Source organism: Nestor notabilis, unplaced genomic scaffold, assembly GCF_000696875.1.
Source record: "Nestor notabilis isolate BGI_N333 unplaced genomic scaffold, ASM69687v1 scaffold1310, whole genome shotgun sequence".
Classification (NCBI taxonomy): Eukaryota; Metazoa; Chordata; class Aves; order Psittaciformes; family Psittacidae; genus Nestor; species Nestor notabilis.
This window is the reverse complement of record NW_009910417.1, coordinates 5109-77197: the sequence shown is the minus strand read 5'-3', so window position 1 is coordinate 77197 and position 72089 is coordinate 5109. Positions and strand designations below refer to the sequence as shown.

Sequence of the window (72089 nt, the reverse complement as noted above, 5' to 3'; positions counted from 1 at the left end):
CCTTAGCAATTTACTAAATCTAGGTACTTCTGAGTAAAAAAGCAAAAGGAGAGCTGAAAGTTATGCGAGTGCCTTTATTTTGCCTGATAATGCCCCTTGGGATGGTCTACCTAGGAGGTTCTTCTTACCTTCCAGTCTCTACTGAGTAGCCACCTCTCCATTTACAGTCCTGAACAGTGAAAAGTCAGATGTGTTGGAACCTCAACCAAGGGAGGATTGCACTTTGCTTTTCTGCAGACACATGCATTAACTTCTAATTAACACTTTTGTTATTCCTTCTTTTTGCCCTTCTGCCACCCCTGTGCACACACAATCTGTCAATTCATTTCACAGAGGGTAGCTAAAGCAGCCAGATTCCTCCTCTAGGACTGGGTACCAGCAGTATCTGAACTCGTTGTAAGCCTGCTGGCTTGCACCAATTCAGTTAAAACAGCACAGAGGTCAGAAGGGGCTGGATAATTTAACCAAGACAGTAGATGAATCAGTTCATAGAGGGGTCTGTGCTCATGTCTGTGGTTACGTATCCACTAGCACCTGAGCTATGTAATGCCCACCTTGCAAAGGCATGCCTACATGATGCTGCAGCTCCCAGCAGTGGTGTTACCAGAATAAAATCTTGGGATCCAGCCACTGTCCAAACCACAAAGCCTCCCTTTGCTTAGTAAACAGCAGCTGCTTCTCTTCCGAGAAGTGACCACATTTCAGCAATGGCTGTCGCAATGTAAATATTTTCTAACCCACCAGAAACATGTAGGCAGACTGTACTTAAGGGTTTGAGTTCTTCAAGTGAGAGGTGCAAGTGTGGAGCTGGATAGTCTTACTGGGTTTATGTGTTCATAGGGAGTGCAAGAGCAAATGATCACATATTTGCTGTTTAAGAGCAGTGCTGTCAGCTGAATCCAACTATAAATGGTTCCGTCAGTTACTTATGAAAGAATAAGAATACTTACGGGAAGAATCGAACCACAGCAGGAAGAGCAGTGATTCTTTCATAAACCTAATTGTACCAGAAGAGTGGTAGCTTCGTGGTGCCATGTATGCATAGCGATGCTGGCACTGGGGAGCCCATGCCATGTGTCTGCACCCCAGCTCCTGTGCTTCATTTGGAAAGCAACAGCAGATGGGATTGCAAATCATTGTCACCGACAGTCTCACAGACCCAGTAATATCCAAAGAGGCAATATTTCACTGTGTAGCTGGAACGAGGCTATGGAAGAGATTGTTAGCATGACCACTACCACCTCTGGGACTGTGGTCATTTTCTTAGGCTATTCTGGGGAAAGCAAACATGACAGAGGAGCAAAAAAATGTTATGGTAGATCAAGCAGGCTTCAGGTAACAGCTTTCAATTGCTGCTTCTCAGCAGGGTACTTCTTGACCCCCTTTTTTAAAATTTGTCTGAAGTTGGACATAATTCAATTGTTAATAGCATATAAAGACTATCTACCAACATTTGAAGAGATATTAGATAACCTTGGTTGTTTACAGCATCAGCTGCCATTGAGGACAAAGGATGTCTTTCTTCATGGCCATGACCAGGCTTGACGTACAGAGTCCAGCAATGCATTTGCAGAGGAGCAGGTTGGATCTGGGCAGAGCTGGGGCAGCTTGCCTGTCTCTGCAATGAAGTCTGCACAGTGCTGTGCTGCAGCGGCTCACAGCTCTCTACTTAATGCTGCATGAACAATGTAGGGATGCTCTCAGGTGCTAAAAATCCTCAAATGGGCAATGGAGACTTTCACCTCCAGGACAGGGTACAGCTTCAGACTGGAGAGCTGCTAGAGAGGAATTACATTTTTGGTCTGACAGTAGTGCCAGCACACTGAAGCCCGGATACCCAAGCTTGACCAAAGCTTGAATCTCTTTTAGCCTAAATCTTAATGAAGCAAAGGACAGATAATAAAACAGTGTATTCAGAGAGAAAACTGTGGAGCCCAAATATTTGAGCATAGTATTTCAATACGATACCTTCAGCCAAAGCTGCCCTTAATAAATATATACATAGTTTTGGTTCAGTCAAAACATTTAATATAAAGTTGACCAAAAGATTTGAATTTGGGACTTGAAAGACAGACATCTGCTGGCTGCACTTCTTCTACTGGCAGTCAGGGAAAGTCCTGGCAGAATATTATTATTAACCAATGGTGAGCTTGAGACCTCCATGCTGAAAGCCTGGGAGAGGGAAAGGGAAGAGGAGCTATGGTGTTTCTAGAGAGCACATCAGCATGGCTGATACCCCTGGGTGGCCACGTGGCCTCCCATGGAGCATCCCATGGCCCACTAAGCCTCAGACACCATGAGCTATCAGTAAGGCAGGACAGACTGCATCTGCCCTGTGACTAGAGGACATTAGTTGTCAGTGCTTTTTGGAAAGCATCTTGCAAGAAAAAGGGAATCCTTAACTTATTTCCCCCTCTCAAAGATCTGGGTCTTGCCGAGCATGCAGTCTTTATAGAGACTCCAAGCATCAGCAAAAAGCTAACTCCCAGAGCTTGCCCACTGTTTCTCACACTGATTTGTGGCAGAAGATTACATTTGCTTTACATAAAAGCCTTTGCTTGTGCACAGCTGAATGATTACCCGTTTTTAATGCGCTATGACAAGGACGACTGGGTCTTGAAACTTTCGGCCCTGCTGCATGATCACTTTTAGCCTGCAGTGCATTCCGGCTGAGTATGGCAGGAGACATACCAAGATTTCTTAGATGCCTCTTTGCTCTGAACAGAGGGACAGCTGCTGTTATGAGAGATGCCCAGAGCACCCTTTACGGATCAGCAATAGTCATGCTGCACGCAGGGAGAGGAGGAAAGCTGTTTTACTGCTGAGTCAGATGCATTTGTCTCACTCTGGCCCCGCATCCTGTGATGATGTTGCTGTCACTAGCGAGATGAACTGCCTCTAGTAGAAGGGGCCTACTGCCTTACTCCACAATCCCCTAGAAATTAAAAAGAAAGAGATTTAGCAAGCAGAAAGCAACAATAACAGCAAACTGAACTTACATCTTGGGTCACCAGCTGCTTGGGGCAGGTTTCTAGCCCAGCAGGTTTCCGCCCCAGGAGTGGTGACAGCAGCAGCCAGATCATGCTTTGCATTCCTTGTAGTCATCTTCTTTCAAGCCAGCAGACATTTGAACTCCACCAATATAAGATTTTGTGGTCACTTTGTAATGCAAGTGTAATCGAGCCCTTTCGTGGTTTTGGCTTCATTACTGTTGCACTCATTTTCAGAGTATAAAGTAGCCTACCTTCTCCATCCTCTGAAAATGAAGAGCATGTTCTGGGGCTCCGACAAATATCCTCAGAAGCCCAGGATGGAGATGGGGAGGAGTCTTCAGATAAATCGCTCTCAGAAATTCCTCCTGCAGCTACGCATTTGTATCCATACATGCACATGCGTGCAAAGCTTTGCTTTTCTGGGTTTCTTTTTTACAATCTGATGAGATTGGTTAGACTTGTGGGGAAAAAGAAAACAAAAATCATCAGACATCCATTCCCCAAAGTCCTGTATCCCTAGGAGCCTACCAAGGAGAACTCTCAAAACAAAATGTACCAAACTTTTTGGTGACTTGACATAGCAGCTGGGTTTTTCATTGGGACTGAACAGATGGAGAAGCAGCTTGTCTGGGTAACTTCCTGGGCTGCTCCCCAGGTGTGTGAGCCCTTTGTCAGAATGATTGTTCCTATATCACTAAATGAGACATGGCCAGGCACAGACCTTGGTGCTGGAATGAAGCGTGTCTCATGCTGGATTTGAGGCATTGCCTTGTGCAGTTGTATAGCAAGTACTGTAAGCCAAAGAACCCGTGGTTCATATTGAAGGGACCACCTTCTCATAGCTTTTGTCAGTGACATGATGTCCTTAAGAAAATCTGTGTCTTGCAAGCACACCCGTCTGACCCCATTAGCTTGGGAGGGAGATGAGTGTTTGGAATGGAAACTCCCATCCTGACTCTTTCATAGACCAATAGGACAGAGCACCAAGGTGCAAACATCAGAGTGACTCATAGCAAGCTAAGCTGAAACAGAGATGATATCGAAGTGTTAATAACAGCATCTTTACATTGTGGCATTTAGAAAACCAGCTTTAGTGGTGTCAAAGCAGAGTAGAAAGAAGACTTAGAGGGTAAAAAGCTGTTTGTGGACCTAACTAGAGAGCATGAAGTCTCTGTCCTTCAATAAGGGGATATATTTGCTGAGTTGGTGATAAAATCACACTGACACCCCTGGAGAGAGAGCATCCCAATTTAGGATAGTGTCACAAGTATGTTTTGCCAGTCACTATGAAGGTATTTACATGCATTTAATCCATGCAGTCAGCTGGTGCGAGAGTCAAAGATCTCAAATTAGAGCTGGGTAAATAACTGAAGCTTCAGGCTTCAAGCATATGGACACAGTTCTGAGACCAGAACCGTGATACTTGCAACCATTAACTACCTACACCAAGAACTGAGAGGATTACAGAAGTTCAGACTGTTAATTGCAAAAATCATCAGATAAAAAGATGATGATGTTTTATCTCACTCTTTACACTCGGAAGTTACCTTTAGCTTTAGAGTTTGCTTCAGGACAGATCACTAAGAAGAGTATCTTCCTGGTTGCCTGCATGGAGGTGATAATATGGTTTTACTGAAAATCCCCCACAGCAGTTCTGAGCACGTGAATTAAATTCCTTTCAGAGGAAACTAAGGAGGATGGCCCACTTCAAGCATGAACAGGTGTACTTTTTCCACCCTTCCCAATACACGTTGTAACACTGAACTGACTTGAGAGATTTAAGCAGGCAAATCACTGCCCACTCCCCAGGTCATGTACAACCATATAAAGCAACAGCCCTACTACCCCTGTTAGGTTTGGACAGAGGCCACATTTACCACCTTCTGGAGCCTGGGTAACTCTTCACCTTCCCCCTGTCAGTGTCCAGGAGTGTTTCTATGCCAAACACTCCAAGAATGTGAAGGCTGACTAATCTTCAGGCTGATCTTCCCACCCTTCCCATGGAGGCTGAGGTGTGAGGAGATTGCAGCTGCCGGGTAGCAGGTTCATGCTCTGGCCCCTGAAGTTGTTAAGTCCTTGGGACCCTACCCAAAAATAAGTTCTGTAGCCTTTGGGAATTATGGTTCCAAGCACATGCATAGCATGTGTGAAATGCAAACCTTCTCATGGTGCAAGAGCATGGGTCAATGTGGGTCAACAGTGGGGCTTTATCCTTGGTGGTCAAACCTGACGTGTGGACGCCTGACCAGCTTCCCTTTACACCATGCACTCCTGTTTTCACCAGGGACAACTTATCTTTGGCTGCATTAAGGCAGCACAATGTGAGGCTCAGAATAGGACCAGAAACCTGACTTTACCCAGCAGATAATTTCTCTTTCTGGTTAATCACTAAAAGCTTGCAGGAAAATGAAGATGACCACCCTGGAACCTAGCATGCCTCCATCTGTGAGAAATCAGGCCTTTTTTCTGCAGTCCTCTGTTGTCCTCTCAGCAGATAAGGTGGGAACACTCATTTAGTCTGGCTCTATTGCTACTGCAAAGAACTGGGGTTTAGGTTTTGGGTTTTTTTTTGCCAGGCATGTACCGCTTGCAAAAGAAATTTCACCATGACTTGAATGGCAAAAAAATTTAGGCCTTAGAATGCATTTTTTTCTTTCTTATTCTATACCAACATCCAGCTGTGCCGTGTGCCCTGTTATATGGAAAGAAAGGAAACAGCTTGGCTTATAACTGCAATAACTGCTATTAACCCCAGTAGCAGCACTGCGGTTGAATGCTACAGTGTTTCAGAGGGGCTTTCCTCTGATGCTGAGAAAGAGGGCTTGAATCCAAGTTCTTCAGCACAGCCTTGAGTTTTAAAAACAAAATAATTAAAAGAGATCTTATTTCCAGTGAACATGTTTTCTAACCTACTGCATCTTTTCTTTCTGATACTTGCTGTAACAGTGCTTTGTGATACACTTTCTGAGAGGTGAATCAACCATTGGAGCCCCATGTACAGCAGTATGTGCAGATTGCCGCCCTCTGTATCTCCCTGCTGCCTGAAGAGGATAGTCAGGGCAGCACTTTGTGCAATGACACCCTAAGGCTGGAAAGCCTCCCCAGCTAAACCCTGCAACTTTTCTATGGAGATAATTGAATACTAGAGCACCAGCCATGCAGATAAGCAGTTATCTGTCCTTCACACACATGCAGGCATCCATCACGACACTGTATGCAACCCTGAACTGCTTACAAGTCTGCATCACTGCTGATGATATCAAGATGAGTGTCACCTATTGCAAGAGATTTATGCCAATGTCATCACTACTGAGCTCACCCCCTCATCTGCCTACCACACTGTTCAATAACTGCTCATACCAAAGCAAATCAAAGTACTTGTATAGTCCTACCCCCCTGCCCCTTGTTTCTCTCTGAGTATTTTCTCAACTCCTTAAACTTTTGATGAGAAGCACTTCACAGAAGTACAGCAAAGGAGAGAGGTACAGGGATCTTACTTCCAAGGTGTATAGCTCTCCTCCCAGCAGAGGCAGATGCACACACACCATGGGAGCGTGTAACTTGTCTCTGTGGAAAGCCAGACAGGTCCTCAGAGGCACCTGCCCTCCTTTGAGGGCTGATTTCTTCCCCTTCTGGTTAAGGGCTTCCTTCTCCCACACACAAGGGAAATAGCTATCTTCGACTTTAGAGAAGATCCTGCACATCTGCAGCACCTTAGCACAACTACAAACCTCCTCTTGCAACATCCAGAGCAACTCACCTTCAAATCACAACCCCTGACATTGTCACAGGCTCAGGAGGACCTTCTTATCTTCTGCTTTCCTCAAAGTCTTTCCAGCAAACCTCACATCAATTCCAGACCCCACAACAAACCCAGCTAAGACCAGAGAATTCCTTCAGTCCCTACTCTCTTAATAAGAGAAAGGAGCTTCTTTAAAGCTGCCAGGTTCCTTCTCTGCCTTGCTTGGCTTTTGGGGTAAGGCAAGCACAGGTGGAAGTGATGTCCACTCTTCCTTAAGGCTTAACATGGTTGTGACTGCAAGATGTGGTCTGCAGTCTTCAACTCAGTTAACAAAGAATGTTAAGTTCCTTCAAGATCAACAAAACACATTTCAGAAACAGTAGCTGTGCTTTTCAAGCATTGCTGTGCTTTCTTTGTGCAGAAGTTAACAGGGGTCACAGAAAAAGCTTTTAACTAGATTTGAAAGAGGAAAGGGGTAAACCCAGCCTCGCTAGAGATAATCTTGGGGGTGGCACATCAGTTTGAGGGACAGTTTGCTAGTGAGGTCCTTCAGCCTGCTCTGTGATATGCTGACTACACTGGAGCACACTGGAAACAAGTTCATAGTGCAGCATGGTGAAACACCAGAACAGGTTGCCCAGAGAAGATGTGGCCTTACATGATGCAGTGAGCTTTTCTCCTCAAGACATCACCAAGACAAACCATACTCCTGGTTTCCTCCTAGCAGGACTTACTGGTCCTCAAAAAAGCCAAAACTTCCTTTGCACTTCAAGATGTCCCAAGACCACCAAGGGCTGAATTGTCCTATGTTGCACTGGGCCCCATGAGTCCAGGTTTGTGTCCTCTGTAAAAATCACATCACTTGCACAGCTTGTCCCTGAAAATGAAAATTATTTTGGTTTAGCTTGGTCTTCAGGTTTGGGAAGATTAAGACTTAAGACAAATGTGAGCAACTGGGATAGACTGTATGAAAACAAGGGCTGGAAAGCTGGGTGCCCTAAAAGCAATTGCTAAATTCCCTTTGGCTTTAGAGTAACTGGGATTTCACAGAAAACACAGATATCTTAACGTACAGGTACATAGTTCAAGTCACCTTTTAGCAAAGAACACCATTTTAACTTTTACAGTATCATTTTGCATTGTTTTATCATAACAGTCTTAGTCTTTGGTCTTTTTCTCTTAAAGCCACAGCTTTTTTCCCTAACATAGCTGTTAGAAAAACAGAAAGCTTGACAATATGATCAGGACATACCCTTTAAGTTTTTGGGAAAAGAAAATAACAACAATCATCATCATCAAAAAACAGTCCTTTTGAATTAAGATTTCACTTTTTTAAGCCACTCTGGTGATATTTGAGTACTGGATTGTGGTTTCTGGGATGGTGCAGTACCCAGTAGAGTTATTTTCTAGTGGAAAATAATCCCCTGATGCTCTGACCTGGCCAGGACTCACTATGCAATGTAAGGCAATGAGACTCCAGGGACAACAACTGCAGCAGCAGACTCAGAAACTTTGCTGTGGCAAAAGCACATGGCCAGGAGCTGCTCAAAGTCCTGTTTGTCAGCTGGCTAAAATAGCTTGGGCAGAGGTGCTGACAAACTCATACCCACACTGCAGCCCAACACCTCCAGCCCTTGTGGGGTTATCGGTGACGTTTGACTCCGAAGCATTTTTTTGCTTGCTGCCAATAGCTATTCCCCTTAGACTATTTGCTTTCACATGCTTTCCCTTTGACACGGCTGCTATTTCTTTGCAATATGTAAACACTCAGAAGGATTTCCATGTTTGTTCTTCACCCAGCGCGGCCAGTCTTTCACAGCTCACTGGGAGAATTGACATGAAGAAGCAGCCGTTTTGCAGGCATTTGGTGGGGTCGTTTTTTTTTTTGGTGCTCTGCTTCTGTCTGTTTCCTCTTGTTTCAAATACAGTTCTGCTCTTGTCTCAGCACTCCGGCACATGGCAGAAAAACGCATTGCTGTTGTCAGAAACACAACACTTACTGTCATCCTACGTGGGTGTCCTTTAATACTAGAGCGCAGTGGAGGCTTTGTGCTGCAAAGCATTTATTTTTCATTTTTCCTCTTCCTAGAGCAACTTTTGATGACTATGAAATTTCTCTTTAAGTCTAAGCTGCTAATGTGTGGCTTTTTCTACACAAACTATGTGAGTTTGCCTACGCTGCTGTAACTGTCTGCCTTAACACAGACTTGCTTCCAAATTGTTCCTGGTGTTTAGTGAGACAATTTGCATCAATAGTAAGAAGAACTGAAAAATCTCAAGATGAATCTGGAAATTATAGGTCCTGACTCCAATCTCATAGATTTCACACAGGCTTGATTTAATAGTTCTGTGCCTTTGTAAAATCAACATGATCTGACTGAGTTTAAGAAATGAAACTATAAAAATTCTCATTTACTGAGGAGCCAATCCTCCAAGTTCCTTGCTAGGACTGGAAAACAAAAAATTCCTTTGGCAAAATTTTTTTAGACTTTCATCCCAAAAAAAATGGAAAATCAGAAAGCTTTCAGAAACTTTCTCCAGGTCTACATGAAAATAAGAAGAGTCCTGTAATCCAAAGCAGGCCCTAGCACAGTGATGGGAACACACGTATTAAGAATAATTCTGGCAAATTAATTCTGGTAAATCAATTATGGTAAAAATCTAGGCATAAAAATTTTCATAGTAGGGATTATGACCCTGAACTTCATTCCTGAGGGAATTTTGACCACAAATTCTGACCAGGAATTTCCTTAACTAACCTGACGTATAAGTATCTATCTTGCTGAAAAATTTTCAGACAGATTTGTTTCATGCGCACGATTACTCAGAAGTCATATTATTATATGACACACTTTAGCAAATGCTTATTTAAAAATAAAGTCTTTTACACAAGTTAGACTGACCCAAGTTAATGTAAAACAGGATTATAAACTGATTTTATTTAACTAATTCCATGGACTGAATGGATGTTTTCACTGCAGTTTAAACCAGTCCAATTTTGTTCTGTTTTAATATGATTAGGAACCTGCCACACTGAAATAGAAATCAGAGCACAGAAACAGGGAAACCAGATTGGTGCTAGCCTAGGTGAAGATAAGGCTTATTCAATGCTGATATTCAATGCTGATATTCAATGCTGATATTCAATGCTGATAACAGCTAAGGGTTGTTTGTGTCCCTTCAGAAGCTCCTTCCAGGATTAAGACATGCATGCACAGGGAAAGGTGTTACTCTCTGCTTAGTATGAATTTTGACATATGACTAGTATAATAGTAACCAAAATGCAAACTGATATTATTAAACTGGGAAGACATCCATATTACCATTAAGAAAATCTCATTTAAATATATATACACACATCTATATGTATGTATGTATACATATACATATATATAAATACATGTTTATATATAAATACATGTATATATGTAAATATGTGTACAGATATTTATATATATATATTTTAATCTCTAGGTGGGATTCCTATATTTCCAGTAAATCCTTTCCTCCTCCAGCTAATTCTGCTGGGCAGGATGGGTTGAAATATCAATGCTGGGCTCATGCTATAAATTACTGTCTTTGAAGAGAAGGTTTTGGGTCTGCTTTAAATCCATCTGAAGAAACTCTCCATTGATTTCAACAACTTTGGGTGGAGATTTTAATGTCTTGTAGTTAGCTTTACAATGCACGATGAACTGGAGGGGTTTTCACTAGTCTTTCACTAGTCTTTGACTAGTCTTTTAACAAAAGTCACCATGCATTTCACAAAAAAAGTGCTGAAAAGGTCAGCGAAATAAGAACTCAAATGTTGATAAAGTAACAAAAATAAAAAAAAGGCACAGAAAATATTTGTTATCCTTATTTATTTAATAAAGAAACATAATAAACTTGAATTTTTCCAGGTACAAACAGCTTAATATGTCCTATGATATTGGCTGATATTTTGCTTGCTCTTTTTGTAGCTTAAAAGTGATTCATGTGGTAGCCTTTATTAATCAACAGAAAAAATGGTAACACTCACCATGCTTATAGACAGTGTGGGCCAACTGTTGAGTTAGTGTTTTTAACGAAATCACTGCACTGGGAGGTTGTATCATTGCTCGATTTGGATCAGCATCTCCATTAATAAAGATCTGCAAGTGAGGCTATTTGAAGTTTTTGAGGGGTGTTCTGCAAACCATATAAAGATACCATTCCCTCTTCGGTTCTAAAGAAATGTAGCACAAAACTATATAAAACCCAATAGAAAACCAACCTTTCAGTTATACATGTTTCGAAAGTAATTTACAATTCGGTTTTAGAAAGTTGCACTGTAAACATCTACAGTTAAGACCCTGTTTCAGATTTTTTTGCGTGATGATTTTGGGTTTTTTACAGGTTTTGGGTAGAAGACAGAACCATTTGTAATAATATCAGGACTATAGGGTCTCATTGCAATGGCAATAAAATGTTCAATGTAAGGGTGAAATGACCAGTGGAAGTGCTCTTCTCTAATATTATCAGTGACCAGCTAATCATTACCTTACATCCTGTTCATTACAGGGCCTGACTATCAATAAGAATATCAGTTGAAAGTTTTCTAACAGAAATTGCAAATAATTAAAATACTTTTAAACTGGCATGACAACTACCACACTGCTGAGTGCAGGCTGGCTATTTCCTTGGGTTTTGAATAGTTTATATTGTGAAAAAAAAATCATATAAGAAATGTTCCTTTTTCTTAGTATTTTTCTTTTTTTTTTTTTTTTTTAAGTCTAAAGATTTGAAAGGAAGATAATTTTACCAGTTGTCAGCCAATAAATGCTTGTTCAGCAAGTAATGAATGCACTATTTTCTTAATTAAGCAGTTTCATTATAGGCAGCAGCTCATTGCTAATGATCAATAAATCCCATTGAGAAGAAAACATTTTAATCAGTAAGTCGTGTCCTCTGTGAGTGTCAGCCACTCTATAAACTCACAAGATACATATATATGTATAGATATATGTATGTGTGTATATATATATGCATATAAATATAAAAATCGCATACTCTTTCTGGGTGATATGTACAGTCAGAATAACATTACAGCATAAATACACAGGAAAGCTGTATAGAGTTTCTCTAATTTGAGAAGCCTTGAGCAATTTTGGTTTGGGGAGGTTAGGGGTAGGAAAGGAGGGAAGAATAAAGAGTGTTTTCATTTTAAGGAACGAAGAGTAGTTCCCTTAAGTTAGAATCTAATTACATACAAGATTTAAAGGCAACAAAATGCCCAGAGGAACAGCCCTATATTATACACCATAGACATGAGGTTAAAAGGGCAAGAGATTACATTTATAATAATACTTATAGAGTACGTTTCATTCCCTTATAGCACTTTGCAACCAAAAGTCTTCCAACACACCTGTGAGGTAGGTAAGTATTATTATCCCCATTTTACAGATGGGTAAACTGAGGCACAGATAGGTTAAATTATTTGCCTAAAAATCATGTACTAAGAATCAGGAATAAACCCCAGGAATCCTGATGGCAAATCCACTGAATTAACTGATAGACCACTCTCAAGTGAATGCCTGAGACACCTCTCAATGAATGGAGAGAATATATTAGTCCATATTTACACAGATATATCATCATCCTTTTGACATGTTATCTTTACATATTCTGGCTTGTTTAGAGGACAGAGAACAATGGCCATAGATAAACTTGACTGTAACATGTTGCTTTAATTCTTGTTGCCAACCCCACGTGGATTTTGGCTCCTTTACAACCTGGGATGTAACTGTCAATGACAATACACCTTAAATACATTCTTGATATCTTTGCTTCTCCAAGGCAAAAAGCATAATTACTCTTCCTTAAAGTGCAATGGCTCATTACAGAAATCTCAAGATTTTCAGTGAAGTCCAACCAAACCCAAGTACAATCAGTCTGAAGGTGAAAAGGAAGAACTTGTCTGTAATGATGGACTTATCTCTATATTCCTCAAACACTTTCTTACATTCTATTGAGGCTGAAAGTTTAATAATAAACAATAGTCTATTTTAGCACGTAAAACCTCTAATACTTATCTACAGCCACATATTCCAACTTTCATCCCACTGTCATTTCTTTGGCCTGGAGCTGATGTACACATCAACTGTAAATACTACTTTGCCTACAGGAATGAGGATATATCTATTTTCTAGTAGATTCTTTTCATTGGTTCCTCTATTTCTTGTCCTTCCCCAGTAATCTAACTGTACCATCTGAGAAAAGGAAAGATGGACACTGAGTAGAAAGGATTCAAAATCTCAAAATTTACGTGCAGATCCAGAGGCAATTCCCCTCCCACCTTCTCGATCACACTGTCTTAGCCGTTCTGCACAGTACAATTGACGTTTTTACTATAAATATTATTAGTAGTAGTATTTTTTGGAGTAATATTGATGCACAGTTTCCAATAAGGCTGCTTAGCTCAGTGTTCCTGGGGAAAAGGTAACCTATCCCACTACCTTAACAGAAACTTTGCCAGCATAGATGGTGCTTTGGAGCACTACACACAAACGTGATGCGCTATTTCTATGGTGAGTTTGATTGGGGTATTCAAAGCAGATTCTTGAAACATACTAAAAAATTAGTGCTTTTATTAACAGTTTTACAAACAGAATGCATTACTGTCTAGTTTCCTGAAGGATAGAACAAGCCATTTCTTTCATTATTTTGACATAAATTCCTTCCCTGTTTTTGTGTTTCTGCTGATGAGCAGTTGCAAGTCCCAAGAGGGAGGGCTTAGTGAAATAAACAGTTAAAATGTTGCTAATTTGGTAGTTTCACTTTGCAACAACTTTCCTCTTCAAGTGATGGGGATCACGCAAGTTCCTATTACCTTGACTCAGAGTTCATCATGAAGAGTGTAAGGATCATTAACCTCCATGGAAAAAGAGACTTTTGTTTTTTAAGTAAAAAAATATCAAATATAATAAATTTATGAAAGACCATTCACAACATATACAGTAAGTGTTACATTTTGCTACAGCAGCTGTGATACTTTTTTTTTTTCTTTTTAGAATGCAAGGTCATACATCGCCATAAGTAAACACACTAATATGAGTAAGACCTTAAATGAATGTATACAGCCAGGCTTTATCTGTGGATATACACTGTGTTTACTGTTTTACAGTCTAGCATATTCTTATTCACACCATTGATATAACAGCTATGACCCTGCAAGGATTCTTCCTGTGTATATATAAATATAAATATTGAGCCAAGTCAAAAAGAGCAGGGTCAAAGGTTATATGACTTACTAGATTCCTGTAGTTAAGGGTAAAAAACTCCATTGTTTCTTTTGCAACTAATTTTTAATAAGAAGGCTGCTTCAATCATTGTGTAGTTACAGCATTACATTCTGTAAACAATATTTTAAAGCATTCTAAACAAACATTTAAACAATTGATTCTTTATCCTTGTCTGGTGAGAGAAGACAATCTATAGCCTCATCGCTTTTGCTGGAGTCTGTCATCTTTAGCTGGAGATTATCACTCGTACCTCTGGTGACACTGTCATAGGATGGAGGGAAAGATGTGGAGGACAGAGTTTCTGATTTGTCTATTGGCCTGCCGTAGTTTTCGTTCATCATATACGCAATAAGACCCTCCTTCTCAGGTGCATCATCCTCGAGGATGCTGCTGTCAAAAGTTCTGTGCCGGTACAAGTAAGATGCCTGCTTCATGGAGCGCCGAAACAAATGTCTCCTGTAGGCCCGCTGGATGACAATGGCAGAGACCTCTTCTTGTTTCCGTCTGAGAGTTGTTGTAATGGGTTCGTAAGAGATCTTAGATGGATTTGCCGCCATGAACTTTTCTTCCATCTGTATTTTAAGGGCATCCATCTCTCCAGATTCTCCTAGCACCCTTTTTGTAAAAGCAAACAAAATATCCAAGCAATGGATCCTATCTCCACTGACCATGGGCAGGTCCATTGCTATGAGTTTGATTTTGTTTGGTTTTGCTATGCGCAAAGGTTCTGACAGCGCATCTGCAAAGTCTGAAAGTGCAGAATACTCAATAAACTGAGTGGCTTCAGGGTCGAACTTCTCCCAGATTTCATAGAACATATCAAAATCATCCTCACTTAGAGGCTCTGTACTTTCCTCAGTGGCTACACTGAAGTTCTCCAAAATAATGGCTATATACATGTTTACAACAATGAGAAATGATATAATGATATAAGTAACAAAGAATAAAATCCCTACAGCAGGGCTTCCACAGTCTCCCTTTGAACCATTTGCATTTGAAAGGTTTGGGTCGCAATGCGGTGGTCCAGTATTTAAAATAGGGTTGAGAAGACCATCCCAGCCAGCTGATGTTGTGATTTGGAAGAGACAGAGCATGCTGTTAGCAAAGGTTTGAAAGTTGAACATGTCATCAATCCCATGTTCCTTCTTAACATAGGCAAAGTTAGCCATGCCAAAAATGGCATAAATGAACATGACCAGAAAAAGCAAGAGGCCAATGTTGAACAGAGCGGGTAGGGACATCATTAAGGCAAACAGAAGAGTTCGAATTCCTTTGGCTCCCCGGATGAGTCTTAGGATCCGGCCAATCCGAGCCAAGCGAATAACTCTGAAGAGTGTGGGAGAGAAGAAATATTTCTGGATGATATCAGAAAGTACGGTGCCTTGAAAAGAAAAGAGACAAATAGCGAGTTAGTACATGGGAAATAATTCCAGGCTTCCCTTTAAAACAATTAGTCAGGATTATGGTTAAAATCAATGAAAAGTTCTCCAGATGGCAAGACCCATGATAAAGGGAATGGCAATGTCATTAGTGTTTTCATGCCCATTTAATCCATGCAAACTTCATTGAGACTATGAGCAAAGGTGTCAGTGACTGCAGCAGTTTTATTGAGGGAAAGCTTGTCTATTGGGAATGAGAAACTAGGAGCAATTCAGACAGAACACAAGTATCTGCAGCTTTTGGCCATAACCCACCTGAGAAATTTATCCTGCAGCTGGTCAGAAATTTTCTGATATGATGTTTTGCTGTAAAATGTTAGCAAGTCAGCTGGTGTGCTGGGCCTGTTTTTCTGAGCTACCATGAGTACAGTGCAGGTTTCTACTGGAAATCTGCTTGGTTGTTGGTTGCTTATTAATTTTTCCAGTTTCCCTGGTGGGCTGCAGAGGAACTAAGAGCTAAGATTGTACTAGCAAGAAATAAGCTTGCATCCTTGTAGCAAAGCTCCTCCTGCAGAAACAGAGCAGCTTGGTCCAGATTGTCTAATGCCAACAGTCCCTGGTTGCACTGAGCCCTGCTGAGCTCATGTCTCCAAGCCCAGCCTGGGAGAGGGCTCACTAGCACGGCCCAAGAACCCTGATGCTGAAACAACCTGGTTGATCACTGGGCAGCACTATGACCAATGTGACAGATCTGGTCAACTGGCTGCTGTGGACATATCCAGAGCATCCAGCATCAAGGCACTGATGACAGCTGCATTGTAGTGATGTTCCCTGGGTGACCCAGATCTTTGAAATCCACATGATCCAAGGCTCCCAAATCACAGGCTGCTCTCTGGGCACCAGAGATCATCTGCACTGGGGTCTTGCAGGTTCCCAGAGTTCTTGCAGATTCTCCCAGGATCCCAGAGAATTTAGAGCAACAGGAGTATCTCTCAGTAAGAAGATGGTTATGTTTTCCTAACATGGTACTTTTTCATTCACCTATTCCCTCCTCCAAAACAGAAACTTTTTTGGAAGAGATGAATTTCTGAGTTTCTTCTGCTCACTGGCGCAGTCGATCATCTTCCAGTTGCTACTCCAACTTCAATGAAAACTAGTCAGCAGGATTTCAGATTCATATTTGACCTGCATTTCTGTAGCACCTAACATACAATATCTGGTTGGGGCTGTAGAACAGCAAAAGGCACAAATTAACAAACTGTCTTTCTCTTTACTCCCTTGGCTATACCAGCGTGTGGTGCTCTAGTGATAATAGGGCTGAGAAAAGCCAGATTCACTGCACCTGCCCAAGCCTGCCCTGAAGGACTGTTTCATACCGTTGTAATAAAAAGTAAACAGCAAAACAATAGCAAGGCACACGTGCCCTTTTCATGTGGCTTTTTTACTTCTCTGTCTTTGACTGTTATGCAAAACTGGAGTTAAGGGTATGGTGCTAGTTCTGGACCATATTTTATTACTATAAACCATTAAATATACATTGAAACCAATACTATGGTATCATAAAACTCATCATTTTGCTGATCACACGAGTTACTGTTAGGCAGCATTATGTTATATTATACTTAACATATTTTTAAAATATACTTAGGATCCAGTTCCCTGAGTTAAAAGTGTGTATTATTGAACAAAGCCTTTGTCTAATTAATTTTATGTCTGCCTTTTTAACTTTGGAGCTTGGGTAAAAATCCAGGTTCACCTACCTACGATAGAGAGAATCACAACAACAAAGTCAAATATGTTCCAGCCATTGGTGAAGTAGTAGTGTCGCAGAGCCAGCATTTTGATGATGCACTCCCCAGTGAAGATGGCAACAAAAAGCATGTTGATTTTATGGAGGATGTTCACTTTTTCTTGACTTTGGTCATCCGTTTCCACCATCATGGTAACCATGTTAAGGCAGATGAGGATCATGATGGAGACATCAAAGGCTTGTTTTGAGACAACATCAAAAATAAAACCTTGGTATTTGTTCTGCAGGAAATGAGAAGATTTAGTTAGGAAATCTGAATAATTTCAAAATGATTACATTAATGTCTCCTGATTGGTCAGAAAGTAGAGGAAAATAGAATATATACTGCTTTATAAACTTAAAGATGATGACGAATGGTTGTATGATGAGTTTTCAAACCCATTTACTCATAATGCTTCTTGAAACTACTGAAAAAGTACTCTGGACTGGGGCCATCGACTCATTCAGTGTGGCAGGCATGTGGCCAGTGGCATATGTAAGTTGCATACGTAAACTGGACTTCTAATCAATATTGCAGAACAGAAGGAATTTTGTATCACAGGTCACTGGACTTGCAAATATTGTCAAATGTCAAACCATGCCAATTTTAAGTGGCTTTCATCTGGGAGGGCTTACCCTTCCTATACGGGGAAGTTGAATTGCATTTATTATATTAAATAAATATTCAGCTATTACATGAATCCAACCACATTATGCCATTCTTACCAGTGGCCTTGGGATTGGCTTTTGAGGTTTCTTAGATCCCAGCTTTTTCATTGCATTATAATACTTTTTCTGTTCTTCTGTCATAAAGATGTCCTGGCCACCTAAGTATAGGGTGAGAACAAAGCTATTACTTTTGATGAAAAGAGCTCCACTGCCCCCATCCAAAGTTCAGGGCTGAATTCTTTTCTGTTTTCTTATTTCCCTTTTCATGTAGCTTTTATCAGAATATCTGAGATGGTGTGCTGGTTTTGGTGGAGATAGATTTAATTTTCTTCACAGTACCTACTATGAGGTGATGTTTTGGATTTGTGCTGAAAACAGAGTTGGTAACACAGGGATGTTTTAGTTACTGCTGAGCAGTGCTTGCACAGAGCCAAGGTCTTTTCTGCTTCTCACCCCACCCCACCAGCGAGGAGTCTGAGGGCACACAAAGAGTTGGGAGGGGACACAGCCAGGACAGCTAACCGCAGCTGACTCAAGGGATATTCCATACCATATGACATCTGCTCAGCAATAAAAGCTGGGGAAGAAGGAGGAAGAAGGGGACATTCGGAGTTATGCTATTTGTCTTCCCAAACAACCATTACATGTGATGGAGCCCTGCTTTCCTGGAGATGGCTGAATGACTTCCTTCTTTTGCTTTGCTTTTGCATGCAACTTGTGTGGGTTGAGACAAAATGTCTTTGTCTCAACCCACAGGTTTTCTCACTTTTACCCTTCATATTCTCTTCCTCGTCCCACTGGGGAGAGAGTGCTTAGTTGCCAGCTGGGGTTAAACCCTAACAGAAGGGCTTGATGAGGTGCAGTGCTAGGAGCTGTTTATGGTATGGAGGCAAAGGGCAGGAGACACAGAGCAGTGCAGTCAGCCAAGGAGAGGCAAGACTTAGATTATGTCTCCACTCAAGGTAGGTCTGAGGTGAGAGAGGAAAATGTAAGAGCCTCAGCCCTTTGTTCAGAGCCTACATAGCAGTAAGAAACACAGCTCTCAGGCCAGGTTGCTTCTCCCTGACCCTGAGGGACACTGCTTGTGCATGGGGGACACCAGGGTGGTCTGTGCTCCTGTGGCAGTTTGTGCCACAGAACCCATATGCATGGAGCTGCTTCACTACTTTCTGTATGGAATATAATCCCCCAGCCTGTATTTTCAGGATGCTCATCCTATGGAAGCATTAGGGGCTGCTACAACTGTGCTTTTGTAAAAGTCCTGCAAGGTGGTTTCTGTGCCTGTTCTGTCAAGGCTAATCTCAAGGCTAATGTGGCAAAACCACTGCTTATAAATCTATCCCTTGCCTGGCTCTCTGCAGCAATCACAAGGTGATGTGTAGCATATGCACTACTTATCTTTTTCTTTTGTTGGTTAAAATTGTCAATGATAACACCAATGAAGAGGTTCAATGTGAAGAAAGACCCAAAGATGATGAAAATCACAAAGTACAGGTACATGTATAAATTACATTCCCATTCAGGCTGCTCCTCACACTGCAAAGGGAAAACGGAAAAAGTGAAAATGACACCATTTCTGCACATGTCAAAATATTAATGCAGTTAAAAGAAAACTGTCCATTTGCAAAGAAGATTAAGAAACAGGAAAAACGGTGTAACTCCCACTAGCAGACTCAACCTCCTCAGTCTTTTTGAAGTTTACCACTAGCATCTGCAAGGCCACAGTAATTTCAGCTCTGATTCACAATGCTGTCACAGCGATCACACTATCACACTGCTCCAGAAAGAGCAACTTCCGAATAAATCCTATATAATGTTCTCAGTCTGAACCCAGAAGAGAAGACGAATCAATTTTCTGATTAACCATAATCTTACATGAACAATGGTACTTATAAAAAGCAAAAGTATGATCATAGTAAAATTCAATGCTACTGAAAACCACTGTATTTAGAAGTACAATTTTTCTTTTATGAAGGGTGGAAATGAGTAAGATCTCTTGAAGAAGTGAGCAATATAGTCCAGTAGCCTCAAATCACATGGTTCAGATTTGCCCCACCAACTCTGGGTATCTAATCAACATGTCAGAAGCTTGCATTTCCCTAAATGACAAATTTTCTCATGTAAAACCCATGAGTTTAATTCTGCAGCAAGGAGAATACACACACATGTACATGTAGTACAAGAATAAATCATCATCATGAGCCATGTTATGCAAAGGTACTTCTCTGTCTCTATGATGCCATGAGATTTTTCCACCCATTATTCTTAGAGTTAGGGGTCTACTCCCTGTTACTCAGTTTAGCCTGTCAAATTCCCGTTGTCAGAAAGCAACCTCAAAAATTTACAGTAAGTGTAATCTTGTTTCTCTAACATTATTAAAAGACAGAAAGGAGACTTCAGGTCCTTCAATAGAACAATAAACAAATCACTGCATGTAATGCAGCAAGGGAAATGGTTTTTTAATCATAGACTCATAGAAAGGTTAGAGTTGGAAAGGACCTTATTATTTATTATTAGGAAACCTGAAAGCTGAACAGGATGCAAGTAAGAACTGGGCAGTCACCAGCACCCAGAGCTCCAGCAGATCTCAAGCCAGAGCTGGAAGCTCACACGAGCCTCCTTCCCTGCGATGAGCTCCTCCACCCTCCTTGAATGGAGCTCCTGGTTGCAGAGAAGAAACTTGCTCAAGGTTAAGGGAGGGTTGACTGTGCGCGAGCCTCCTTCCCTGCGATGAGCTCCTCCACTCTCCTTGAATGGAGCTCCTGGTTGCAGAGAAAAAACTTGCTCAAGGTGAAGGGAGGGTTGACTGTGCATGTTGCAGAGGAATGTAATTTAAACCCAGAGCTTTTAAATAGGTTCTATTATCAGAAGTTAGATCCTTGGAAAATACTGCAGTCAACAGGGAGAGTGGAAGAAACAGAGAAGATAATTTGGGTTTTTGGTATACTCAGTCTCACCCTGGAGGTGCCTCTCTGTGTTAGGAATTTTGCAGTAGAAAGAGATAAATCAGTTGAGTAGAACTGAGGGCTACATTTGTTTTAATCTCAGGGTTGTGATGGTTCAATAGCAGCTGAAAAATATGAAGGTCTGCAACTGTCTTCACCAGAGTAAGAGAGGGACTGGCAACCTGCATGTTTTTCTTGTTGTTAAACACCATGAATGCTGCAAAAGTCAATGGAAAAGGAAATTATTAATTTTGTTGTAGTCTCCTACCTCTCGTGAATCCACTGCTGCATACATGATATCCATCCAACCTTTAAATGTCGCCTGAAAAAAACCCACAAAATACATATTTAGGCATATTAAATGGGTATATCTTGAGATGATGATATCATCTCTGTGATGAGTTTTCAAAATGCAATGCTGAGCTTGTTCTTCACAGTTAATGAATTAAAGAGTTTATGTTCATTTAGATATTTAAAATCTATAATTGTTTTCTCCTGGATTTTCTCATTCATGTTTTCTGATCTTCTACACTTGTAGGAATAAAACAGGTATTTTTAAAAGATTTTAAAAAGATATTTAAAAAAGGACAGAAAACATGGCAATTAAATCTTTGGAAGTTTTGATCTTAAGTATTTCAAGAAATTAAGAGTTACAGCTACACAGGACAACTGAGTGCTGTCACGCACAAGTCTCCGATCGGTTGAGATGGATCCCATCCATATTACTTGTTCAGACTGATGGGCAGTGACTACATTGTAGGATCCCACTGAAGCTTGGATTCTGCCCACTTTTAGAACAGAATAAATCAAGGCAATGTTAAAGCCCAGGGAGTCACATAAATCACAGCTTACTTGAAAGGAGCAAAGGCAATCAACACCTGCTGTAGCCTGGCCCTGGAAACTTGATCTGCTTTACTGTTCAGGTTTTTTTTTTCTTTTTTTCCCCACCTCTTTTAATCAGGGTTTTTTGTTTTGTTTTGTTTTGTTTTATTTATTTTTTTAAATTGTTTAAGCATAGGGGGTTTCCATAGTGTCTTTTACTGGAACCTGCAATGGAGAAAGGGCAGTGACAACACTCCTAGGAGAAACATGTAGAAGTGATTTTTACTGTTCTATAGTAAAACCATGACTCTTTGCTCTAAATATATGCCTTTCATTAGACACAGCCTGATGCCAAACATACCTGGCCTAAGCCACATTGCCTTTATATTGGTTCTCTGTGGTTGTTTCTCGTTTGACTTCTGACCCATTTAGACTTACCCTGGATTTAAAATCAGTGTGAGCAGATAATGAGGCCTCTTTTAGATTTATTCTTATAATTAGATTTACACTAGCATGCATGAAAGACCTGAGCCCAGTATTTTTTTGCATTCTACTCAAATTTAGGTTGAATTTTCTCCTGGTGTGTGGGCACGCAATTCTGGATAACACAAATAGGAATTTGGCCAGGAGAAACCTAGGCATTTGTGTTGAGCTAGGTATATCCAGCAGTTTTAGAAATGCTCCATTATACACTCTTTATTATTAAATTAAATTCTGGAAGAAATGCTGCCTTCTCATTTACCTCTGAAGGCTACTGAGGCAAAGAAAAATGTAGTACAAGAAGTCAACCATATTTCTCATGAAAGTATATCTAAACTACTGTGTGAAAGTTGCATTCTTTTTTATCTACTGGTCGAAAGAGAGTAAATGTCCCAAATCAGAACCTTTTGGAAATTCTATTCCATGGTACTGTGTATTAAAACCACTTTAGAGGTAAAGTGTTTAAAGGAATGATCAGGAAGAGTGGATGGGATGGAACAAGAAATCCTTTCCCTTTGGCACAAGACAATATGATCTTAGCCTGTATTTTTCTCCTACTTAGGAGGAAGTCTTTTCTCTTGAGTACCTATTTTACCCCTCAGTGTGTAGCACAGACATGAGAGACTCTACTGCAAGGCATGGTGGTTTATAGTGATAACAGATGGTGAAGTGATCTGACAAAAACAAATATGAAGAGAATGGAGTACTGTGACTTTCTGTTTCCCAGTTGTCCAGAAGTAAGAGAATTAAAAATCCGTGGGGCTTCTGGAAAGCTTCCCTAGACACTTCATCTGCAGAGGGTAAAAGATACTGAGAATGAAAGAAATTATAACACTGGGGAAAGAAATTATTTATCTGGAATTAGTAACCACTTACTCTCTGGATAAGGAAGTGACAAAATCTTCATGGGAGTGTTTGTGATATTATCCTGCCTGGAAGCTATCCAGAGAAACACCATTTTCTACTGAAACTGTCATGTGATGAGATTATCTACCGATAAACTCATCTTGAGGATTACATTTTGTTATTTGACTGGTGGTTAGAGCTGCAATGCAGTAAATTAGTGGGGAGGAGGATGGCGCTAACTGCCCTCAAACCAAATGATGCCTTAAAATAAAGAAAGCCTTTAAATCTGTGAGGATTTGAGATATTTTTTTTCTTGAAAAGGACTGTAATAGTGCAATAAAAATGACTGCTTTTGACAGAGGAAATACTGGTCTTCACATTTCTGAAATGCTTCTTTAAGCATTACTGTTAGTGAGAGACACTTCTGAAAGCTAAAACACAGCCATCAACAGTACAGCCAAACTATGTACATTTAAGTTGGCTATGCTAACTCCACTATCTGCTGGCTTTCCTGTTGAATTTCTCAGTTTGTTCAATTTCACCACAGCCCCAATTTTATAACATTTGTTTTATGTTTATTTTGTGTTAAGATGATTTGCTGGGAAGGGCATCACTGAGCACTGGACCCACCACAGAGGTCTGCGCTGTGCTAGACTACATGGGCTCCAGGGACTCTGCATCTGGTCCCCTTGAATTTCCACCAGTAATTCCTTATGGAAATACTGCTTATTCCTGACCTTTGGACATAGGGGGAAATCTACCCTAGTGCACCAATTTATGGTTTATTCAGAAGCAGGTATTTTTTGCACATTTTGCATCCACAGTGAAAGTAAAATCTAGTATTATGCTTTAGAGAAGTGCAAGGGATCATGTAACTCAGTAGCTTTAGACACATGCTGCTGTCTCATGACCATTTTGTAGCTGATTTATGAGCTCAGTCATGACTTAGAAGCTGGCACGAGGGGTTCACTTAACTCTACAGCTCCTGAGTGCTGTACTGGTCTAGGAGTGCTTCTGTTATCTTCCCATGCCTTATCTGGAGTCCCAGAGTGATGAAGAGTTGTAGGACATATGAGATATAAGTCTGTTCCTATCTAAGAAAAACTTTTCCAAGCAACCCAGATGCTGGGTGAGAGACCACTTGTTTTCTTGTTGTTCTTCAATAGATTGCTGAAATTTCAAGATATGTTGTGAAAAAATAAGAGGAGGTCATCATAACATGAAGAAAATGATGCTTTAAGGGAAATGCAAAACTCCTGATGGAAATTTAAGATATTTCTTTGTTCAGCTCAAATACAGATTTATAGAAGATAGGTGCTGTGATCTGCAAAGCAATTCTGGGAATATAGAAAAAGCATTACTGAAGCACTGGGTTGTAGCAATAATTTTTTTCCTACTAGATTAGGTGTTAAGGGTGTTAAATCCCCAGAAGAGTGAATCATCATTCTTGGAAATTAGAAAGTTATGCTAATAAAGATCTTTTCTTCCCTGTGAATGAGGCATTTCTCTTGCTTGTAGTGTGAGCAGAGATTACCTCCTATTCTAGTAATCTGCAGTGAGACAGACAATTTGTTTGTTGGAGAAGCTTGTAACCTGACTGACCACTTCACATGAATGTTTTCTCAGGCTCATCAATTCAAAGTAGCATGTTCAGAACAACATGATGGATCCTAAACAAGGTAGGAAAAGAACAAAGGATATATGGAGAAAATTTCATGCAGTCATCAACTACACTGTCAGCAAGTCTGTCTCTGGATAGTAGTAAGCCTTAAAGCTTCCATAGTAGCAACTTCTCATTTCTTTCAAAGATGCTGTAGAAATGACGACAGAACATTAGGCAGACAGATTTGTTTTACAAATTTCCATTTGGATTTTCAGACACATTCAGGCATCCAAAGGTAACTTCAGAGTCACTTAAATAGTGTGCTGCAGCAGCTGAAAATGTCAACAGCCAAAAGACAAGGCCCACTTAAAAGCTTGTATTTTGGATCCCAGAGGGTTGTAACCAAAATGCTTATCTCATCATTGCTACACACTGTCTCAGCATGCACAAAGATGTAAGGATGTGTCTGTCTCTTTAGGAGAGCTGAGCTGTTAACTGATCCCCTGCAATTCCCATGGCAGTTTGCTCATGAAATGCAACCCCGTAAGGATGATATTTGGCAAAAAGCACCTGTAACTGACACTCCTTGGCTGGAGTCTGGCAAAGGAGATCCAGATGTTTGGGCTCCTTCTCTGTGGGTGTCATCTTTACACTTCATTGCCTAAAACTGTCATTAGCAACAGACATAAGAGCTCCAGGTGCAGAATAAAAGTTAAAATCAAGCCTCTAATGGCATCTGGCTCTTGCCCTTCCTCCTGGAAGAAGGAGTCAAACACCTGCTGAGCAAGGTTTTAGGACTCCCTCATTTCCCACCATAATTGGTTTGTCCAGCCAGCAGACACTACATTTATGGCACTTCTTTTGTACTTTTGCAACTGGAAAAACTACCTCTCTGCTACTCAATACAGGATCACAGGTTTGAAAGAACCCTGCAGGGTCATCATGTCCATTTTCAAAAATGGACAGCAGCACTAGAAAACAGCAGTACTAGACCATCCTTTGAGAAATGTGCCAAGATCCATCTTACGACCAGTTATGTTTCTTCTGCCATCGCTGATTGCAACAGAAGGCAGCCCCACCTGGAGAATGCAATCAGTATCACCATTACCAAGTGCCCAGGAACTGATACTGCAGAACATCAGAGGAGACTGCTTCAGGATACTCCTCAGGAAATGCCTTATAGAAGAAATGGTGAAGGAGTAACTACAACTCTGATGGAGTTTTTCACCAAACTAAGGTAAGGTATATTATTTTAAACCTGGAAATTTTTGCTCAGCTAAATTGAATGTTTAAATAAAAGACAAACATAGAATGAAAAATCTAATTAAAGATGCTTAAAGTGAATTCATCTGCCCTGCATGGGTGAGCTGAATATTATAATTACATGCAAAAGATAAAACTTGCTCTAGCAAGTTCAGCTTTATGTCATGGAAAGAACCAAAAGTTGTTGTGCTCATTCTAACCTTTCTGCTCTCCAGAAGTTACGAAAGCAAAGACTCAATGGAAAACTGTCAGAAGATCTCAAACTCAAGTCTATGTGTACCAGGAACAGAGTATATAAGGATAAACATTTTTACAGGAAAGGAAAGCCATTTTATACAGCAATTTCATGTGTCTGTGACAAAGAAAGAAAGATCTGGGAGAAAGCAAACTTGTATCATGGGAAGGAGAAAGGGTGTCAGATCTCATCAGGACCTATGGGAGGCTGATGCCTTCTTGGGAGGGCAGGCAGGGGCCCAGGGCAATACCCTACTGCATTGCAAAGGGTGCATTTCTACATACGGCAACCGAATTGAGCTCCCAGCATGCTAGCTTTTATCCAAGAAGCAAGGAATGACATCACAGGTGCTTCAAGAAAGTAACCTCCTCATCCAAGGATGTGGTGAGGGACTCGTTTAACTCTGTGTACATAAAATGCAATATGACAAACTCCTAGAGCATTTCCAGCCTTGTACTAGGCTTCAGGGCAAATTAGGAACAATGGAAATAAGTTAATCATTACCACTATTTTATATGAAGGTCCCATGGAACTGAAACATGAAGCAATTTGTATAAAATAGCTCAGCAGTCGAGCAGCAGAGCGGGATCAAGAAGGTGGAGTCTCATGTGGCTCTATCCATTAGGTTGTGCTACATCACAACACAATAAATCTCAGCGCATACAACCTGTTTATCTGTGTTCTACATTTGCTGCTGAAAAGGGTTGTAAAACTGGCTTACTTCTGTCTTTAGAGATCAAATATTGCAATCGTCTTTGAGCCTCAACAGTCTCTTCTCTGATATTCTCTCACCACCTTTCCAGAGACACCAGGTTGTGTAGAGTTGCAGCAATCTGATGATCACCTTGTTTCATAGTTAGGTTCAGTCTGACTCGTATTTAGCAGCTGGAAGTTATGTGAGGAACCAAAATAAGAGACACGAGTGTCCTTCTTGAACATCTCCATGGAAGCAGAAGACTGTAAATTAAAGGTTCCTTTGTGACTACAGCTTTATGCTAAACCTTTCAGTTGTGTAACTGAAGGCACTGCAACTTCATTTTATCCCAGCAGGCTACAGTGAAGTCCCAGGCTCTTCAGGAAGGCCAGTGCATTCTATCTGCATGAACAGCCCTTCCTGGACCGTGACTTTTTGTTTCTGGTACTGAACTTTGCTCTGGATTACATTATTGACAAAAAGGTCTTTAATTCATCTCAGTAGTCCAATCACCTCCCAGAGGGTTATATCAGTAATGTATCAGAAACTCAAATTAAACCCAAAAGCTGTCATAAATATCTCTAGGCCAAATGAATACACCAAATATAACTAATTTATACTTGAGGAAAGGAATTCCCCTGATGTCTGAAAAAAACAGAAAAGCATAGAGGTTAACCCAAGTATTTAAACTGATTATTTCAAGGGAACAAGCAACATTTGTTCAATAGTTTCTGGCAGTCACACTTACCACTTGTAGCAGAGCCAGATACCCAGCACCAACATTATCAAAGTTAACTTTAACTTTTGTCCAGTAAAACGTGCCTGACACATTATAGAGTATACAGTCACTCATGTTGTTAATAATTTTAGAGTCTAAAGGCATATCTCCTTCTGTCTTATTAATGCACTTTCCAAACTTTCCAGCAAAGAGGTTCACTCCCATGATGCTAAAGATGAGCCAGAAAATGAGGCAGACAAGCAGAACATTCATGATGGAAGGGATGGCTCCCACGAGGGCATTGACCACCACCTTAGAGAAACAGGAGAGGAAAAACAGAATTAATGTCAGCACCTACACAGACACTTCACTAACAAGCTGTTTTGGGCCCTTGATTAACTGGGCTGAATCCTCTCATGGTGACAGGTGATCAAGTATTAATACTACCTGAGGAGCCAGATCACCATTAAAGGCTTCACACAAAATAATTATTTTTCTCTTTTTGTAGCTGAAGATCTAATCTGTTGGCATCCCACCCATGGGATGATGTTTTTTTCAAGAGGAATCTTTTAATTCAAGGGCAATCTGTGAAGTCACCTTGACCTCTCAGATCCTACTGGATAGTATACTTTAGTCAAACTACCTCTCATAATCATAAGATTAATTGGAAATGGCTGGGGTACACCACGGTGTCCTGGCTGTGGCTGGGGCAGTTTAATTTTCTTCCTAGTAGCTGGTACAGTGCTATGTTTTTGGCTTTAGAGAGAACGATGAGAACGATGCTAATAAAACACTGATGTTTTAGCTGTTCCCACATAGTTGTTATCCTGATCAAGGACTTTTCAGTCTCTCATACTCTGCCAGTGAGGAGAGGTACAAGAAGCCAGGCGGGAGCAGAGACAGGACACCTGACCCAAACTGGCCAAAGGGGTATTCCATACCTCAGCATGTCATGCCCAATATATAAACTGGGAGGAGCTGATCGAAAGGGGACAGGCTGGGCACCAGTCAGTGGTGAGTAATTGTATTGTGCATCACTTGGGGGTTTATTTGGTTGTTTATTTTATTTTATTTTATTTCTTTCTCTCCATTATTATCATCATCAACATTATTATCAACATTATTATTATTATCAACATTATTATTATCATCACCGTTGTCATTATCATTATCATAATTATTATTGTTGTTGTTGTATTTTACTTAATTCCAATTACTAAACTGTTTTTTTCTCAACCGATGGGGTTTATCTTTTTATTCTTTCTTCTCCCCATCCCACCAGGGCAGGGTGAAGGAAGGAGGAGTGAGTGAGCATCTGCATGGTCCTTAGTTGCCAGCTGGGCTTAAACTGTGGCACACAGTGTCTCAGACAGAAAATATTTCTGAAATCTTTACTGAACTCAGTCCTTGGGATGTGAAATCTAGCTGTGATAAGTTTTGCTTATTTAAATAATACCTGATAGAGACATACTGTATTAAGCCAGCTTCCGCTGTCTTTACGCATGATTAAACCAGTGAATCCATTCTAATTTAACAACAAACGCATTGTTTTTTCCTGTGACATGCTGTAAAGTTCCTACACACCAACGGAGGCACGGATTTAAACCCCTGTGTAAAATCACACATAAAAATGAAAGGCAAAAGGAGCTTTCAAAGTGTGGGAATGTTGGCACTGGACACCATTCTGAAACCATGCAAAAGAAATAAAGGTCAGACCATCTACAGACCCTCTACAGTTGTGAGGTTTGAATGCAGCATTATAATACTAGTACATCAACCAGGCAGGATGCAAATCATTTAGTGTTTTGAGCATTAATACACTTATGGATTCCAAACATTACACTAAAGACATTTTCTGAGGGAAGAACACTATCACGAAATGTAATTTTTCCTTTCCTATGCCAACAAGGTTTCTCCATATTCACAGCTTTTGGAGATGCTGCCATTGCATGGTCCGCACAAAGAAGTCTGTGCAGACACCAGACCTGCTATATGAATTTGTCTCCATCTCTGTCTCATGCTTTGGATATTAAAATCTAGTAGGCAGACACTAAGCTCTTTCTCTTCTCTATCTACATTTCTGAAACTGAGACAAGATGATATCGATCCATAAAAATTAGATTTTATTCCATGACTATGGGAAATACCAGCTCTTGCATTAGTGTCCAATTTTCTGAGAAGATAATAATGTAACATTTGTTTCCTCATCATTTATGCATTGCTGAGGAAGAAAAATACCCAGAGGAGCAAACAGATTACCAAATCAAGTATTTATTTGGGTATAGCCTTGGCCCTTGTCAAAGTAGCTTTTATTTGATGCTATGCAGGACAATATTTTTGTTCAATTTTAATGCATGCCAGCACAGAGCCACTGCACTTATGTCACATATGCTGCTGACCCCAGCTCCCACCTGCAAGCCCTGTGACAGGACAGAAACTTCCAGGTACCAGCAGTGGAGGTAATGGCTGTGCCTGCCTCCTGCTTTTTTCCTTCTGCTGATTTATATTCACTGGCTTGTAGATAACAAAACACGACATGAGTCTGGAGCAAATCCCATAGCACCTCTTTGAATGAATTATTAACAGGGGGTTTCATTCTTCTCTCATTGCTTCTGCTCTTACACCAGCATGATGCCATTTCGTCTGCTGGAAGCACTCCTGATTGTTCTGAGACAAGTGAGAGGACTTATAGACCTGGATACATAAAGGCAAGTTATTATCATAAATTCATGTTAAAAGTTCACCTGCAAACCTTGCTGTGGAAAGGGCTGAATTTCTGCTGCATCTAGGATTAGCAACATCTATAGCCATATATAAGAAAAGGTTTTATACCGCTTGGTTTCTGTCAGCATCTTTATAGGTAAAACCACACAACATAAAAACTGAGCCACCTTCTGCCCTAATCCACAGTAGTGCAAACCTATAGCATGTGCCTGGCCCTCAGCTTTCATGGGCCATCTTCTCAGCTGAAGCTGACTCAGATTTTAAATCCATAAATAGACTTGCATGGTATCTTTGTCCCCCCTTTGCTATAACAGAGCCCACCAGGCTTCCCACAGTATTTTCAGGCCCAGGTTATAACTCCTAGCCAAACCTGGACACAGCTTTTGCAAACACATCTTATTTACAGTGTCACGATGTCAAATAACAGATGAAAATGTTATCATTAGATAATCTATTCCTGGTGTTCTTTGTCCTCATTGTCAGAAACAAGTGTTGTATTTTTAAGTTGAATTTGCCAAACTTGAGGCACTAGTTGGCTGTCATTAGGTATCTTCTCCTATCATTCCTGTCTTCACAGCAGGTGAGTTACCACTGAATATTACTTTGGGTAATTAAAAAAAACAGAGCTTCTTTCTAACTGTCATGGTTCCTTCAGGTTTCTAATCATGCTCATAGTTCCCTGCAGAGAATTTCCCATTTTTAACACTCCATTTCCAGCAGTTTGGTGGAATTCCAGTGTTGAAGCACTGCCCTCACCCCCTGTTTGCCGGGTTATTCGCCTACATATTGAGAGATTCTAATAGTCACCTCATTTATCAGACCTGCTCAAAACCTGGTATACTGTTGAGCAGTCATCCCGATCCCTAAGTCCTTCCCAGCTGCTGTTTTCTAAGAAATATCCCCAGACTGACCTACTTTCCTCCTCCTGAGGTGTATGATGTATGTGGTTTTATGAAAATGTATGTTGTACAATTGATCTGTTTTTCACCGTGATCCAGATCAGTCAGTGTAATTTCCTTATCTGTAATATCACTTATTACTCCACTCACTTTGTGTGTTGTCAGCAAAGATTTTAAATTTTCTTCCAGGTGCTGTTAAAGTCCAGATTAAAGGGCAGTTCTCATTCAGAAAGGTCCCTCACCCTGAGACACTCATCACTGAATTTACAGTGTCATCACTGTAAATCATTACTTTTTGAGATCCATCTCCCATTTTAAATTAATTTAAAATATGTTTACTCGGCTTGGTACAAATCTCGTGTTTTCATCACAATGTCCCATGGCACCAAATTCCTTTCTGAAATCTAAGGATATTATGTCAGCACAGTTACCATCATCAGCATAATTTGTAATCAAATCAAAGGACCATATCGCTTTTACAAGAACTATTCCCATGAAATCATGCTAACTAGCATTAATTATGCTATTTCTTTCCTGCATGTATCTTGTAGCAGCCTCACCATGACTTTGCCTAGGATCATTTTCACATCAAATGGTCTCTCATCATCCCATTCATTGTTTTAAAATACTGCAGTAACCTCCCTTTCTGGGAAGAAACTTGCAGGGAAGTGGCATGTCTGAAATAATTCCCTGATGGACATAAATGAGGAGACATGGGAAACTTCATTATTTGGTTCAGGCAGACCTAAGTTAATTTACATGGTGCTCCAATATGGCCTGAAATGCAGTGGGGGATGTAGGGTGGTGGTATGTGCATGGAAATGTACAGCATCTACAGTAACTGTCAGGTGGGATACTGGTCAGACTGGGGTCTTTTCTGGGGACAGAGGAGCAGGATGGCAACAGTTCAGCCTTATTTGGCAGACCTCTACTGGGATGGGAGCTGCTGAGACTTGCGTCAAACCTAGACAGGTCCCAGCCTGTTTGAAGACAGGGAAAGGACTGAAGTCTGACAGTAACAGGTTGTCCTGGCCATCCCAGTGCTACTCTATGCTTTTGCCCCAGCACCCATTGTTTCAAAAATTTAGGTACAGCATAATGAAACAAGTCTTTTATACTGCAGAATAAATAAGAACTTTGTTGTTCCTGTTCTAGTAATGCAGAGATCTTTTAGTTATTCAAGAAAAAGACATTATAATAGAACAAACTATTATTATTTTCTTACTGTCAATGTTTGCTTCTCAACATTATAATTACTTAATCCATCATTGCACTGACAATTTTCCCGTGCATTCTGGAGCATATGAACTCCTAATAATGAAAGGTCTAGCTGTCCCTAGTCATGTTAAGTGTGGTTAGACAAACTAAAGCTAAAATGATTTGATTTTCCAATAGCACGTATTCTCAATTACACTTTATCATATTTACAAGCTAATTCACTGCCTCCCATAGCTCAGAATGACTGAATAAATTTCAGCTGCAGCAATGGTACAGGGAAGAAAAGGGATGTTGAGTCAGGAACCAGAGGGCCTACAAATATGAGCACATTAGGAAGGAAACCTGCTGGGGTGTTGCATGTGTCTATGCCATGTAAGATCTCCCCTAAGCTAACTTCCTTCTATTCTCAGATAGAGATGCAAACTTTTTCACATTGTTTCTTTCCATTTTCTGTCTCACTGTTCTGATGCTTTGTGCTAGTCTTCCCACTGCTTTTCAGGTTTGAATCCAATTTAGTTAAACTGATGCAAAGTCATGAGTGAACATTCTTATGTCAGCTTAGAATACGTTAAAGGGGTTTTGCTTGAATTTGCAAATCCACCAGTAAAGCTAAGCCTTCATAAGCCAGATTTAAATTGATTTGAGATACTCCATGCACAAATCACTCTGGTAGTGTAACTAGTGCAGCTTTGGCCAATACCAACCTTTGCTCAATTTGCAAATGTTTAATGAAGACAGTGTGAAGTCATCGGATGACATCGGAGCGAGAGCTTTAATTAACGTTAGTAGTACAATATCACTTACTGCCAGCTGAGGATCTGCAGTTTGCTTTTGGTTGATTTTGTGAATAACCTTTATAATATTGCTTCTGCTGAAAAGGATGTGGTGAATAAAACTCAGGTTTCAGAGCCCAGATGAATGGAGCCTTTTGAATCATTTTGTCTTAGTACTAATACAAAGGAGAGTGGTCTGTAACTAGATTTGTCTGATCTTCATCCACAAAAATAATGTGGTTTAGGTGATCACAAGATTTGGAGCAAAACACCATATATCCCCAATTCTTGTCATCCACAGAAGAGGCAATGTATGGGTGCAGGTTTTCATAAATTGCTCTGTCACCATATTTCCTGAGTTATCTCTGCCATTAGGGTCTCTAGTCTTCAGTCTGTCTTACTGCAAGGGTATTGCAATGAGAACAGTTAATTGCTAGGAGCTCAGTGCATGAATTACACATTTTAGTCACTGATGATTTGGATGATTTGGACCAAAATTTTGTCTAGAAGAAAGATTTACCCTCTATGAAAGCTTCAGCATTTTCATTGGCCAAGTAGGGAGATTTGAGATCGTCAGAAAATGTAAGTTGGTTTGTAATTTTGTTACAGATTTGCATTATCTTGCTATGCAATCTGCAAGATTAGCAGTATAAACCTCAGTTTATACAAAACACAGTTGTTATCATCTGCAGGTCATGCATGGTGCAAGGAGATAAACAAGTGCTTACGAGACAATAATTGATTAGTGTAGCAGGTAGGCTTAACAAATAATGAGGTATGCTGTGTTGATACAGCCATGCTGGCAAAAGGCTGCAGAAGGGAAGGAGGTAGGTGCACAAGATGGAGCAACAAACACAAGCTACATGGTTTTAATGTTAATCCTGACATTCCATGTTAAAACTGCAATCTGTTCAAAGGAAAGATTTTATACATTCATTCATCTGCTTTCCCTTTAGCATTTCTAATTTTTGCTTTAATTATTAGTGAGAAAGTCCTTAAGAACTTTCCTAGTCAGTCTCATCTTAACACATGTCAAAAGCAGGGAGCAAGCTTGTAGCTTGGCTATTCCCCTGATGTGTCTTATAATTGAGAGGTAATTGTTAGCCAGATGATTCCTCAACCAAAAAGCTGTTTTTTAAAGTGCAATATGACAAGTTAGGCAGCGGGATTAGTTTATCACTAAATCCACCTGAGGATAAAGCTGTAATGATACAGTGATCAAGATGAAGGAGGGATTTCTGATTTTGTTGTTTTGATACAGCATTATCATTTATTTCCTTTGGCAGACACAGCGAAGACAAAACCATGTGCAACAGTTCCCTGTTAATATGCTTGATAGTTAAGCTTTGATTGGTGCTTTATATAATCTTACCCTCATCCCTTCAAATCGTGACAATGCTCTTAATGGCCGCAGAGCTCGGAGGGTCCTGAGGGATTTAATGGGACCCATCTCAGAGTATCCGAGTGTACTGGCGATGAGGCTTATTAAAGACACCTGAATGAAGAAACAAAGCAAAAATCCGATCTGTTAGTACATTCCTGCCATTTTCCTTCTCTTCCAACTTTCCTTCCTGAAAAGAAAGAGCTGGTTAGTGAAACAGTGGAAAAAAATCTTAAATTGAAGTCATTAAATTAGATCAACACAGAAAAAAGGAGATGTTTACATCCACACATATACCAACTCACAACACCTTTGTTTCCACTTTAATGAAAACTTTATAGAAATACAGATTTCCAGAGCATCTTTTAACTAAGCACGCAGAAATCCTCTTAATGTCAGCTTGCAGAGTGTATGAGAAAGGAGATCACCATTATAAAACCACTGCTCTTTGATGCCTGTGCTGTAGGTTTCCTCAAGGTGTGTATATCTTCCACTATTGAAAATATGAGTCACATAAGTGTTATAATTTAGGGCTTTCTGGATGAAAGCACCTGTAAGATCTAACCATTTTCAGCAGAAAGAAAAGATTTTAGCATTACCATTCAATTACTAATCTTAAACTTACTGATTAGAGACAAGTCTTCTAGATTGCTGATAGACATGACTTCATACTATAGACTCTAAAAGAATAATGTGCATGACGCTCTGAATTTGCACTTTTCCACTTTTTCTGGTTCCTGCACAGCATCTAAAGGAGAAGGAAATCTGACAGGTGCTCAACATTGAGGTTCATATCTCTTAAAGACTTCTCCTTTGAAATAAACTATCTATTTCCAAATCTGGAGACAGCATGGAGGGGTTCCAATGCTCTTCATGTTCTTGGAGCTTTTGTAGTGCCCAGCTGGACAGAAATGTGGATGCTTTTGGGCACAGGACTGGACTCTGGATGAACTGAACAGCAGTGGAGATTATGGGTCAGATTAACAAACACATGGAGCAAATGGGCTTTTCATGCCCAAATCAACATTCACAGCCTGAATTCTTGCCGAGCAGGGAGTGAGAAACAAACAGCTCTCCAACACCATAGATATCATGCTAATTTGCACGTATTAAAAAAACCCCCAAATTAATTGCCACATATAAAATACTGTTTTCTTAGAAGAGACTTGTGCATATTATCTCAGTTCCCTTACTCCCACCTTACTTTAGCCGTTTTCTCAGTCCCAGTTATCACAGTATCAGATTATCTCACACTTACCAATGTGAGTATGCAAAGTTTATCTAGAAGGACTGTGCTTTATTGATGTTGTAAAGATAGTAGTTAAGTCTAGAAATGGGGATTCTTCTAAACTATATAAAAAAAAGATGCTAAATGTAAAAGGAAACTCTAAGCTCACTCATGAAGACAGATAGCTCTGTTGGGAAACCTCCCTGTTCAAGTAGAATAGGATGATTTTTCCAATGAACCCCACTGCTGGCTGACTATTGCAGCATCACCCCTGAGGTCTGTGGTAAAGAAGCTTAAGACGAGCCTGGTTCCCTGAGTCACAACCTAGTGTCGTCTATGGAGCAACCTTTCTCCTGAATATGCATTAATTTATGTACAAGCATTGTCTGCACAGAAAAGCATCTTTGTAAAACTTGCTCAATTTGTTAAATTATTTACCTATTGATGGCTTTACTGTGGCATGTGGTTGACAGCAAGTCTAAGGGCAGGAGGTCTCAGAGACACCAAGCCTGAGCTGGGTGCAGCGAGCTGGATATATGCAGGGATAAGAGAGCCCACCTTTAAGATGACTAAGGAGTGTGGAGGCTGACTGTCATGCTTTAACATGTTACTCTATAAGCAGGTGTGACACAAAATCACTTCCTGTGTACAGACCCAGCACCTGATGCAGAAGGGTGGTCTTAATAAACGTTTCTGCATTTTAGCAATGAGTGTACTATAAAAGCATCACAGTAGACAAGCAGACTGGATTCTTAGGCCCCTTAGACACTGGGCAGGCAAAAACAACCAGTGAAGCCTTTGCTTCCGTCCCTAAGAAAGCAGATCTGAACCTGTGACATGAGCATGCCTAAGAAGTTATTTTAGAGTAAATATGCCATAGGTATGACAGGCCGCTTTCACCTAAATCCTGCCTCTATCAATGCTAACAGTTAAAGATGAAAATATGGTTTGGCTTAATAACCATCTTAATCTCACCAATGCTTCTAAATTGAGGCAACACCCATTTTCTGTCGTCCTTATTTCTTACCAGGCTTGGTTACATCCTATACTCTCAAGTTGCATTAACATACAGTCTAAAGCCTTCTACTTTCATTCACTCCCCCCATTGACTTAATACTGCTTAAATAATGAGAAAGGGCTGAAGGATTTGTCTAATAGCAATAAACATACATGCAGCACACTTATATACTAAAGCCATTGAAATAAGGCATCTTAAAACTATAATGTAACTGGTATTATTGAGATATCATGATAGAAGTAACACTATGGTACATATTTCTATCTTTGGTGGAAAGATCAGTGCAGAAAACGGCCTTAACCCCACAAAGCCTTGGAGCTTCCTATCCAGAAAAGCTGGAGGTGTAAGGAAAGCAGCTCAATGATAGTATGCTCAGAGACAGAACCCAAGATCCATACGCTCACACGCCAAGGGAAGCTCATTCATACGTAAAATGAATGTGGATATTTAAAAGAAAATTAATCAAATACAGAGCATCCAATACCCTTGTGTGATAGCTTCACCCACAATCTAAAACTCAGACCTTCTCAAGGTCTTCAAACTGCCTGCTTCCTCTCTCATCCCAAATTAATGTCCTATAATTGCCCTTTCTGTTAAAGCAGAAGATCTTCTGTTCAAATCCTGCAAGACCAGACTTTGGATCTGAGTGGATTACCATTTCCTTCAGAGTGCCATAAATGTCACCCTGAAAGACATCACAGGTGCTGTTGTCCTCCTGACACAGATTTACACAGCATTAGATATGTCTTCAGAGGATTAGGCCGTGAAGCTGTGTGATATTTGGCAATGATTTACAAGGCTGGAGTCAGAAATGAGTTTGAGACAACATGTTTAAATGCTTGGATGTTGGTTTTGAAGGTATCCCCGTCAAATTTGATTTATAGGAGAATTACTAACGCAGAGACTTGGCCATTTAGACTTGATTAAAAGTGACCAGAAGGCTATTTTTAGGAAAAAAAATCAAGCAGTTCTCAAAATTGGTGCTGACTGCCCCACATAATCACAGCAAAAAGTAAAGTCAGCTGTTTCTCTTACTTTTTTTTTCCTGTTACAAGGCAGTCCAGAGCTGCTCTAAGGTTCTGCTTTGTGCTTTGGTTGATATCAGAAATGTGCTGGCACCCAGAAAACACCCCCAGGGTCAATGTAACCTCCAGATCCACAATATGGTACACATTTCTAATCCTTTCAGTATTTATTTGCATATAGTTTTGTAGTTTTTTCAGGAACAAAACCCAACTCTGAAGACCAGGTAGCACAGTAACATTGTAGAGAGCAGCTGAATCCTATGGAGTCACTATTGCCTGAAACATTTCCTTTAAAATGCACAATTTGCAGTTGGGCTTGAGCTTTCACCTCCACCTTTCACATGGCTTGTGTGCTAGCAGGTAAGCTACAGGGTTTTCCATCCTTCTGTGTACTTTTTCTGACCCAAGAACCTTTATTATTGTTCTCACTTGCAGATGCTCTGCTTCTAGCATTTCCCTTGAGGGGCTTTCCAGAACCTGCTAGGTCTTACTAAGAAGGTTTCACAGCTTTCTGTCTAAAACTTCCTTACACTAAACCAAGTAATAATATCCTCCATGTTAGCTCAAGACTGTTCTTTGTCCCCTTGACTTGCTGTTCGTTTGTGCCTTGAATTCCCCAGGACAATGTTGTCACTGGAATTTTCTACCTAGTGTGAACCCTAGTGAACAACCTGGCCAGCAATGAATGTCACAAAGGTGAGACCTGGTCCTCATAAATTAGTGTGTGTAATCCTGTCTCCACAGACATTAATGACAAAAGTCTCACCAGTTGCACGTGCTAGGAGTTCAATCATGTGGCAGCTCTTCCATTTTAATTTCCTCAGATCATCTTAAAACAGCCCAGTAGGTCCCTAGCCTTAGTACTGTCAGTGACTTCCCAAAATTCATTCCTATGGACCTGTATTTCTATATTCCTACATATTTCTATATGCATGTTTATCTAATTAAATTTTACAATGGTTTGTATGACAGTCTCATAGACCTCAGTAAAGGGAGAGATAAATGAATTGCACAGCTTTCTTTTCACCATTTTTAGTGTTATGCTCAAGGAAAAAATTAGAGCTTTTAATCTTGTGACTGCATTGAACACTAGAAATACCAGCCATGGGGATTACCAGGCCTGTGGCTGGTGCTCTGAAAGCCAAGCTCCTGTTATCTATGTGGCTTAGTGGTATTAGCAGCATGAGTCTAGAGTGCCCCATTGTATTACATTCATACGTGTTTCCAGGGTGAAATCAAGAAGAATCAATGACTTTAGACTGCTAGAAGACAGCCAGTGATCTCTGGAGAGAAGCTAGCCTCACTGATAGCTGTTCAAAGTTATTGCTAATATGTTCTAATAAGATTAATGTCTGAATTTCTTAATTATTTTGACAATCAGCTACTAGATTATATTTGATGAAAAGAAAAAAAAAAAAATATGGTCCAGGAATCGGGATGTTTTTTTCAGTAACTCCCGCATTTTTGTTTTACTATTTCAGTGGAATACTGTCATTCTTGAGATAACAAATAGGACTCATGTATTGTACCCTGGTGGCACCCATGCAGTGTTAGATTCCCAGTGTGCTCACATTTGGTGCTTACAGTAATTCATCAGTTAACAGATATGCAGCATTTTTGGGCTATTAAAATAGCTCACAATGAACACACAGAGATAAAGTTATACAAGGGGTATATATGTCTTCATTATCCGACAATGACTTAAGAAATCAGTGTTGTAAACCAGTGTAAACCTCAGTAAAGCTGTCAGTAGAGTATTTTAAGGTTGCAGAAAAACAATTACAAAGCAGGGAGCGCAATAATGCAGCTTCCTTACAGCACACACAGGGGAAACAGTCTTTCATCAAAAGATCACAGACTTTTTCCCAAGGAGCTATTGCTTTTATAACACTAGTGGGGTTCCTTCCTATATGCATACATTTTAATAGCATATAAATTGCATGCACAAACTCCCTAGCCATGAAATTATGCTGGTGGCAGTAATCTGAAGGGTGCACTCTTTGGGAGCAGTGTTTCACCTTTGGCTGACTGAGTTTCCTACGGCAAGGTGGTGTGTTTGAGCTGGAACAGGGGCTCCTCTTCTCCTTTTCATATTCCTTCCCACCAGCCTAAAAGCACATCATTTCAGATAATCAGTGAGCATCTACCAGACCAAGCTGGAAGCAGACCTGGGCAGCACCATTCAAAGGCAGATGCTACTCAGCATAGACTGCATTTCTGAATTAACTTCAGATTACTACCAAGATGAATTAATAGCAGAGCCTAGGGAACAAGGAGTTCTGCCTGAGTAACAGTAAAAATCCTCCTTGGCTGGTCATATAAATCCTAAAACCCATGAGAACAATGAGAACCTCTTCTAAATGTCTGCCTGCTGCAGCACACAGCTGTGAGTGATACCCTGCAAGCTGCTGTCTCAGGGAGAAGAGGAGACCTCCTTCCCAGTTTGGGCAACAGCATATGTTTTATGCAGCTAGGGATTTCATCAAATTAACCTGCTTATTCAAATTAGAGGGTAGGGAGCAGGGAAAAAAGGACATCCAAAAGGGAACACAGCAGCTGAGTTGAAAGCTCTGGCCACTTATTTAAATAAGCAGTTTCAGCTAATGCAGGCCCCCAATCCTTTCAAATAGCTTTTTATGTGCCCCAGGAGCACCTGTCTCTCCCTTTCTAATTGTGCTATATAGAAAAGAAAAAAGTAGAAGAAAGAAAGTTTGGGTTACTTTGGGTGCCTCTTTTCAATCCAACTGGTTTCTCCTGTCCCCTGATGCCGAGGATGGGATTACCCAAAGAAATCTTCACAGCCTGAGCAGCAGCCCAGTGTCTTTATGAGCCAGGCCTGCAGTCCCAAGTTGCTTCTCTTGAATTAAAAAGGAACAAAATTAGGTCTGTGCCCCAAATGCAAACTAGAAAAACTACAGGGAAAGCAGAATTTGCAAATAAATTGAAAGAGATGGAAATTCTTATTGCAACTCTGAAATATTGCTGGGAGAAAAGGGCTTGTAAAAAGGTTGGCGTTCCCATTAGCAGCTACCATTTCTGAGAGGATGTTTATGAATTGCCTTATCTCTTTAAAAATATATGTTTACCCTTTTAATCTGACATTGCATTTTCTACCCTGTAGATGCCTAACTGTATGATTGCAACTGCCAATCCAGAAATCGCATGTTATGAATAAAGGGCATAAAGGTAAAAGTTAGTCTAGGACACTAGAGAGGGACTAAAGTGACCTAAACCAAATTCCCACCTCTGCTACCTCTTTCCTTGCACCACAATCCTCACGTTAAAGTAAAGACTATGAACTCCTTAGAGTTGCTTTGGAGTTAGTTCATGGCATGGAGATGAAAGCGTGTCTGGAAATGAGTTAATGAAGAGCTTCCCTCACTGACAGTGGAGTTCATTACTGCTTGTGGAGTGCTCTTGTGTATTATAACATGATGGGCTACACGAGTGCCTAGATTAATTGTAAACAAAAATTATCTCCTGGAAAGCTCGATGCTACTTCTTATAACTCAGGTTATAAAAAGCTTTTACATCATCCACTCATGTTTGTTTTTTTCTCCAGGATATTTAATCTTCTGGGTTTTTATTTTTTTTCATTCCCCCATCAAACTAAAGCTGTGAAACTCTGTTAATATTCCTTCTTCTCAGCTTGTTTCCTGGTCCTCATGTCCATGCTTTTCAAGGCAATGTTTCCTTTCAGAGGTCAGCCTTGCTGCAAACACCATGTGCCACTCCTGTTGGCTTAAATGCTTTTAAATAAATCATTCCAGCTTCCTAATTGCTTCCTGGTGTTTTCCAGAAGAACCTCTTTATGTCTTGCTGTTCTCTTAATCTGTCACCTCCTTTACACCTGCTCAGGCTTTTCTAACAACTTCAGTCAATTCCCAAGGTGGATGGCTGGGAACCAAGAATTAAACCTCAGCTAATTCCTGAGGGCGAGTCGAACGACCTGCTTCTGTGAGCTTACATCCAGTGAGACGCCAAAGTGAATTATTGATTTACAGTTTTCCCACCCTTTCCAAATGGATTTTCAGCTTGTTTCAGTTCACATTTTCACTGCAAACAGACACCTTTGCCCTACGCCTGGGTCCCACTTATCAGCACTGGGTAGGGATGGCAGAGGGATCACTGTCACTTTTGGGACCATATGGCAGTCCTTGATCAGCCAGAACTTGGCCAAGACCCAAAGTCTTTCTCCTTGCTTCAGCAGTGGTGTTGTGTGGGTGCAGCTGCCTTGAAAAGTCTGGTATTTCTACTGGGATTTAGAGCAAAAGAATTTCTTCATCATCAACTACGTTCTGCTTCTCATCCAGACACTGTACAGAGACAGCCTTGATTTAGGGCAGCTGAAGAGAAAAGATATTCTCTCCTTAAAAAGACCTCCCAAAACCTCCACACAATTTATCCCAGTGTACCTTCTTGATGCTGAACACTGTTGTCAGGAAGATGTGAATATGCTTGATTATTATTTATTATTTGAAGATAGAATTATATTGCCAGAGGTGTACATAGTGATTACTGAGAGAACATTTCCCTTGGGGCTCAGCCCCATCAATTCTGCTGCATTTCCATCCCAGCCGGTGGAGTTGAGGTGCTGAGCTGAAGGCATGTTTATTTCGGGGCAGGATTAGGATCAACCCTACTTACGTGCGACATGATGCAAAGTTAGAAAAACAAAAGTGTTTTGGCTGTTTCCACAAGGTGCTGTTCCGGATTTTCATGATTCCCTAAATCATTTATTTAATCAGATGTTTGAAATCAATAGAAAAAATGCCAAGTTGATGTGGGAAATATGACAGTCCTAGCTTGAAAATCATCTCTGTTTAGTTGAATTCTTGAACCTGATTGACCCTGATAATGTACTGAATATGCTAGGGTAGAAAGGGACTCTGAAGAATTATAGGATCCTAAATTTCTGCCAGAGAGGACAATTATGAGTACATACTACAGGTAGCAGTCCTCATCTTCATTTGTCTTAGCACAAAGCACCCCAAAGTGAGGCTTACACAAGGTCTCTACACCGCTGGGGCACAGCTTTCAAGTTTCATCTCAATTCCTTCAATCTCTTCCCTCAGTAAAGAATCTCTGCACTCTCTGCAGGCTGCTTTTCTCCCTTCACTTCTTCTTTCCCCCTCCTCCTGGCACCAGTCTCTTGAGCTGCTGTTGGCCGTCCTGGATGGAGCCACAAGTGTGTTGGCAAGATGTTTTGCAGTCTGCAACAATTGGGGTTGTGAAAGTGCTGGTCATAAGGGAGAGCTGTAGGATAATCCTCTTGTGTCCCTGAAAAGCATGTGGGACTCTGTCTAGATTTTTAATTACAGTCTACATGTACCTCCCAGCTCTGGTCCTTCATGCAGGACAGAACATCACTGCATAAGGAATTTGGCTGCTACACCCACAGTAATGGAAAAGGCCAAGCAGGCTGTATGCAAGAGCTCCAGGGCTTTATTCATTATTTTCTTTTTAAGCACATCCTTCTAAAAAAAGACACTGAAAAGTGCTCCATCTTTAAATAACTTAAAGAAATAAAATGGTTGGTAAACCTAGTTCAGCACAATCTGATTTGAGATGGGTTTTTTTACATCACTTTCAAAAGTGGAAATTCTCCCTCAGTAATTGAAATTCTTCAGTAATTGCACTTATTCTTAATTGCAACTGTTTCACAAGGTGTGGGCAGGCAGTAAGCTTCCTTTACTGTCCCTTTCCATCCAGCTGCAGCCTTGTCTGAAACTAGGCTTGTGCTTCCACTTGGCAAAGCATGGTTTCTCTCCTTTTAGCATCTATGTGGTAACTAACATGAGGTGCAAACCAAGATAAGACAAGACATTTGGACATTTCGTGTGTTATGTTGTGATAAAATGTGGGGTGTCAGAAGAGAGATTTACAGCATCGGCTGACCCGCTAACACACATTAAACCCACTTATCTCATCTTCATGTGGATTTTTTTTTTCCCCCACTTATCCTAAATTAACCAATATGTAGTAAACCAGCAATTTTTTCTTTCAATTTTCTTCTTTTTTTTTTCTCCAAACCAGGCTCCCAGGCTTCTGGAGAGGGATTTTCTTTCCTATTGGTTATCCTGGAGGTTTATGCCATCAAAAATCCCACATGAGCATTTGCTTTGAGGAACTGGAAGAAAACTAGTAAAAACCAAACTTTGAAGTAAGAATGCCCTGTTATAACCTGTGGATTTTTCATAACTCACACATAGCACTAATAAGTTCACTTTTAAGATGCTTCTCCAAGTAGCAAGCTATATTACTTTTACTTTGCCTCAGCTATATTTCTGTCATTCTGTTCCTGTTTGCTTCTCTGAACAGAAACAGACAAAATTCACATACTTTTAAGATGATTTCCCAAGAATACCAATTGGATTTCCCAACACATTGCAACAGATTGTGTAATTAGTGGTAAAACAAACAGAAATCACCTAGCTAATCAACAGGGAATACAGATGGAAAAAACAATTAAAGTAATCATAAGCCATCAATATTTACTTCACACAGCAAGTTTTTAATTGTCACTTAAAGACAATCCAACACAAGGGCATAATTTAATTCAATTCGATTTTTAACTAGGGATAGAAAGACTATTTTAAATTGTTCATGTCAAACATAAAGATTATTAGCTGCTTCTTAATTTGTCCGGCAGTGAAGTATTCGAAGTAGAAATCTTAGAGCAAGTGCTTTCCAGGAAACTATCTTGGAAAATGTAATATCTGTATTTTTAAGCATTCAGTGAAAATGATGGTGCATTTAATGACTGAACATCCATGAGCAGTGCTTAAACAAGCAAACAGGAAATTTGGCAGCAAACAGGAAATTTGGAAAGCTACTCAATGGGGAATACAGATCTCTACGTACAAACTCAGAAGCTCCAGGCAAACACCAAAAACATGTTGTGCTATAAATTCACAAAAGTATGGGGGTGTGCGAAAGGTACATATTATTTTACTTCCATAAAAGCATCTACAAAATCGTGCCTACTGGATTTATTGAATCACTCGTTTGAGATGTCTGGCCTCCAAATCCATTGCTGAACCTTGCTTGGACTACTTTGCAAACAGACACACTGCTTAAAGCCGTTGTGATCGCCTGCCTCCATGGTGGCAGAGCAGGCTCTTTGGGAAAAGGGACGATGGAAGGAGCAATCTTTCTCTGTGGTGACTTAGCTTGAGAGAAATTTTTGCATCAGAGCAAAAATTGAGAACTAGAGATGATCTTCCCCTCCCTGCTGCAGGACACAGTGTTAGGGCCCATTGATGCAGATGGCTGAAGGGGAAGGAGGCTGCCAGGATCTCTAAAAAACTAATTGCTTAAGAAAATAGCTTTCCCCCAAGTACTAGATCTTGAAAAATGGAATAATCTTAGAAAGAATTGCTGGAGAAACCCTCATCTCTAAAATCAGTAAATGACAATCAGGGTTTGTTTTTAAAGCCTGGATTGCGACTAACTTTTGGACAATTAAATTGAACCCAAAAGCTGTAATGGAGGTGATGGATTTGTGATAATGGGTTTTTGTAGAGAGATGGCATTAGTGCCCATTTAAGAAGATTTTTCTGTGTATGCCACAGGCAATGAAGCTTGGCTGTGACTTTTTTTCCTGAGCATTCTTCCTAATGAGTTAGGGTCTTTACACCCCTTTCCCGAGAGCTTTCTCGTGACAGCTTCTGCAGGGTACTGATCTCACCCCTCAGCCTTCAATGCATGAATAGCGAGCAAAGAAGCTGTTGACTGCAACACTTCCAGTCTTTAAATGATGCTAATCTTCAGACTGATGCCTTTCCCGAACTGACCACTGCAATGGAATAACCCATCTGCTGTCAGCAGAGACTGGAATACAGTTCAGAATCAACTGGCTGAAGCTCAAATAGATAAGCTCAAGATAATATTTATAGGTCAGAGGAAACAATTGAAAGGAACATCAAACATGACACCAGCATGCACAACCGGTGAAGTTTATCTGTCCCTTGTTTTAAACCCCAACTGTCTCTGCCTGTCGCAGGACATGGCTGGTTGAGAGCACTTTTCAGAAACATTTGTTTTGAATCCATGCACTTCCGTCCCTGGCCAAGTTCAGACTCCTTGTTTAATCTGCTTTGTATGAAGAGGTTTTGATTGCATGAATGCTTGGAAAACTTCTATTCTTTGTGAAAATATTTGCCTGTGAATCCTAGCAAAGAGGACTGTGCACAAACACCATTCTTGATGGTGATTCTGATGTCTGTCTACACTTCAGATATACTATGGTGTCTGCTGTTCCCTCATTTGAAAAGAGCTGTGGACTGAGTGCCCACCACTCCAACTCATGAGAACAGATAGGCTATATCTGCAGTGCAGAAGAGGGGTACTTTTAGCAGTATACTTGTTACTTGCAGGGTGGTAACATATAGATGTACATTAATGGTGTTTATTTGAGTATATCCAAATTTCAGCAGACATCTAAGGAATCTTTCCCAGGTGCCCTAACCTGAAATGAGCCTTCGTTTTGTGGTTTAATTACTCCTTTCTCCGTTCCTTTCAAAGAAATCTGTTGCAGGGTTGTTGATAGGACAATATATTGCAATATATTTAAAAGCACCTTCTTATGGTTTTGTTACGCTACCACACTTCTCTGAGATGTAAAGAAGCCCGTTATCAGAGATCATCCTCTAGGGATTCTACATCCAGCAGAAATAGCTCTCAGTTTGTGGAATACTGTGTGTTTTGATGTTCAGATTTTGCAAGACAGAATTTTCTTTAGTAATCCACAATTTTCAGATGGAGCTTTTGCTGTTCCACTGGCCCAGATCATTGTCAAGGGTCTTTCACAAGGCAGGGTACATACACACACACACAAAATATGCTTATACCCCCTCTGGGTTCACTTCTCGTTTAGAAATAGTGAATACTTGCAAATTTTGAGCTGGTTTTATGAATTATTCACAACAGAAAAAGGATTCTGAGTTGCATTTGTACAATGAGGAAACACAGATGATAGATGGTTTCACATGTCCAATGAAAAATCAGCCATCACAGCTTGAAGTTTGAATACTGATACCAAACTGCTAATGAATAATTTGCAGATCAGGAATTTTTAAGTGAATAATTTTAAACAAATAAATTTGAGAAAATCATACAAGTGATTCATCTGCTCCTTTTGGAGCAGCTAATTCACCCATTCACTCCCTTCTGCAGCTCAGTTGCAGTGATTTGGTTCTCAAAGGATCAAAAAGAAAATGTACATTGAAGTAAAAAGTGTGCTGGAGAAATGATAACATGTTACTTTGCCAATTCAGAGTGGCAGGGGCTGTGAGCAATAGCGTAGAAGAAAAGCATCTGTTAAACTGCTAAAAATATAGTACCAGGTTCTCATAATCAGCGTTGGGAAATGACTTTGAAGAAAAGAATGGGGCATGGGGAAAAGCTTTATTCACTGAGAACACTAAAGGGCAAGTGATTTCCTAGAGTCAATCAATAACTAAACCAACTCAAGGGTGGAATAACTTTTTGGTTAGATTGGAATCCTGCACAACCAACATTTAAATGTGAGTTAAGAAAATTAAAAACTCTGGGTCAATAAGAAGGCTCTGGGGTAGATTTTCTGGGGATAAGTGGAGTCCCAGGGACCTGTGGTCCCCTTTCCCCTATAGCACTGTTTTATGCCATGTGTGCTCTGGATGTGTGGCAGGAAAGGTGAAGCCCCTTTCTGCAGCCAACATGTGGCTGCCTCTGCAGTCTGCCATTATACTCACAAATCCCACCATTAAAAGGTAGCTAAACTTCAGGGTTATATACTGACTCCACATTCTTGTGTAGCTCCTGTTCCAAGGGTTTGGGGTTTGGGTTTTTTTTGCACAGAGGACAGAATTTAGCTTTATTTTTAGTCTTTTTGGTATTAATTAGATGTCATGCTACAAAGTATATATTTACAACAAGTATAGAACTCATCTTAAATTGTTCGTGATGCAGCAGAGCTCCAAACTTACAGTTGTGATGATATTCAGCCCTCATCCATCCCTTCTAGTCTTCAGAAGCTCATTAAAACAGTAACTCTGATAACAATTTCCTGGAAGCCCATGCAGTACTTTAGGTGAGACCTATTAGTCCCATTTTACAGATGGAGAAACCAGGAAAGAAAAGCTGTGTCACTCGACCTAAACCACAGTAAGCACAGTGTTCAGGGTTGGGCTATAACTTAGGAACTGGTGGTTTCCAATGTTGTGGTTAGATAATTAAACCAGGCCTTCCTCTTCTGTAGAAGCTAATCTGTGAAAAAATGAGTGCCTTCCCTTTAAGAGGTTTCCAAGCATGTATGCAAAGAGGAATTTATGATCTACAATTTATGAAAATAACTTCCTTTTCATAAATCAATTTATTAAGCTCTGGAGAAGCTTCCAAAGGCTCTGATCCAGCAGTGCACTTACACTTGTCCATAACTTCAAACAAGTAAATTGTCCCATTGAAGTGCTTTCCTGGACTGGGGCCAAAGAAAATGCAATTCTCCCCTGAGTCAAGGTTCAGATATAAAATAGGGAAAAATAATTTGTCGAAAGTTTAATAAGTTATACAGGCATGGCAAAGCTCTGCCAGACTTCCACATTAAAACTTCCAGCTGATAAGAAATGGCCTCAGGGAGATAATTTCCTCCTTATTGATACAGTGTGATGAAAGGTTAAACCTCATCCAGGCAATGTGAAACTTCAGAGGGGACATGCCTAGTACTAGCAACACTCCTGGGGCATCAGCTCCCTTTTGTTCAACTACTGATTGCTTTTACAGATTATCCTTGTAGGAGAACTAAGCATCGTGCTATTTCAGGGATTTGGAGTATTTCGTAAGGTTTTGCAATAGAGAAATCATTTTGACAAGAGGACTATTCACACCTTCTTCTGGACTCCTTCACTGGTAAATACTTGGGAGACAGTACTGAACATACTGTTATGCGCCGCTGGCAGCCTCACTGGGAAGCTGCGCCAAGGACAACTTCTCTAAGCTGCTGAAAGACTTGTGTGTCGGGGTCATGTGTGGAGCAGTCGGAGGTAACCGGACCTTGTGCTAGCTGTGAGCGTGGAACAAGATGTTAAATGCTAAAAGAAATAAAGAGTTCCTAGGGATGAGAAGGGAATGTGACTCAAATTAGCAGGGTAACACCTCTATGTAATGAGACAAAGAGGTATTCCCTGCTCTGGCAGGCTGATTCCTGGGAATGCACAGTTACATATCAAGACCTCCTTCAAGCTCTGCCTAGAATTATTGCTCAGAATCACAGTGACAGTTGTCATTTTGCAAACACAAAGCTGCCAGACTTAATGGCCCATTCTCATGCATTATAAAATCCAACGCAAGAAGCATTGTAATTCCAAAATGATACTTACATCTACAATAAGGAAGTCAAGCCAGCACCAGGCATTGGTGAAATACTTCTTGAAGCCATAAGCCACCCATTTCAGGAGCATTTCCAAGACGAAGATGTAAGTGAATATTTTGTCAGCATATTCCAACATGGTTTTTATGTTTTTTCGATCTTCAAGGTAAATATCTTCAAAAGCCTGGAAGTACAAAAGACTGATTAAAATTTCTCCTAAACTGTGTTGGAAAGCATAGGTGCTGCACTGTGAGTCTGTGGTATTGTTTGATGGGATATCACATACTGACTGTAATTTCTCATATATTTGAATGTTACCATCAGAAAGAGTACACAGGCACAAAGAGGACTGACCCTAACCTAATAGAGATCTGTTCAGTTTTCCTTTATAATGGTCATATGCTTAAATATCTATCTCCGGTCTCTATGGCTGTACTGACTAGATATCTTTTGAGTTTAAGAAGAGCTTAAGCACCCTAAATTTGGGAATGTAAATCTGTGACGTGCCCAGCCACTGCTACTAGGAGACCTCAGATGTCCCAGGGTATACGATCCCTGTTTTTAGGAGGCAGAATCTGACCCTTACATTTAGTTAAATAACTTATTCCTAATGATGACAAATTGGGTTATTATTCTGCCTGTGTTATAGAGTACCAGAGTTCCCTGGCTTCTGTTCAGTCATTGCATTTCAGGTAGCTATAGCTATCTGCCTCAAGAAGTGCTCATTATTATATACTTAACAGAACAATTATGTTTTAAAGGTCAAGGTATCTACCTACCCATCTCAACTGTCTAACTAATCTTATGCAGGGCATTATCAGAAGACCTTCAGTATCTGTATCAAATACAAGCAACTTAATATCCCTTTTAAGTACTTAAGATATAAAACAATATGCCTACTAAAATAAAACAAATAAAGTTGTTCTGCAATTTAGCTTTCATTTTATAATGTATGTCAAATAAAAGGCATGAGGGTTGCATACTTATGGCCTGTTTTGGGGCTTCTAAGTCAAGCAGTGGCTACAATCTTCTTCCCCAGCTACTCTAGTGACTCTCATTACACAAGCTGCTCCTGTGTCTCTGTAACCTGGATAACCCAAGCTTTGATATATTATTCTAATCCCATTGAATGACCCAGAGTACTTGGCAGTGAGAAACAACTTTATCTAAGACAGTCTGTGCTAATCATCTTGATTTTCTGCATTTACAGATTTCAAGATCTGTAGCTACTTTCTGAGGAACTTCAGAAAGTTAGCAAACACATAGTGCCTGGAGATAGAAGTGTGTTACTTGTCACTCAAGCAGTCACGTTGCTTTTTTGCCTGCCAGGGAACAGTAATTAAACTGACAAGAGAACTCTGGCAGCCTGTGCCAAAGCTTGTCCATTTGTCCCCACACTTTGGGGTTATGTTTTCTCTGCAACTCGGTCTCCTATCTTGCGTTCAAAAATGATATTTCAAGGGTGTGAAAGAGCTGTTGGAGAAAGCCACAGAAAACAATACACAGAGAGACTGGAGTTTTATCGCTTTTTGTAGGGACTCACTCACTTCATCAGATGACTTGCTGTACTTTGCAATTACTGCAAAAATAACAACAAACTATGTAAAGTGATTTCCTTCTCTTGCTCCTTTGCTCCCCCTATTTTCTACGAAATTGTCAAAAAATACATTGCATTTTGACAACTAAAAGCACACTGTGAGTCAGGAAGAAGCTTAATAAGGGATGAAAAATATGCTACCTGTATGCCGTGGGTGCACTGTACTTCTGCACAAGCTATGGTTGTTACCCAAATGACAAAATTCTAGTGCTTTGCATGTTTTCACAGTGCCAGTGGATGAAATCTTTGCAGTATAAAACATCATTAAGGGTTATCTTTTTCTGCTTTGCTTTGTGTGTTTAAAAAGAGTTAAGCAGGATACCTGCAATGTTATCCTCAATTATTTTGTATTGTTTTAAATTGACATTGTATTAAAACACAGTGTACCAGTTTGGATGCTTATGGCTTAAATGCATAGGAAGGATTTTCAGATCCTTTGCAGTAAGCTGTAGAAATATTCTGATGGTTTAACTACCACACAAATATATACTGGCTTTTGAACCCCCTTAAGAATTTAGCATGTCCCAGGACATAGCAGGGTGAGCTCAGTTGCTGGAAGAGCTCACCCCAGTTCTCTGTTGCCTTCAACATCTCTAGTCCAAATACTGAAGCGCAGTGCTGATATGTGGGAAAATGCAGCATTATACAGAATTGCATGGGCTAACTTGAAAATCTCAAGAAGTAAATGAATGCATGCAATGAAAATTAAATGAGATTTATATTGCAGTGTTCAGTATCTAAGGCACTTTTAATTACATATGTAAGGAAGTGTATTCATCTAAAGCGTATTACAGCAAGCGACATGCCCCCTCTAAATTGTGTTAAAAAATTAACATGCTGATTCTCAAGCTGGTGCAAAAACTGTCAGACTCCATTGATTTCAGCAAAGCTATGACAATTTTCAGCAGCCTACTACTTACCCAAGTTTTTCAGTCTCTTACTTTTCATAATAAAATAAAATCCCCTGGGTGAAATTTCAGCCCATCTCTGGTGGACTTCGAGAACAATCTGTCCCTTTCCTTTTCACTTCAACATTTATGTATCTCCACCTTCCTTGTCTCCCTGCAGAGACTTTCTTTAAACTACATAAACCCACTACTTCTGTTTTCCTCTTTTTTTAGGCCACTGATTATTTATGTTGCTCTCCTCTGGAGTTTCTTCAATTAGCCTATGTCTTTCCCAAAGTGCAATGCCCAGAGCTGAAGCCAGTGCTCCAGCTGAGGCCTCCTTGATGCCAACTAGAGTGGAAGAACATGCTTATTTACACAGCCCAGTGGGGTGTTCGGCTTTTGTGTGGTGCTGTGATGTAGTTTTTACTTCATCGTTTTTGTTGCTTGTTCTCTCTCCAACTCCTTTTAGTAAATCTGCTACCTTACCACTCATCCTGCATCATGCCTTTCTGGCTGTGATTATTCCTGATGAGGTGGAAGCAGGCACCTTTCTAAGGTGATATTCCTCTCACTAGTTAAGGCAGATACATCTGTTTGGTTGAAGTTAATCCTGACCTCCAGAAATACACAGATAACCTGTCCAAACACGGTGTATTTAATAGGTGTATTCCTTACTCCATAATGGAGAAGAAAATCGTAAAACCAGCTTCTCCCAAGTTGGAAGGGACCTCAAGGATCATCTGGTCCAACCTTTCTAGGTAAAGCATGACCTAGACTAGATGGCCCAGCACCCTGTCCAGCTGAATCTTCAAAGTCTTGGTGCTGGGTAACCCACCACTGCCCTGGGGAGATTATTCCAGTGACGGATTGTTCTCATTGCGAAAAATTTTCCTCTTGTGTCCAATCGGAATCTCCCCAGTAGGAACTTGCGCCCATGACCCCTCATCTTTTCCATGTAACTTCTTGTAAAAAGGGAGTCTCCATCTTTTTGTAGTCACCTTTTAAATACTGGAACATAGTGATAAGGTCTCCCCTGGGCCTTCTTTTCTCAAGGCTGAACAAACTCAGTTCTCTCATCCTTTCCTCATACGACAGGCTTCTCAGTCCTTGGATCAGTGACCACCGGACCAAAGCCTGGAAAATTCTTGAGATACCCCTTTGCTCTATGCATGGATAATAACCTGGGAGAAATCTCACCAACTTCAGTGACATTTCTGACATGTAAATGAGCAACATAAATATATGCTGCCATTGCTATTCAGAACCCAGGGCTGATAATACAGAGAGGATAATCCCAGTACACAGTGGGATCTCAGGATGACAGGACACCTTATCAGAGTCCTGGACAATGACTGATCCACCTCCATGTATACACATTCATTTGGTTGCAGACAGGAGGCAGACAAGGTACAGTGGTTTAACCTAAGGTACATTCAAAACATGACAGGCACCCACAAACTCCATAAACTCCATGGGTAGCCCTGATTCAGTGGCCCCTGTGTATTTTATGATTTTGCTTTGCTGGTTAAAAAATGTACTAAAAAAACCAACCAAAAAACAAAACCCCACATCCTTGGAGCAAAATACAAACCTCCAGCTGAGAACTACCATGGAGAAGTTACGGGATGCTGAAGTAATAATGCTGGGATACTTCCTCACACACACTTCCATAAGGATTTGATATTTGCTTTTCAAAACATGTGCATGTCACACTTCTATGTTGTAACAGAAGAAAGTTCCCTGCCGTATGATAAAGGCTCGTGAAATCAGAAAAGCTTAAGACCTCTTTTAGCCCCAAACTTGCTTTGCTTTGAGAAATGATCAATCAGGGCTCATAAGATCTTAGAGACAGCTAATTGGAGAACACCACCTCTGAGATCCGTGGCCACTTTCAACCAGCCAGGAAACACAGTTTCATTTACCAGGGCTCCACTGCTCAGCAGGATCATGAATATGATGAAAGTTTCAAACCAGTTGTGTTCAACGATTCTGTAGCAGGTTTTCCGCAGCCTCCACCAAATTTTGCCTGGAAATTTTGTGATGTCCACTGAGCAGCATGGGAAGAATCGCACACAAACTGAAAAGGAGCAAAATGAAAACAAAGCAATTGTTAAAAAAACACATTTAATTCTTAAAGCTGCAATAAGGATCTGCTCAACAAGATTTCTTCTAGCAAACTCTGCTGCATGGAGTCTTTCCTTCTTTGTTTTTCTCACCAACTTCTACTTGCTCTGCCTTCCATTTCTCTCTTTCACTTCTCTATTAAAAACTATTCAAAATTACTTAAAACCTGCCCCAGTGATTTCTCCCAATCACTTTTATGATACAGAATATATTGGCCATGAGTGACCAGTGCCCCAGGTTGGTCACGTTGTATTAGCTGAGCTCAGGCAGCACCCCGATCAGGACTAATGACTCTAGCAGGGTATTACCAATAGTTTCTGTATCCTTTTGAATGGAGGAAGGATATTTTCTTGGAATTGAAATACCGTTAGAATCACTGATTAAAAGTGTCAATTTGATAAAAGGGTGATGAGAGGTGGAGGTGCTACAGTGCGGATGGGACCAGTGTGCTGAAGAGACTCAGACAGCAAACAAAGCAGCAGATTTTGATCTCTTAGATTTAAACAAGGCATTAGAGCAACTTTGGAAATGTATTTAGGCAGTTAAATCCCCTTTGATGTCAGCAGAAATTTAGATATTCGGTCCACAGCAGGTTCCCCACGGATGCTTCATAGCACTTTCGGACCTTAGTGACAAATACTGTGTGATAGTTAAATGTTGTGGTCGTAATGGGGACCACACAAGGATTTCTGATAGGCAAAACCATGGCCATTTTTAGCAACATTCGTTTGTTATAGCACAAAGATCTTGTCATTGGTAATGGACAGATCCATCTCTCCCTTTTTAAAAAGACCATGTACATTGCCTTGTGCTGGTCTGGAACTTGTGTGAGAGGACATCCTGGTAGCCAGAAGTTGTCCTTTTCCAGGCTGGCCATTCAGCCTTATGTCAGGAAATTTGACTCAAACTTCACAACATTTGCTCATGAGAATGACCCTACTTTATTTTCAAAAAGCAAGGCCCTTACTCTACACTTAATCCATGTATTGTATAAAAAGAGACTTAGATAGGAGCTTTATGAATCCCATCATGAGAAAAAAAAAAGCATAGGCCAGTTGCTTCTGTAGCTGAAAGGTGGCCAAGGTCACTAAAATGTCTTGAAGCATACAACAACTGCTCAGAAGTGCCGAGGGAGGACTTCTCACTATGGTGATGTAATGCTAGTAGAAATAATATTTAGGCAAGGAAGCTTGGGAAGGAAAGAGGGTGAGTGCCAAGGTTATGCAGAGAGCAGATGCTGCTAATTCAAGGTGGCATAACTGAGGCGCTTGAACTGCATGTGATATATGAGGAGATCAAGTGCAACTTTTGCGATGCTGGGATTCCCAAGCAGATGGAAGTGGGGCTGTGCTGGCAGCAGGCTCTGCCAGGAGGAAGATAGCCACTAAGTCTGCTGCAGTCCTCCTGGCATTTTCTGTAAGATTTTATTATCCCAGATCCCCACTATTATGTAGCAAAATTGTAGGATGTTTCATACATGAACCACTCCCAGAGCTCCTTTTCCCCTTACATTCTGTCTAAACGCCTGCATCACACAGACACGTACCAGTTCCCAGTTTACCTCTGTATTCTGAAATTCAGATAAATTCTGGCCTCAGTTGGAATACTAAATTAATCAAACTTAGGACATAGTGTTAGGAGAAGATAGAAATGCAAGAACCAGCTCTTGGCCTCTTGGTAGGTCAGGAACCACTCCAGAGAAGGAAAGTATTATCCTAAGTACTTCAGTCCTAAATGCCAAAAAATCTTGTCAAGGGATAAAAGGATGTCATATTTATCCCTACTTTTTGCTAAAATGGGTACAATGCTCATAGATGGTAATGTGTGTGATTCGGGTACATTTTAGGAAGTAGGTACACAGAAGAGACTTCAAGTGTGCAATACTGCATGATACCAGGATTCCTAACATACTCATATGGCTGCTCTGCTTAGAGAGGCAGTACAAACCCACCAGCATGACATGTCAGAGGGGGCAATTAGTTGAATCCCCTAGCCATGCTGCCAGAAAACTCTTACACTACTTTGCACTCCACAAGCTGTATGGTCATTACCATCTTTCAGTTGTCTGGTCCACACTCTGTCCTGTTATGCAGATACACTGGCCACCTCACTGTCAACTCAGCTTTGGACCAGGAAGGCCAAAGACTTGGGCTCAGATCCCTCATTCATCAAACGATCAGCCTAATAAGCAGGTTGTTCACCACATAAGTGTGTATTTCTCATGTTAAGCAGAAATCCCCCTTTCTACTCGAAATAAACATTGCTTCTATCAGAAAAAACTTCCCACAAGCCTACGTTGTTCTCATAAAGAGTTTTAATTTGGAAAAAATCAGCGTTTTTTCTGACTGTGCAGAAACTTTCTCCTCTTTTCTCCTAAGTTACTTCCTAGATGGATACTTGGCTTTTTTTTTTTTTTTTTTTCCTTCTCAAATAGATAAATGCCTAGGCTCAGCTAGTAACAGGCATGATATGCTCTGTCATGCTCTTACAGAGTAGAAATGCTCTGTAAGTACCATTGGAAAAGGTTAGGATCTTCCAGGAAGTGGTTTTCCCCACTGTAAGACAGTTGGATGAATCATTCCCTGGAGGAGTCTTCCTCTGCCTTTTCACAACAGGGGAAGCCTACATGATTACCTGAGCCCAGGCACAGCTAAAATTAGAGATCACCTTCAAATTGAAGACTAATGAGCAGGACACTGTGAGTTCCAAAGCCAGTTCATTTGTGATGGAAAATACTTCCAAAATAGTAAAACCAGGCTATTGTTGATTCAGTCAGCTTCCATCTGATAATCTACAAGTACAGAGAGGTGCTTTTAAGACAGAAAACCAGCTAGTACCTCTAATATATTTTTTTAATGCTTTTTGATGGCTTTCATGCAATTCCAATCTGAAAAAAAATTCTTAGTTACTGACAGTAATACCTTGAAAAATCCAAAATAGCTTCTCAGATGAGTCAGCCTAAAATCACAGCACTATTAAATCTCATGCTTTTGATTGGGCCCAATTCAGAAATGTTTAGACCATATTCTGATAAAATTTCTAATGTCAAGTAGCACTTCCGTGAATAATCATGCTGGCTGCAGTTCAGATGAAATGCTATTTTTAACTATCTATAAATCATATGGGAGAAAAGAAAATGCAAAGAAAAAATGAAAATTGACCTAAACCAGGTCCTTTAATGAATTATTAAAGTTCTATTTGCAGGGTAAATTTTCTGATTTTCCTCACTGACTGCTATTCATGCCTGTGCTTTTCTGGACTCTCTTCCAATGCTGGTAGCCTACTGTTCTGGTGACTGTCACTCAAACTTAAATGTTGAATTGGAAGCTTCAAATAACCCAGCCAAAAAAGTTTACCTGACCTTGGTCAGCACTCTAATAGATTGTGTTTTTTCAATTTCTGTAAAATCAAAATATAGAAAACATACCAATATCTAAGGCATGAGCTGGTCATAGTCTGAGCAAACAAAGCTCCAGCTGGGTTCTATAACAAGGCAGGTGATCAGCAGAGCCCAGCTTCAGGTTTTGGAGGCTACTTTATCTACACAAAGACGACTCTTAATTAACACCTTTTAGCACAGCAAGTGTCAAGGCACGAATAGACCCTTTGACATTTCTTATAACAGCATTACTCATACTGTCTTGTCTAACAGATTTGTGCTATCCCCCTGAAATCAATGCTAGTAGGGAATGGCTTGCGCAGAAACACCTTGTGATTTAGTCAGGACTTAGTTTTGCCACTGTAATTCATGTTGTGCTATATCTTTTTGAAGAACAAACTGATTCATTTCCACCATGGCCTTTTGGGTAATAGGTTACTGCTCAACAGAAACACAGAACAGTAGAAAAAGTTCCCCCAAAAGGGTCTACTTAGTTGTTGGTAAATCAGTGATGCTGTACTGAGCTGCACCAGTGGACAACTTGTCCAAGAACAATATCTGTTTTCAATTCACATTTGAAGATTACATACAATTTCTCATAAAACAGAGACCTATTTACCAAGAAATCTTTTCAAATGCATCAGTATACCATGATGTTATTTTCTTTTTGTTTGTTTTTCATAAACAAAAGTGTTCCATTCAGTCACTGTGATGTCCTATAGCACAATCACAAACTGCATGTTAAGAGTGTGTCCTAAATTGTGGTCTCTATTGCAGGTGTGGCAGAGACAGCTCTTACTTAAGTATCTGCCACAATGATAAACAAGTTACTGAGGGCGGCAGAAGGGAGGGAAGCAGGAGGAATTTAATTTATAATACATTTTGTATAAATATTCCTTTGGTTCTGCATTCACATTTTCTAGCCTGGTGCATTATAATCATGGAGCTGTTAGACCTGATTGCATTACCTTGGTGCATTGGGAAAAAAAAAGCCTTTGTAAATGTGAGAACTATACTGCAAAAACTTCCTCCTGCTTGCATGACAGCCAAGTCTATTGATTTCAGGCTTATGAATAAAGACTTTATAAATCCACTGCTTGTTCACACCAATATATACGTTTACATGGAAGTATTAGATATGTTTTGGATGTATTGGACTGATGATTCTCTTCAATAAACCAGGACAACCTATTAATTTTTGCTATACTGTGGTCGAGTAAGACTGGTACCTTGTGTTCAAACTGCAGTTGTTTTGTTACTACCTTTACACAGGAGTTCCTAATTTTTGGGACATTCATTTTTAGAAGAAAACAGTATCTTGCTTAGCTTTGAATGCTGGTTACAGCATTGCTTGGTTTGACACCAAGAAAATGTAGCTTCTTCAGAATAAACTCAAGCAGGCAGGTATTCATAATGCGGTTTTAATATATATATATCACTGCCAAGTAGGGTTTCTAATGGCTAGCTGTGTATGCTCAAGCAAGCAAGCAAGCCTGGCTGTCATCCCTTTGTGAGACCCCAGCTGTCTCCCCAGGCTGAAGCGAACATGGTGTCTGCAGACACTTTTTATTTAACCCCTTTCTCGTTTTTTGGCCCCACTGACACACTAGCATGCATGGCTGGATTTTATACTGTGCACCTCTGGGGCTAACAGAGGAGAGATTCGCCATCACTGTCTCTGGCATGTGGGTACCTGAGACACACATGGAGATTTGAGTCTTTTCTTATGTGCTAGAACTGGGTGCTGCTAAGAAAGCATCTGACAAAGCCGTGGTCTGCCATGGTGATTTTACTCTACCAAGGGTTTTACAAGGGTACATTTCTTGTTACTCTTCTCAAAACATATCTTTTGGACGTCACTACAGTTAATGGTGTGACGCCTTGAAGCAAAGGCAATGGACAGCCTGGTCTACCAGCAATATCAGCCCTGCTTTGAGTAAGGGGGTGGACAAGCTGAAATCTAGAGGCCCTGTCCAACCTGAATTAATTTATATCTCTACATGCAATAGGGCTGTAAGACTCCTACGGTGTCTGAAAATTGTAAACAAGAAAACACTAGCATGCCCATCCTGATGGAAAAATACACTATCTCAGGTATTATGGCTCAAAAAGATACTATAAAACTTGGGTTTGTTCCATGGTATTTTTCTAGGATGACAACATATTTTGTTAGGCTTGATTTGGTTTTACTTAGCTTTTAAAAATCATCTGGTGGTGGTCCCTGTAGTTTAGTTTAGATTTGTCCAGTTTACCGGTCTGTTTTTGCTCCTCTTTGCTTTTTTATTTCTAAACAGCCGCTCACTGAGGTTGGGGAAGGCATGACGCAGATCCCACCATTAATCAGAGTGACTTCACTGTATCGCATGGCATTTTCCAGCTGCGATAATTGCTCCTACATGGTCACATGAAAAACTGGTTTTTGGCGTCCTTGGTGTCACGAGTTGCATTCTACCGCGCGTTGAGTAAGGTAGTTCATTCTCGCATGAGCATCTGACCATACTCCTTTGAAAGCTTTGCCAGCGGGCTGTGTCCAGGGAATTACGCTTAAGGACTTGGTGAAAACTTTCTCCTATTAGGGTCTGGGAGAGAGGACTGTGCTGGGGCCAGGGGGCTTTCTTTGGATGACCTTCTGCAACATGTAGAAGATAATGTCCAAACAGATAGCAATTTCTGATGCAGAGAACACATACCAATGGAGGTAACAGGACTGGAGTGTTGCAAGGCATCTGGAGGAAAAAATACCCAAGTAGCTGGCATTGTCTAGGTGTTGCTTTCCCATCAACTGGCAACAAGAATGATCTCTCCATTTCTATCAGGTTTTTCCCAGCAATACTTGCTAGCTGCCAGAGCTGTGACCCTACCATGGCTTCACATTTCCTAACCCAAGAATGTTCCCCATTGACCCTAATCAAATCTATTTTGAGATGATAACAAATTAACAAGTCTCCCCAAGAAAAACAACCTATGGCTTATCTGGGTCACCCAACTCCGGGAAAACTGTGACCTCAGCAAACTTTCAGCAACTATTTCAAGAACATGCATTATCTTCATTGCCTTTGTTATCTGAAAAAGGGGTCTGAATCAGGAACATATTTGTTCAGGACATAACGTATGCTGGATGAGTTTAGAAATGTCATAGTTTGAATTTAGCTAGCTGGTGAGCTAACAAGGTAAGAAGAACTTAACCCTTCCTTTCTCACTTTTCTTTTTCATCTCACCTAATTTCCTTCTTTCACAAATATTACCTGGTCATTCTGCCAAATATACCAAATATGCAAGTCAGTAAATGCAACACTAGGTAAACTTGCCTAGTGCATGACCTTCAATACTTTCATTCTAGTACTTTCTAACCATGTCATATCTTAGCTAACCAGACCGTTGTTTGTTGGCTTGTTTGAATTTTATCTAACTAGACTGAAATGATAACTGCATGAGATTTGATTGCAATGGTAAATTTGGGTAAATATATTGGAAAGTATTTAATAGAAGAAAACTATAGGAAAATGTTTCCCTGCATAAAAAAAAGCAGGTGTTAATGTCATTGTAGTAAGAATCATTTGGACTTTCAGCTTATGGCACTTTGACTTGAACTTTTCTAAGCGAACATCCACATGTCAAGTTTATGCATTTTTGCTGAATCCATGAGGAATGTGATCACATTTAACCTAAACAAGTAGCCTCTGAAAAATCTGTATGGATATGTGCTGTACACGAAAGCAGAGCAGATATGTTGGGGAAGATGTCACCTGCAACTGTGTCCCCAGTGTCCCTGGACACCCTAGAGCAGGTTTTCCTTCAATTCCCATTCATAGAATCATAGAATAGTTAGGGTTGGAAAGGACCTTAAGATCATCTAGTTCCAACCCCCCTGCCTTGAGCAGGGACACCACACACAATAAACTATGTCGCCCAAGGCTCTGTCCAATCTGGCCTTGAACACTGCCAGGGTTGGAGCATTCACAACTTCCTTTCAGATATCAGGTCCCACAGTGCCTTTGTTTCTACGCTTCTCTGCTGCCAGAATGACGAGTGGGCTTCAAAACTGGCTTAATGCTTCCAGTGATCCAACTAGAAGAGCACCGTTTGCTACCCTGTATCCCAAAGACAGCAGTGGAGAAGATCTGACAAACTGGGTTGATACTGATGTGGTCCTGCATGATGGAGTTCCAGGCAGTTATGGTTATTTTAAGACAGAGCAAATTTCAGAGTGCTGCTGTTCTAGGAATGAATCAGGGCTGCGCACTGGATGAAGTGATGGGTTATGTGATGGCTGCATTTAAAAACTGGAAGGTGATCATGGCCAGCCACAGGTTCAGAATTTGTAAACTGGCATCTGACTAGCACTGGTCTTACAGCACTGGCTTGTTTAAGCAATTATAATTTCTCACTTTGCAGTGCACAACATAGACAGCTGCTCATTAGCCTTATTAAGAAATATATTATAAAAGAATGAAAATACCTGATCTAATTTCTTAATGTTATTATATGGGCCAGAATAGTTACACCATGCTTTCTTCTGTCAACTGCATTAATTTTTGGCTACTGCTTTTAAACAGAGCTGCCAAAAAAAATGTTTAGATCCTAAGGACATTTGTAAGCCCTGCAGGGCTCCCTTACCTCATTCAATCATCTTTCTCACAGATACAGAGATGCACATTTCTGCTGACTTCAGGGGCATTCATATACCCAGGAAATCATCTCTGTCTGATCCCATCTGAGCAGCTCTGGTTTTATTTATAATAAACCTTGAATTTTCAAGGGAATATACTAACATTCAGCTAACCCTATTTTTCCCAACCCAGATTTAAAGGTACATGAGGAATATGACTGAGATAATATTTGGAATAGAACTCACTGTGAGAAGAAATACCTTGGGATGTTATTTACCTTAGAGATTTACATTAAAATAGATCTGATGTTGCTGGGCCTTAAACCCATGTTTTGGAGCAGGCTGGTGTTAAAAATTAATAAAATGAAGGTGTATTTTGGTATTAAAAGAGTTATGTAGTTGTGATTTGTTGCTCTCTAAAATAATTGAGTTAAATACCATGGTCAGATAAAAGTTGCTGGACATGCTAATATTAACAACCTTTAAAGTAAATGGAAGAATGTCCCTAGGACTCATGAACTCTCCATACAGCTTCTGTTAACTGCCTATATACATTTAAGCAAAAGAAACATCCTAGACTGGTGAGTTCTCTACCAAATTTGATATGCACATATATTGGAAGGCAAAAAGTCTTCATTGGCCAAATTAGAAAAATCAACATTAAAAAAACCCCAACAAAACACTTTATGACACAAATTGTGATTTAAAACCAGTACTTTAGAAGGTGCATAGCCTTGCAGAGCATGCTTTTTGGCTTATCTCACCTTGGAAATCCAAAGACTAATGAAAACAAATGATTTTGGTTGTGTGTTTGGAGCATTACAGTACCTAAGAACTAAAGTGCATCCAGTGCAATACTACTGCAAGCAGCCAGAGCAACATGGTGAGAAGGTGGAGAGATGTTCACTAAGAGAAAAGGAGGTTTCTTGCGTCAGCATTGCAGTGAAACATGCAGATATGCAGGCCCTTACCTTCGGGGAAGCAATCTTCAGGTTCCATCAGCTCTTCAGCAAACTCAGGGATCTGCTCCAGCAGTTCTGCAGGATTTGTCAAATCCACTGTGCTGCCTTCAGAAAGACTGATTTCATCAAGCTTGTTGTCAACAAGAGCAAAGATGAGGAAAACAAATTGATCAATTGCCCCGAAGGAAGTAGCTGAGTTTTTATTCCACTAACCAATATCCCAGCTAAAGCCACTACAACAGAGACATCTCCATGCACTTCACGTGGTGCCCACTCCTTCAGTGACAGCTCTGCCTACGCTGCAGTGAGCTAGCAGTTGACCCATCAATGAGAACAACAGAAAGCTAACATGTAAAACTTACTTTTTTAAACAAGAGAGATGCAAATTGTAGAAAGACAGTGAACAGCCATTGGATATTAATGGTAGGTGGAAGCTTGGAATGACAGAACCACTCACGATTTTAAGGCTTGTATGTCCTGAAGGCTCATTCCTTCAGATGGGAGGAACCAGAAGTGGGACCTAGATCCTTAGGCTCCTCACCCACAGCTGACAGGTGAAATCTGCACCTTGTCTGTCAGGACCGTGCTCTGCTCCCTACTGCCAAAGCTTTTCCTCCAAGAATAGCAGAAGTCCCTCTGTCACCAGGGTCCGGTCACACGATTCTACAGGCACATGCATGTGAGAGGGCTCTCCCACCTGCCTCATCCCATGCCTAACTTGTTCCCACCATGTGATGTTGCCCCTTGCCTTTTGGCCATACACTTCTGATCTCAGGGTGATGTGGGAGGAGGGACACATTCATTGCTTGCCTGAAATATCTGTCACCATCATTTTAGGTGCACTGTTTGAATTCAGCATTTCTCAAATCCTTCTCTGCTAAAGGGGGACAAGAAAATTCCTAATCCCTGAAGCACTGGATGTCTTATCTATTTAGAGGAGGAACACACAAGTAGATCCGGGTAAAAATTGCTGGGGAATATATTATTTTAAAAAATCATTTTAGAGGCTGAATTTGCTATTTAAAGAAATATGATATATGATTAAATATGTCACTCAAATACAAAACAGAAATTTCATTTCAGGTCAAAACTTTCTTTAACAAAATCAAAACATTTTCTTTAGAGGAAAACAGGGTTCTCCTCTTCCCCCTATTTTATTTTACTAGTCAAAATAAAACATTTCAATTTTGTGTTAATCCATAATTATATTTTACTTGACTATTCAACTTGGCCACTAAGTAATTGTATTATTTGCCCAGCCGTGCTCACAGTTTGTTTCTGACTGTATTAGAGCACTATCTGGCATAAGTGGGCAACATCAAAGCTGGTACCTTCTATGGGTCATATCATGCAGAACAGCTATAAACAGGAGTCAGGAAAGTTGGGTGATTTGTTAACTGTCTTCTTACGTTCTCTGAGTACCTACTGCTATCTTTTTGTGCTTTATCTTGCAATAGTACCATCTCCATTAAAAAAAATTAGGACAATAATACTTACCCATGCTTTTAAACAACCTGTGAGATAGTTGTATGAGAGATGGCATGAACACATAAGATACTCTTTTCGTGAGGATGATGGTTAGAGAATAGGTACCGCTTTACATATTTATTATTAATGTGAAAATAGGTCCTCTGTTTTCCAATATAGACAATCAATGCAAAATTTATTGCTGAATTCAAAGAAATGTTAAAGCTGAGGTAAAATGGGCAAGACTGAATGTTCCAGAAATGCTTGCAAGAGGGGATGGAAGCTGCTTGTTTGCACTTAGCTGCAGCATCCAAGAGGTCATAGTCTTGGCTAGGGTTTTTAATGCTCTACTCAAAAGGACTGCAAAAAATTCAGAAGGAGCCTTTTAAAAAGATAGTCAGAACAGAAAGCACAGGTCAAAGACATGGCTAAAGCTTCTAAAAAATCCATATTCAAAATGCAGCTGTGGTACAGAGCCCATTTTCTACAGACTACCAATGGTATATGATGGGGGAAAAAATGTCAAATTTTAGCACAGTCAGAACTTTCTGATACTGTTCATTAGGGAATGCATTTAGTCATTATCTGTTCTGTTATGAAGACATCAAAACACAGATCACTGAAATAGTTCTAAATTGTATACAGCTGTAGGATGCAGAAAATGGGGGTTCCAATGAGAAAAGAAGCCTGTTGGATATAATTCTTACCAAGAGACGGAAATTAAAGAAAACTGTGAGAACAATGTCAGCTTAATAGCATTGTCAGTGAAAGAGCTGGATTTAGCAGACACAGGTTAGGAAATTCACAGAACACAATACAGTGCAATTATAATAGACTACAAGGAAAATATCCTAAAGGATCAAGAATTCAAAATATTTATCAGAAGGAGTTTTAAAAATATATTAGAATCCAACAGTGTCAAAGGGAGATGGGGAACATGCAAGACAAAACAGACAGGATTTCTTCTGAAAAGCCTTCGAAGAAAAGGAGCAAACAGATTCGGAAAACACTATACATAGGTTTTAGGGTCTGAACTGGACTTCGTGTAGTTCATATGGTTCCAAGAAGGAACCATACATGTGAGAAAGGAGGGAAAGATAAGGAAAGCTTGTAGGAAAGAAGCAAAGGTTACTTTTTGCCAGAAAGGTTAAAGGGATTTAAGAAGGTTTTCATGAACTCAGTAAAAGAAAGAGCTAGAGACATAATAATAAGTGATGAGGCAGATGTAACTTGTCAAAATGCAATTGCTTAAGAAAATAAACTCTTCTTAAAAGAATCCAACATGGGGTCCAATAAAAAGCAGGGGGAGAGCTTGTCAGAATTAATACAAATATCTAGAAAGCCTAAAACATATGCAAATCAGCAAATCCAGACAATGTAGATTGTAGAGCATAAAGGGATGCAAAACACCAAGTTAACACACCATTAGCAATCAATAGTGAATGCTCATGGAAAACTGGAAATAGCCCAGGAGAGCAGCAAAATGTAAATACAATACTGATCTTAGAGAAGAGGAAAAGGGAATAATCATGGGAATTGCAGATCACTAAACACTCACTGTAGCCTGTGATTAAAGTAAATTAAATAATGACTCAGAGGAGAAAAGGAGAGTGCTTTCTTGGATGAAGTGACACAGAGGTGTAAAGGTGGTTCTGTATGCCAAGTGTACTGTGCACAAACGGGATGCAAAGATGACAAAAGAAGGTAAAAAGGACAAATACAGAATCTCCTCTTTCTTTCTCGGAATAAGTAAGTAGAGGATGTGTTCCAGGCAGAAACAAGGGGATCCATCAGAAGCCCCTTTGGGAGACCTCCTAGTGCATACATTCATGCTGCAGAGGTTAATTCTTAATGTGTTACTGGGTGGAATGGCTGTTTTAACTACCCAGAGAGGGCTTCCACACCCACCACTTGTATCTGTAACAGTGGCAGGTAGATCCGAATGTATTTTTCAGAAAGCCTTTAGCACTGAGATGCTGATATCTCATTGAAAATTGACGTTTGCTCAAGGCTTTACTCTCATATCTCCCTTCCTCTCTCCCCCACCTCTGAAGATCATAGTCTTAATCTACCAAATTGACATATGATATATAAACCTTAAGAAAATATCTGGATGTCCATTATATGAAAGTCTACTTTTAAAATAAATTGTAACTGGCTTGGATTCAACCATTGCTGGGTGAAGAAAAGACATCCTAAGGACAACAAAAACTTCATTTTCAGATGGGGAGATCTGTAGGGATTAGAGACAGCATTGTCTTCACTAGAGATATAGAAGAGGTACTGACCAATATAATCGTCATGTTTGCTGATAACATTAGTTCAAAGAGAGTGTTGAAACTGAGGAAGCAGAAAGGAAAGGAGAAGTGAAACATGGAGTTAATATAGCAAAAATGGGACTTGACTTAAAACAGTACAAATGAGAGAATTCCAGGAAAATGTCAATGGAAATCCTGGAAATCTGGAAACCTGGACTAATATTAAAAAATTAGATGTGATTTTGCAGTGGCATATAATAATGCAGAAAACCTACATGAAAGCTTCTAGGTAATGAGATACTCTTTCCTCTGTTTATGGTTGGAAGTTGTATTTGGAATATTGTGCTTACTTTTTGGTAAAAGAACTCCAAAAAAAACAATTGAGAGAGTTGTAAAGAAAGACGTAAAAAAAGTCATATAAAGGGCATTTACAAGAAATAATGTAATAAAAGAACAATGGCATGTGACTTCAGGGGGTAAGCCAAAGACAAAAGGAAACAAACAACAGTCTATTAAATTAAGTGATATTAATTCATAAAAAGGGAATAATATATAAAATTGTTAAAAGAGAGTAATTAAATGGCACTTTGAATGGAAAAAAGACGAAGAAAAAAAAAGGCTGGTTATTAAGGCAATACACCCAGCCATGAGATTTTTTTCTAAGCAAGTGAATTTTTCCCTTTGTTAAACGAATAAATCTAAGTTGCCTGGAAAGATACATTTAAAGGTACATTCCACATTCCACCAAAAAAAAAGTACAAAATATTTTATGGGGCAGTATTTTGGCAGAGAAATCCAGCAATTTGTCCTCTGATGTCTTATCCACTTGTGACATCAATTATTTTATTTCTATGGTGTCTTTCTGATGATTTATATAGGATGAATTTTTAATCATATAATGTATCCTTTACTGATATCAACAGTGTTTTATTCAGAACACATTCAATGCTTCCTGTTATTGATTGAATCACTCAAAGCCCTGCCTTTTAGGCATACCAAATCTGTTACTTCTTCTCAGTTGCTGGCTTTATTTGGCTAGTCACAAGTTCTTGGGACATTCATCAAAAAGATGATTAGCATGTCCTTGTGTCCTGGCACAAAGATTACTTCTGAATAGGAGGACTTTAAGTATGTAATGTCCACACAAGATCTGGCCTTCAAAAATAGCATCCTTTGGGCTTTGCTCTTTCATGTTGGCATTCATAGCCTCAAGTGAACTTCCGTTTGATTTCAAGTCATCCCTGGATTATTGCCATATTCCTCCATCTCTTTCTAAGCAGCTGCAAATAGAATCAATTGTACTTTACTATAGAGAGGTGACATTTATGTCCCACAACCCTTTGAAAGTTGAGGGAGGAAATGAGGATTATTTCTTTATCATGTTGCTGCTGAATATATCAAGGCTAGAATGTTCCTGATTTATCATGACATTTCGTTATAGCACTAAAAAAGGACATACTTTTCCAGCCTCCATGTTAGGATCACAGGGTTTATTTATCACAGATATTTAAACGTGAAGGATACCTAATCCCCTGAGAGAAAAATTCCTGAAACTGTCTTCTATTTTTTCCAATTTATAATGCTTCACCTCATAATTTTGAAGTTTTGGGTTTCTTTGGTAAATGTATATACATTTTTTTCCTGAGGCTGGGATATCAAATATTTAAGTCTCCTTCCTGTAAAGCTCAGAACCTTTCGATTCTGAAGATAAAGTTCAATATAACAAGAAGTATTCTAGCACGATCGTTCCTTAAAGAAATGTTTCATGGCTAGAGGATTTCAGGTTACTGTGGGTGAAATTTAGCTCACCTAAGTGTAAAACTCATCTAGTTACCATGGGCTCCCTTTATATTTAATGGAGAGAAAGAAGTACTTTCAGAAGATGATTCACCTGACCTAATTGTAATGTTGATTTCAGTCAGAGATGAGACATATTTACCTGTCTACACTGGCTCCAGATCCTCACTGATTATAAAGGGGTCTCAGATGACAAGTTCAGATGCAGATGTCTACATATAGTTCAATAAATTACACCCCATATGACAATATAAATCAGCAAGCCTGGAGAAGATGAACTCCAGCTTTGTGATGTGTCTGTTTCCTGCTGTCCTGTCAAGATTTCTCCACGGGATTGCTCCTGCTGGGCACAAACTTGCCAGCAGTCTTTTAGCAGAACTGGGAGAAGTGTGGTACATATTGATACTAAGTCATCCTTTCCCTTTCATTAATTCAGTTCCCCAAAACCACCACTGGTTCCAATATCCAGGAGCTATGGAGTTCCCCAAACTCCCAGGACATCACCTAAACCCAACAATTCCACCCAAAACCTCAAGATTTCAAAGAGGGGAATCCATCACTCTCTAATACAAAAGGCAATGTTATGTCAATAAAATGATAAACCTAAATGGGAAAGAAACCCAACAAGTCAGCAAGTAGGATACAGGGAATTTAAAGCATGGAGTCACTCAGTGTACATTACAAATGCATGTATTTTTGGTATTCATGTTTATAAGGATGACATAATCCTAAAAATTGAAAATAAACCTCCATGTGTACACATCAAGAAACAATGACTGAGCTGCACTTTGGCCAATGTCAACTGAATAATATTACTATTTAGTTAGCCTGTATCTTCATGTCAGCTACTTAAATTATGTGCTAACAGGAAAAGAAATGGTAATCTGTGACAGATCACAGGTGCCCTCCGGTGAACTCAATGTTCAGATCTGCCAAGTCAGCAGATGCCAGTCTCATTCAATTTTCTGCTTTTCAGTGGGAAAACACTCACATATTTCCTCCTAAAATAAGACAGTAACATTAAAGATGATTTTATGCTTGGTTTTGGTTTTTTTTTCTTCCCAAAGCCTCTTGGAATCCCATCTTAATTTACAATGCACTTTTCCCAAGCTTTACAATGATTTTTATAACAACAAAATCCTCTCTCATCTTTACTAAGACTGTAATACCTACTACATATTATTGCTTTCCTACCACTTGACAAACATGTATTTTTACAAGCCATTAACCCCACGTAAATCAGTGACATGCACTATGGAGCTGGTGCAATGAATTGCATGCAGTATCAGGTAGGAAAATTGTTTCTGTTACCTCTTTTTGCCCTACTGGAGGTGGTGGCTCAGCCTTCAACTGCTTATCCATGTGCAACTCACTTAACTCTTCACAAATCTCAGAATTCTGACTCCGGACGCCTGGGCTTTGGCATCGCTGCCCCCTCAGCTGCAGCTGTTTTTCCTGCTGGAAATAATCCTAGATGGGTTTATTTTCTTTTTCTTTGATAGCATGCTTATTTCATAAGGAGAACTTCCCAGCTAGAAGAGAAAATAGCCTGGACTATTCTTGTCAGGGGACAACATCTTAAGGAAAATGGCAAGAAACAAGATAACAAAAGATTATGCTGTAACTTTTGAGCTTTGGAAATTGGATATGCCAAGATATCTGGCAGTAGAAAACAGAAACACAAACAGGCCAACATTTTTTCTGAGCTGTTGTTGCTGACATGGGAAGAAATCTCCTTGAAATCTCCATTTTGAGTCTGGATTTGAGACACAAGCTTCCTCCAGAGACCTGTGGTGCACAGGAAGGTGCTTGCAGTTCAGTCGAATAACTGAGGGGTGTAGTCTGAAGTCGTGCCATCAGGCAGTGATACTGAGTGTTACAACTGGAGAAAGGCACGAGTGTAATACCCAACACTGTGCTTACGTGTCTGCTTGAAATAGTGTGGGGAGGACAACCGCACCGGGAGGATACTAGACACACAGTGAAAGAGAGGAAAATGCAAAGTTCACTAGAACAGATAAAAGACATCTAAAAGCAGATGTGGAAAAACTGCAAGTATGCACGTAAGTGTATGTGTCTCCTATTCATCAAAACATTGCTTTGTACCCACCGATGCCAATGGGACTTAAACACAGATTAAAAGAAGACCACATCCTTAAGTACTTCCCTAAAAAGGGATGGACTCTGGGATCAGAGCAATAGTTTTTTTTTCTGCACACACATCTGAGTAGACCCAGTGCTTGCTAGTATGAGTGGTGCCATTAAATGCAGCCGCTTCTTCCTGGGGTGATGATTATTGCTGCTAAGCTCTCTAGAAGTGCTCCCAGGACTAATGGCAGAGGAGAGCATGTTTGCAGGGTTAGTGTCTACATTGGGAGGCCCAAGTTCTCTGCTGCTGAAAATCAATGTGGCTTTATTGATTCACCTAAGACAGGGATTTCTCTGAAAACACCAAAGCTCATCACAGCACTACTATCGTTCATGCCATTACTAACTCTGCTACTGAAATATTAATAAAGCTCTAGCCGGTTTCAAAGGTTGAGCTGAACTGCTTACAGAAGGACTTCCATGCTGAGAAAAAAATTACAAGCATAACAGCATTTCAACAGTAATTATTTAAACCTACTTATCTTTTATTTGTCCACCTTTTTTTTTACCTTGGCTTGACTGACATTCAACATTATTCATGTATTAAGTGAGTTTCCCTTCCCCAGGGAGCCACAGCCTACCTGCCTCAGTTCTAAAGCCACATCACCACAGGAAGTCCCTCAAGAGGTACCAGGAGCAGAAAAACACTTTATTCCAAATATAACTATCTGCAAGAACAGATGACACAAAGGAAGCAGTTGGTTAAGCAAATTGCTCTCCGTATAAATACTTTTGGACTGTCAGGTTTGTACCAGTCCTTTGAAATGTTGTTCTGTGTTTCTAGCAAATTAATTTAAAATCAAATTACTTGTTTCCTGCTTCAGAGGGCATGTGGTCTAAAATATACTCTAACTTTAATAAATGAAATTATGCATGTCCAAGCCTGAACCCTCTGCATAAGAATGTACTACATACAATTTACAGGCATAGTTTAGCACTGATCTTCACAGGCCAGAGACTGCTCCATAATCACTGAGTTGCAGTTCCATCCTTGTCAAAAAAGTAACGCTCTTTAAGGCTCATCTTTGGAAATAGTGTAGTATTCAGGGGAGAAGCTAACATGGAAGGCACAGTATGCACAAGGCACTCAGCCATAAAAAGTCTTTTTATTTTAATGCAATGTGCATATAACTTAGTACCAAGTAATCTTAATGGCATGGTATTGGTTATAGCACTAAAACAACAGAAACAATCGTTTCATGTTAAAAGTGCAATGCAATCTGAGGTGACGTTTCAAGTTTATTTATGCAGAAAGGCTGTGCACTCAGATTCATTAGAAACTGTGCAGTGTATGAGAACAGACTGTAACTCAGTTGATCTGACGAATATTCAAATTGTTAAGCAAATTATTGCACTAAGCTAGAGTCAAATGCCAAACTTACGCCAATTCTCTATCTACTACCCCCTCTGTGTGGTACCAAGACTTAGCACCACTTTTCTCCTAGGGACTAAGCTCCAGGAAATATGGACCCAGCTACTTTCCAGAAATCATACCAAGTATCTGATGAGTTAACGTTTAGTAAAACTGAAGAAATATATCCTGGCAAATCATCCAATGGGGACAAAATGCGTGTGTGCTCAAGACAATGATTTGGTTCAGCACCATGTGTTTTGAGATTTGTCCTGCAAGTTTGTAAGGTGGGAAGAAAATCTCTAAAAGAAGCAGACTCTTCAAAAGAAGCTGGCTGTATAGATTGATTCCAAAAGGACTCTTAGAGAATCAAATGAATTTTTGCAAGCAACTGATGCCACCCCTAGTAAGCCACTCTCATGGGTTGCGACAGTCTCATTTTCAGCACACAGCA

At 40.1% G+C, this 72089-nt stretch overlaps 1 protein-coding gene across 1 annotated transcript; it reads right to left on the bottom strand.

Moving 5' to 3' along the window:
• Window positions 1-13774: 13774 nt before the first annotated feature.
• LOC104402042 (sodium channel protein type 5 subunit alpha-like) lies at window positions 13775-69606 on the bottom strand (the record flags this gene model as incomplete). The annotated part of the gene is made up of 11 exons (XM_010009812.1): window positions 13775-15378; window positions 17137-17407; window positions 17892-17992; window positions 19229-19370; window positions 21048-21101; window positions 27471-27752; window positions 34427-34549; window positions 49064-49237; window positions 53463-53617; window positions 62624-62744; window positions 69448-69606. Coding segments are annotated over 11 exons (2817 nt in total), but the record flags the coding sequence as incomplete, so codon positions are not given.
• Between the last annotated feature and the right edge of the window lie 2483 nt (window positions 69607-72089).